This window comes from Mesocricetus auratus, unplaced genomic scaffold (assembly GCF_017639785.1).
Source record: "Mesocricetus auratus isolate SY011 unplaced genomic scaffold, BCM_Maur_2.0 Super-Scaffold_100008, whole genome shotgun sequence".
Taxonomy (NCBI): Eukaryota; Metazoa; Chordata; class Mammalia; order Rodentia; family Cricetidae; genus Mesocricetus; species Mesocricetus auratus.
The window spans coordinates 34,071,593-34,143,681 of record NW_024429192.1 but is presented as its reverse complement, the minus strand read 5'-3'; the positions used below and the strand labels follow the sequence as shown (position 1 = coordinate 34,143,681).

At 37.8% G+C, this 72,089-nt stretch overlaps 4 protein-coding genes and 1 pseudogene across 6 annotated transcripts; 3 read left to right on the top strand and 2 right to left on the bottom strand.

Moving 5' to 3' along the window:
* The first annotated feature begins 10,883 nt into the window (after positions 1 to 10,883).
* Positions 10,884 to 11,810, top strand: LOC101836041 (olfactory receptor 5K1-like). The gene has a single exon (XM_040750306.1). It carries the CDS (start codon positions 10,884 to 10,886, stop codon positions 11,808 to 11,810), a length of 927 nt encoding a protein of 308 aa, XP_040606240.1.
* Positions 11,811 to 27,053: 15,243 nt separating this feature from the next.
* On the top strand, positions 27,054 to 27,966 carry LOC101842708 (annotated as a pseudogene).
* Positions 27,967 to 35,186: 7,220 nt separating this feature from the next.
* Positions 35,187 to 36,238, top strand: LOC101842971 (olfactory receptor 5K3). The gene has a single exon (XM_005076741.2). The coding sequence runs from the start codon at positions 35,187 to 35,189 to the stop codon at positions 36,111 to 36,113; it is 927 nt and encodes a 308-aa protein (XP_005076798.2). The 3' UTR covers positions 36,114 to 36,238.
* Positions 36,239 to 47,967: 11,729 nt separating this feature from the next.
* On the bottom strand, positions 47,968 to 52,135 carry LOC101836299 (olfactory receptor 5H2-like). 3 transcript variants are annotated; one of them, XM_040750303.1, is made up of 2 exons: positions 49,444 to 50,346; positions 47,968 to 47,994 (listed from the first exon to the last, which is right to left on the bottom strand). In XM_040750303.1, exons 1-2 carry the CDS (start codon positions 50,344 to 50,346, stop codon positions 47,968 to 47,970), a joined length of 930 nt encoding a protein of 309 aa, XP_040606237.1. The 3 variants fall into 3 exon arrangements, with proteins under 3 accessions (XP_040606237.1, XP_040606238.1, XP_012973635.3); XM_040750304.1 differs by lacking the exon at positions 47,968 to 47,994 and adding an exon at positions 52,127 to 52,135 and having other exon boundaries at positions 49,417 to 50,334; XM_013118181.3 differs by lacking the exon at positions 47,968 to 47,994 and having other exon boundaries at positions 49,417 to 50,352.
* Positions 52,136 to 65,084: 12,949 nt separating this feature from the next.
* Positions 65,085 to 66,020, bottom strand: LOC101843228 (olfactory receptor 187-like). Its single transcript, XM_005076742.3, has one exon. The coding sequence runs from the start codon at positions 66,012 to 66,014 to the stop codon at positions 65,085 to 65,087; it is 930 nt and encodes a 309-aa protein (XP_005076799.1). The 5' UTR covers positions 66,015 to 66,020.
* Between the last annotated feature and the right edge of the window lie 6,069 nt (positions 66,021 to 72,089).

Below are 72,089 nucleotides of genomic sequence, written 5' to 3'. Positions count from 1 at the left end.
AATAGAAAAACTGGACAAATGGTCAGGTACTACAGATGCAAAAATAACCAACAGAACACGAGATGGAAGAGACAATCTCAGATGTTGCAGACACACTAGGAGAAATAGATTCATCGACCAAAGAAAATCTTAAATCCAAAAAATCCCTAACACAAAACATCTAGGAAATATGGGACACCATGAAAAGTCCAAACCTAAGAATAATATGTATAGAAGAAAGTGAAGAAACCCAACTCAAAGGAGCAGAAAATATATTCAACAAAATAATCGAAGAAAATTTTCCCAACCTAAAGAAAGACATGCCAATGAAGGTACAAGAAGCATATAGAACACAAAATAGAGTGGACCACAACAAAATCCCCTCACCACAAAATAATCAAGACGCCAAGCATACAGAATAAAGAAAGAATGCATAGAGCAGCTAAGGAAAAAGGTTAAATAACATATAAAGGCAAACCTATCAGAATTACACCTGCCTTCTCCATAGAAACTCTGAAAGCCAGAAGGTCCTTGATAGATATTCTATCACCACAGATGCCAGCCCAGACTACTATAACCAACAGGGCTTTCAATCAATATATATGGAGAACTCAAGATATTCCATGACAAAACCAGGTTAAAACAATGCACATCGACTATCCCAGCCATACAGAAAGTTCTAGAAGGAAAACTCCAATCAAGGAAGTTATCTACAACCAGACAAACATAGGCAATAGATAATCTCACTTTACCAACAGCCAAAAGAGAAAAGGGGTAGAAATCCACATACAATTCCACCACCATCAACCATTCCAAAACAAGAATGAGCAATCAATAGTCATTAATATCCTTCAATATTAATGGTCTTAACTCACCCATAAAAAGGTACAGGCTGACAGAATGGATTCGAAAACACAATCCATCCTTCTGTTGCATACAAGAAACACACCTCAGCTTCAAAGACAGTTGTTACCTCATAGTTAAGGGTTGGGAAAAAATTTTCCAATAAAATGGACCCAAGAAACAAGCAGGAGTAGCAATCCTAATATTTAACAAACTATATTGAAATCAATCAAAAGAGATGAATAAGGTACATCTATGCCACCAACACACAGGCATCCACATTCGTTAAAGAGACATTATTAAAACTCAAACCACACATAAAACCTCACATACTTATAGTGGGAAACTTCAACACCCCACTCTCACCACTAGACAGGAATACCAGACAGAAACTTAACAAAGAAACAAAAGAACTAATAGAAGTTATGACCCAATTGGGTTTGACTGACATTTATAGAACATTCCATCCAAACACAAAAGAATATATCTTCTTCTAAGTGCCACATGGAACCTTCTCAAAAATAGACCACATACTTGACAACATATCAAACCTCAGCAGCTTCAAAAACATTGGAATAACTCCATGTATCTTATAAAACCACCATGCTTTAAGGTTAGAATTCAACAACAACACAAATTGCAGAAACCCTTCAAACTCATGGAAATTGAATAATGCACAATTGTAACACTCATGGGTTACAAAAGAAATAAAAAAGATATTAAAGACTTCCTTGAATTCAATGAGAAAGAAGACACAACATACCCAAATTTACGGGACACTTTGAAAGCAGTGCTAAGAGGGAAGTTCATAGCACTAAGTGCCCACATGAAGAAACTGGAGAATAGTCACACTAGAGAATTAACAGCACAACTGAAAGTTCTAGAACACAAAGAAGCAAACTTACCCAGGAGGAGTAGATGCCAGGAAATAATCAAATTGAGGGCTGAACTCAATAAAGCAGAAACTAGGAAAGTGATACAAAGAATCATTGTAACAAAGAGTTGATTCTTTGAGAAAATCAACAAGACAGATAAACCTTTATCCAGACTCGGTAAATTAACAAAATCAGAAATGAAAAGGGGGACATAATAACACCAACAGGAAATTCAGAGAACCATCAGGTCATACTTTGAAAACCTGTACTCCACAAAATTCGAAAATTCAATGGAAATGGAAAACTTTCTGGAGAGATATCACTGGCCAAAATTAAATCAAGAAGAGCAAGCAATTTAAATAGACCTATAACCCTATGAAAATAGAAACAGTCATCAAAAGTCTCCCAACCAAAAAAAAAGCTCAGGGCCACATGGCCTCATTGCAGAATTCTATCAGAAATTCAAAGAACAGCTTTTCCCAATTCTCCTCAAAGTATTCAATGCAATAGAAGCAGAAGGGTCTTTGCCAAACTCTTTTTTACATGGTTGCAATAACCTTGATACCCAAGCCACCCAAAGACACAACTAAGAAAGGGAACTTCAGACATATATCCTTCATGAATACTGATGCAAAAAATACTCAATAAAATACTGGCAAATCGGGTTCAAGAACACAACAGAAAACTCATCTACATGATCAAGTAGGATTCATGCCAGGGATGCAAGGATGGTTCAACATATGAAAATACATCAACGTAATCCATCATATAAACAAGTTGAGAAACAAAAATCACATGATCATCTCACTAGATGCAGAAAAAGCTTTTGACAAAATCCAACACCCCTACATGATAAAGATCTTGAAGAGATCTGAGACAATATGAACATACCTAAACATAATAAAAGCTATATACAGCAAACCAACATCCAACATCAAACTAAATGGAGAGAAACTCAAAGTAATTCCTCTAAAATAAGGAACAAGACAAGGCTGCCCACGCTCTCCATACTTCTTCAATATTGTACTTGAAGTTCTAGCCAGAGCAATAAGACAACAAAAGGAGATCATTGGAATACAAATTGGAAAGGAAGAAGTCAAACTTTCACTATTTGCAGATGATATGATAGTTTACATAAGTGACCCGAAGAACTCTACCAGGGAACTCCTACAGCTGATAAATACCTTCATCAAAGTGGCATGATATGAGATCAACTCAAGAAAATCAGTACCCCTGCTATATACAGATGATAAAAGGACCAAGAAAGATATCAGAGAAACACCATCCTTTACAATTGTCACAAACAACATAAAATACCTTGGGGTAATGCTAGCCAAACAAGTGAAAGACCTGTATAGCAAAAACTTTGAGTCTTTAACGGAAGAAATTAAAGAAGACACCAGAAAATGGAGAGATCTCCTATGCCCTTGGATGGGTAGGATCAACATAGTGAAAATGGCAATCTTGCCAAAAGCAATCTACAGATTCAATGCTATCCCCATTGAAATCCAAGCACAATTCTTCACAGATGTTGAAAGAACAATTCTCAACTTTATATGGAAAAACAAAAGACCCAGGATAGCCAAAACCACCCTTTTCAACAACGCAACATCCAGAGGCATCATCATCCCTGACTTTAAGCTCTGTTATAATGCTATAGTCCTGAAAACAGCTTGGTATTGGCACAAAAATAGACAGGTAGACCAATGGAATCGAATTGAAAACCCTGATATTACCCCACACACATATGAACACTTGGTTTTTGACAAAGAAGCTAAAATTATACAATGGAAAAAAGAAGGCATCTTCAACAAATGGTGCTGGCATAACTGCATGCTGGCATGTAGAAGACTGCAGATAGATCCATGTCTATCGCCATGCACAAAACTGAAATCCAAATGGAATAAAGACCTCAACATAAATCCAATCACATTAAACCTGTTAGAAGAGAAAGTAAGAGGTACCCTTGAATGAATTGGTACACGAGACCACTTCAAGAGCGTAGCACCAGTAGCACAGACACTGAGATTGACAATTAATAAATGGGACCTGCTGAAGCTGAGAAACTTCTGCAAGTCAAAGGACACAGTCAACAAGACAAAAAAGCAGCCCACAGAATGGGAAATGATACTCACCAACCCTACATCTGACAGAGAGCTAATCTGCAAAATCTACAAAGAGCTCAAAAAGCAAGACCCCAAAGTACCGAAGGATCCAACTAAAAAGTGAGCTACAAAACTAAATAGGGAATTTTCAATAGAGGAGACTAAAATGGCTGAGAGACATTTAAGAAAGTGCTCAACATTCCTAGCAATTGGGAAAATGCAAATCAAAACAATTCTGAGATACCTTCTTACTTCTGTCAGAATGGCTAAAATAAAAAACACCAATGACAGTTTATGCTGGAGAGGATGTGGAGAAAGGGGAATACTCCTCCACTGTTGGTGGAGGTGCATCAGTATGGAGATTCCTCAAGAAAATGGGACTTAGTTTACCACAAGACCCAGCAACTCCACTGTTAGGCATATACCCAAAAGATGCACATTCATATAACAAGCACATCTGTTCCACTATGTTTACAGCACCACTATTTGTAATAGCCAGAACCTGGAAGCAGTCTAGATGCCCCTCAACTGAAGAGTGGATAGAGAAAATGTAGTACAATTACACAATGGAATACTATGCAGCAGAAAAAAACAATGGAATCTTGAAAATTGCAGGCAAATGGATGGCACTAGAAGAAACCATCATGAGTGAGGTAACCCAGTCACAAAAAGACAAACATGGTATGTACTCACTCATAAATGGATTTTAGACATGAATCAGGGGAGTGCCAGTCTACAATCCCATTGCCAGAGAGGCAGGGAAACAAGAAGGACAGAGATATACATGGTACCCCAGACAACGTGGAATGAGGCAAGATCTCCTGAGCAGATTGGGAGCACAGGGTGGAGGAGGGGAAAGGGAGCCAGGAAAAAGAGAGGGAGATAAGATGAAGGGAGAGGAAGACATGGGGGAGCAGGAAGGTTGAGTTGGGAGAAGAAGAGAGGAGAGCAGGATGAGAGATACCATAATAAAGGGAGCCATTCTAGCTTTGAAGGGAGATTTGGCTCTAGTGACATCTCCAGAGATCTACAAGGATGACACCATGTGGCAAACTAAGCAATAGTGGAGAGACTACATTAAATGCCCCTCCCTAGTAATGATTTTTGACCACTGTCTCATATACCTTTCTAGAACCTCTATCCAGTGATAGACAGAAGCAGAGGCAGGCACCCACAGCTAAACACTGAACTGAACTCCTGGAACCCAGTGACAGAGAGGGAGGAGTGATGAGCAAAGGGGTCAAGACTGGACTGGTGAAACCCAGAGAAACAGCTGACATGAACAAGGGGGGAGATCTTGGATCCCAGACTGATGGCTGAGAGGCCAGCATGGTACTGATCCAGACCCCTTGAATTGTGGGTGTAAGTGAGAAGACTCAGACATTCTATGTGGTTTTTGGGTAGTAGATCAGTATTTTTCCCTGGCACACAAATGGAATTTGGGGACCAATCCCACAATAAGAGATGCTTTCTCATTCTGGACACTTTGGGGGGAGGTCCTGGACCCTCCCAGGAATGAAAGGACAGACTCTAGAGATTCCCTCATGGAGGGTCTTACCCTCCCTGGGGAATGGAGTTGGGATTGGGTGGGGGGCTTTGGGGGGCTGTTGGGGGAGTGGGCATTGAGGGGAAGGAGAAGGAGCTGGGACTGACATGGGAAGCAAGCATGTTCCTAATTTAAATATATAATTTAAAAGTGTAAAAAATTATTTAAAAAAATAATCATTAACAAAAAGTTTCTGCTGTGTTTACTGATTTTATTCCTGTGATTAAAAGAATATAAAACTGGTAGGAAATACTACTACGTTCACAGCATGAGTTCAAGATAGTGATGCCATGTTCAAATAATTCATGAGGCAGGAAATTAGTGGATTGATTTAAAATACCGTATTTAGTCATCAATGTTGCAAATATAAAATGAAGGTAACTTACTGTATACAGCGAATCTGCAGGCACTGTGTGTGGCTGCAAACACAGGACCAACACAGGTCTGAACCAGTTACTCTGCTTATGTATTATAGCTTTAAGTTTTGCATTTGTATGAGATTCCTGTGAGTGTGAATAAGTAGGTCTTTGATACTAGTGCCATATTTTGGGGTTCTTTAACTTCTGTTACCTTACCTTCTCCAAAGTCAATGTGATAGCTTTTGTTTTACCATTACATTTTATTTTGTTAAAAAAGTTTCTAAAAAATGAAATATTTTTCATGAAACACCAAACAATGACCATTATTTTTAACACAATTTTTTATTTATCCTTTGGGAATTTCATATCATGCACTATTATGAGCGTGGTGATGATCCAATGAACAACTTAGTCCTCATTCTGTCCTCCGTGAGACCTGAAGACATCCAGGACTATAGGAAGCAGTGAAATTTTCCTTCCCCTCTCTCGTCCTTGGGAATGATGTCCCCCATACTCTGTAATTCCAGCCTTGGAATGATGCTTAGAAAACCTCCAATTTCTATACCTAGTACCTGACCTGAAGTGTCCTAAACTTTCTCCCTTTGCAATGAAATTTAGACTCAGTGCCATATTTGGGGGACCTTTACAACTACTGTGAACAATAGGGGAAATGAAAGGAGATACAAGAAATCCCCTTTTGCTACATGCAAGCTTTCTCTTTTCTCCACTGCAAGCACAGTTTGTTTTGTGTCTAGTCTTCACACACACACACACACACACACACACACACACACACACTATTAAACTACCATTGATGGATCTGTAAACTTGTTGCAAAGTGGGAAACAGAGGTCGGTCCTAGTAGGAGGGGCAGAAAAAAAGGAGTAGGCCAGCTGGACACTCTCCTCCCTGGCTGGTACATCTCACAGCTCCTTCCTCAAGTGTCCTCTTTCTGTGTCAAGGGCTCAAATTTTTCTCATCTTTGAGCCTTCTTCGATGTTAGTTTATGGATTCTAGAGCTTGTTAGTGAGGAAGAGAGACAGTGAAGAGAAGACAGAAGAAGACAGTGAGAGAGCAGAGGGCAGCAATGGAGAGAGCAGAGAGCAAAGGGCAGAGACAGCAGGGCAGCAGCCTAGAGGCAGAGAGAGAAAGATGGAGAACTAATTAGGGAGAAACTGTTGAATAGAGCATTTGGGAGGAGAGCAGAGGAGATTTTTCAGAGGGGATTTTTTTTCTGGATGAAATAAAGAGAAAGTTGCCAACAGAAATCTTCTGTTCTTTATTGTTTCCCCTGAGATAAATGGTCCAACTATTAGATAGATAAGAACTTTTCCTAATGTATTCAAGAATTCCTGAATATTTTTGTGTACCCTAATACAGAGAGGAGCTGGACTCTCAATAGTCAGCTATAACTCTCTGTATCCGTAGTAGAAGTTTGCCCCATAGGTCACTGGAGATCACTGGTAGAAGTCCATTACCACAGTGGGTGTGGTCTTGGGTAATGTATCAACAAGCAAGACAAGACAGGCTCAGTTCATACAGGTAAATATATGATCCTGAGAAAGAGGAGTCAGCATCCCACATCCCTGTTCTAGTAGATTTTAAAGTGAGACACTTGTGGGAAAAAAAAACAAAATGTCCTTATTTTTCATTCTCTTATCAAGAAGGAAATATTCCCACGTTTGTCTTCATACCTGTATTAGATTTGAGGGGATGAGCTTACATATGTGCGCATGTGGGTGTGGAAGTTCACAGACTGACTGGACTAGCCAAAGAGCAAGCCCCAGGATTCTTCTATAGCTGCCATCTCAGCATTGGTTTTAACTACAGGCATGTTCTGTCCCAAACAGTTTTTAATTAATAAATTACATTAATTAAAATAAATCAATTGATTGATTTTTCTTTTTTTTTCAAGAAAAGAGTTGTCTGTATAACAGCCCTGGCTGTCCTAGAACTCACACTGTAGACCAGGCTAGCCTCAAACTCACAGAGATCAGCCTGCCTCTGCCTCCAAAACTGCTGGGATTAAAGGCATGTGTCACCATTGTCAGGCCAACACAGCTTTTCAAATGGATATATGCATCTGAGGTCAGATCTTCATACTTTTCTGCAAAGAACTTTTCTGCTTGAACCATCTTCGCAATCACTGACCACTTCAACAAAATTTTTATAAATTATTTGTGGAGACACATACTTGTACACACAGGACAGAGAAGGACATTAGCTATTCTCTTCTATCACTCGCTATCCAATGTACTTGAGACAAAGTCTATCACCTAACCTGGAGCTATGCTGATACACAGCAAGCTCTAGGAATCCAAATGTCTCCACTCCTCCCCACAATACTAGGATTACAAATGCATGAGGGCACTCCCACCTTTTTAATGTGGGATCTGGTGATTTAAACTTAGATCTTCATAGTTTCCCACCATTTTTTGTCGTTGAGCAATCTATTCTGTCCGGTGCTAATAACTTTTCATAGCTCACATTAATTTTACATCCTCCATTAAGGTATCCTCCAGACTATTTCCTATCTGTATTAAATTGTATGCACAAATATTGAGAAGAATTTTAGGAGTTAGGTCAGTTACACTAAAACTAGTAAGATAATCTTCAAGCTCACTTTAGTAAAGACCATGTTCTCATTGGGCAGTCTTAATTAATTTCAAAGGATTCATTGTCTTTGTTGGGACTTAAATTGTCTACAGAAAAAAATACGGATGTCTGTGCTGTGAAATCCCCTTAGGATTTCACAGACAGCTTTAAGTCTGCAGTACAATTCACATAGCTATTATTTTTTATGGGTAGTCTATGATGTGTGTTTCTTCTATCTCTTCTGTTGTGAGATCAAAGTACATAAGTATTCTTAAATTCTGAGACCTTGACTATAAGGTAAATATGAACTTTCAGAAGGTACTCCACAGCGAAATCCAGGTATGATAACTACTTTAACTTTTTACCTTAAATATCTGCATAGCAAATGTCTGCTTTGCTGATTTTTAAGAAAGTGTTAAATTTTCTTAAATCTTGACTACTTTCTTGACTAGGTTGCCCATCTCAAAATTCAAAGATACATGGAAACAAGCTGAAGTACAATACTGCAATCTACCTCACATTATGATTATAAGTAGAATGTCAAACATATAGGTAAGATAGTCAATGAACCACTTAAAGAATTTAGGAACATGTAAAAGAAATTTTTAATAATGACTCAGACATGTCATAAAAATATTGAACACATTGAATTTCTATTATCTTCTTTCAGTATTTTGATTACTGGAAAACAAAATCACCTTAAAAATAGAGGTTTATAATTCAATCTATTAGTCAATGTGTCCTTGTGAATCATTTAAGTACTGAGATATTACTAGAATTCTAAGGCAAAATCAAATTTGGATTCAAAATTCTATAATGAATGAATCCAGTTCAAGAGACTAGGGCAGAAGAACAATGTTTCTTCTTGCCCCCCCACACACACCCTGATTCAAGACTCTGAGAACCAGGGAACTGGAAGACAAAACTGCAAACTGCATGGAATTGGAGGCTTTCCTTCTTCATAATCATCGCCTCCTGGGACATTGCAGCCCAGAAGGAGCACCTACCTATATGACTATGGCCACCTCAGAAAGCACTCCATCGGAGCCTACCTTTGGCTGAAGCCTTAACTGTGTAGCCTCCCTGCCTCCCCACCACCCTACCTTCTTCAAATGACAAGGTGACCTGAAGGGAAAACTTTTTACACACTTACTCATAGCTAATTACTTCAAATATTTTTAAAAGAATATTAAAGATGCCTTTTCAAGTAGTAGTTAAATATATTATAGCTTTCCATGATAGACTTGAATAGATGGCCTTATCTTGATGAAACTTTTATATTCTATTCTATTTAATATTCTAGTGAGGGTTTTTTTGTACCTTTTGCACGCGAGGTGAACTTTTGTGCTTCCCACAAATTCTAACACTTTGCATAGCCTTTAGAGAATCAAGATAAAAATCCTTAAGGTAACATTTTTAATAAGATAGTGACATCAAGATTTACTATGTAAATACTTGCTCACATTAGAGACTATGCAGAAACAAAGAATTAAAAAAATTCCATTAGGATACTAAAAAGAATCACCCATCCCAGATCATCAGGATGAAGTTGGGAATGTAAATAATCCCATCTCTCCTCAAAACATTCAATAACATGTTTCACAGAAGTAGTATATACCTCACCTCAAAATGCTTTCAAATAGTAAAAGTGTTCAAATACAAATAGAAAAATAAAGCAATTTAGATTACACAAGAGAATTTATAAAATTAGGTAAACCTTCTAGTGCATGTCAGTAATCCTTGCTATTTAAGAAACTAAAGTGTGAGGACAGAAAATTGGAAGATTATCTGAGCTTCAGGGAATCTTCCAGGAAAGAAGGGATAGATTTGTGATAGTCTCAAAATCCAGAGTTATGTTTAAAAAAATAATTGACTGGGAAAAACAGCTCAGTGGTGGACAGGATAGGCAGGCACAGCCTTTTTTAGCATCACATGTAAACTATCCTTACAAAGCAGAGGAAGTTTAAATATTTCAAAAACTCAGTGGAAAAATGGCACAGACAACTCAGTGTTTACAAAACTGTTATTTCTTTAACTTTTGGGTAATTTAATTCACATATAGCTATACAGTCATTAGTTTTTAGTAATCCTTATACAATTCATAAAAGTAAATTTAATATATTGATAGTATTTTCAAAACATTTCTTCTTCATGCTGAATTTATTAAAAAGTTTTAGTTAAATAAAACACATTTATAGAAAATTTTATTCTAAATTTTTTCAATGATTTTAACAAACCTGACATCAAAATTATTTTGGAATAATAAGTCAAAGGCATGTGCCCTAAATTTGAGGATATAATTTCATAAATTCATAAAGAAAAACCTCTTCCAAATTAAAAAGTTCTGTTTTTTAATAATAAAAGGATTCCTGTAAAATTGAGTTGAACTTGGAGATCATAGATGCCAACACTATATATGATTAATTACTCTCAAGAAACATAGTTAGCTACATCCCAGGGATAATAGCGGGCACACAAAGAAAAAATTTCCCTCTTATATAAAGAAAACATAAAGAGAAAATTACTTTCTCACCATTGCAATTTTTATCTTTGTAATTACAGTGGTCACAGGCAAGCTGAGATGGCTGAGAACAACTACTCTGTGACAAATGAATTCATCCTGATGGGATTCTCAGATCACCCAAACTTAAACACCCTCCTGTTTCTGGTGTTCTTTGTTATCTATCTGATCACCATGGTGGGGAATATCGGACTTGTGGTCTTGATCTACATGGAACCCCGTCTTCACACACCCATGTACATCTTTCTGGGCAACCTGGCTCTCATGGATTCCTGCTGCTCCTGCATCGTCACTCCCAAGATGCTACAGAACTTCTTTTCTGTGGACAGGAAAATGTCTCTCTATGAGTGCATGGCACAGTTCTATTTTCTCTGTCTTACTGAAACTACAGACTGCTTCCTTCTGGCAGCAATGGCCTATGACCGCTATGTGGCCATATGTAACCCACTGCAGTACCACACCATGATGTCCAAGAAGCTCTGCCTTCAGATGACCACAGGAGCCTACATAGCAGGAAACCTGCATTCCATGATTCACATAGGGTTCTTATTCAGGTTATCTTTCTGTAGGTCTCACATAATCAAGCACTTTTATTGTGATATCCTTCCATTATATAGACTCTCATGTGTTGACCCTTATCTCAATGAATTGATGTTACTCATCTTTGCTAGTTTAGTTCAAATCTGTACCATTACTGTAGTCCTGATCTCTTATTTCTATATCCTTTTCACTATATTCACAATGAAATCTAAAGATGGAAGAAGCAAAGCCTTATCTACTTGTGCTTCCCACTTTCTGTCTGTGTCAATATTCTATGGGTCTCTTCTATACATGTATGTTCAACCACATTCATTCAATGAAGGAGATAAGGATATACCTGTAGCTATTTTTTACACTGTAGTAATTCCTTTATTAAACCCTTTCATTTACAGTCTGAGAAATAAGGAAGTAATAAATGTGATGAAAAAAATTATGAAGAAGAAATGATTCAGCAACATTAGAAAACAAGGACCATCTCCTTTGGAAAACCTATTTAAAGTTGCAAATGCCCTTTTGTAAACCCACACATAATGAAAAAGTGGTCTAAGGCCACCCATGGTCCTTTGAATAGATCCAGACTACTAGGGATGAATTACCTTTAACAGAGTAAGCCTCAGTCCCAATCAGCTGTTTGTTGTCCTAATCATTGTCCTGCCACTAGTGTACCAGTAAATACATCTTATTTGGCAATTTGGTTTAAAGCATTAAAGGGTCAAATCTCAGAAAGTCTGTGTTTGCTAACTTTTTGCCACTAGCTACATGTATAGCAAATTCTGACACCATGAAAGCTAGATGGCTGGGAACCAAAACAAAACAACAAAAAAGGACTTCAAACATGATTTCCCTGTGTTCTGTGAACAGGTGTCTCTATGTATGCAGTTCTGGAGAACAACCAATAGCCATAACATGTAGAGCTTTTTGGAGCCTCTGGGACTAACTTTGACAGCAAATAGTTATCCTAGTCAGCTATAATAACCAAGACTCATTGACTCACAGGTATCAAACTGGATTAAATTACATGAAACACTGAGTTGTAATGAGCTAACCTGTTTCTGCATATCATGACTGTTTTCTGAACATGAATGTTTTAACATTTTGCAGCTCAGGAGTTTTCTGAATTTTTTTGTAATTCTGATATGTACTTGATTAAGTAATGTTAATTAAAGCCAATTAAGAGTTTTTAAATTCAGTTTTTTAATACCCAATTTGTTTAATTTCTTAATATCCATAAGTTAAACTACACACTTATAGTACAATCCATATCTACATAGAGTACTATAAATGTATACCATATATATATGTATATATACACATATAGTTCACATAATCTTCCAAAATATTTTATCTGAATTTTCTGATGTTTCCTCATGATTTGATAAGGTTAATTTTTCTGTAATGCTAGGAAAATTATTGCCAATTTGTATAACTAGTGACTCATACAATCTATTCATCTTGTTAGTGGCAATGCTGATTTTAAACTTTCATAAAATGCTGTTAGTTGGATATTCACATTCCAAAATGACCTTTTAATTTCAGGCTAACCAAAACTTAGTCTACAAGTTGATCTGTTGGAAGTGTGTGAATTCTCTGGTTCCCAGTGTTTTTAATCTGTGGTGATAAGACTCTTGTAGGAACACTGTTTGAAGTAAACATTAAAGTTGGAAGTGGAAAGTAGTCATTGTCCTCCAGATAACCAGACTCCATTTTAACAAACAAGAACTTTAACTCAAAACCTTGTGTTGCAAAAACAAGTTTTTAGAATTAACTTCACACAGGCATTTTCCCATGCTATTAACGTCTTAATAATCACACTAACATATTTGATATCATAAGACAATGTTATGTTATGTAGTTTTTACTCGTGGATTTCAATTCTTTGTGTATAATGTTCTTCTACTACATTATCTCATATTTGAAACCAGTATAAGTCAGCGTTTCATTTTGGCTCCTCTTGACAACTAGTTATCAGAGGTCCCTTACCAAGACAGTCACATTTCTATCACTCAGACAAATAAAATCTTAAATTATCAAAATAAAAACCATACCAAAGATAAACAAAGTTATTTCGTTTCCACCCCATAGTCTGCTAACCTATGCAGACTGCTTTAGTGTAGTCATGATGCAATGCATCATGGATAAATTACATATTTTAAGAAAGCTTCTTATATGGGAGCCAGGGAACAGAGGGAGAAGAGATGATGTCAGGAGTCTCAATGTTCTTTTCAAGGTCATTTCCAACTACCTCACTTTCTCTCACTGGGTGTCCTAAACGTTCAGCAGTCTCATTGCTTTACCAGAAATTGAAAAGCAAGTCTTCAGATGGTGGCTTTTGAGGGACAATAAACTTTTACACCATGAAAATATTTTTGCAGGCTTGAAATTTTTTATGAGAAATGGGCATACATTCATGAGTGTTTTTTTATTATTACATTACAAGTTTGAGGGTTGGAACAGCATAGAGTAAACTACCATTTTATTTACTATATATCAACAGTAAATACTATTAATGTGTCATATAACTCTCAAGCGACAGTAATCACTTGGCTACGATAATGTTTGCATTTGTTTCTACACCTTAGTGTACTTTTTTCTCCTCTCTGTTCTATACTTATAAGTGAAATCATATACCCAAACCACAGTTAAGGAATGGCATATTGTCTTCCACGGCCAATTCCAAATTACTGGATTAGTTTTACCAAGTAACAGAAATCACTCCCATTAGTTCACCTGTTCTTAAAAAATGTCAATAATGCCATTGAATTTTCCTTCTAAACACCTCACATGGCGTTTTTCCTTCCCTGGGGATGTCTTAAGAAATCCCTATATACCTTGAAGAGATTACAGACTTGGTTTTAATTGTATAAAATTAGATAAATAAAATTTTTATTTCCCTCTCATTCCTTTTTTTGTAGATTCATCTCAATATAGAGATTGACATCACATTGTATAGATATAAGATCTGGAGTAATGAAGAATTCTAGGATTATAGCATGAGACACACAGAAGCCAAGCTGAAGTCTCCATATGGGCTGCACTTCCTCCTCCCTGGTTCCAGGGTCTCTGTCTAAAAAGAAAACTCTTCTCTCCTGTTTGTGCAGATTCATCCTTTCTGTTGCTGACGGATTGTGGCTTTTCAAGTATGTTTTGTGTACCTCTTTTTTTCAATTTCAGTTTTTGAATGTTTTCTAGTGTTAAGGATATCACTTCCCTGGAGGAAAGTGGATGATTCTGTGATGAGGAAAAAACTGTTTCTGCCTTCTGACCTGTTCTAGAGGTCCACATAATAATGAGCCCATTGACTTTCTCCTTATATTAACCTATGTACACCAATAGGAGTCTGATTTTAGAGCTTACATGTAGTTACATTTTGAAAACTAGTCTAACTACTTCAATCACAAAGACATAAATTTTCATCGTATAACTTCTGGGATTTTGTGTATATGTTTGTAGGGAAGCAGGGGTTGCTCTTTTCTGAATACTCAATATTTTGCATCTAACAATTAACCATTAATTTGTACAAAGCTTGTGGGAGTAACCTGCCAATGTCTGATTTGTTTCAAGATCCATTCCACAACTCAGAACTCATACCCAAACCTATTTAAATGGCCAGAACCAGAAATCAGGTAGATCTGAGACATAGCGTAAAACTAAATACTACTTATGAAAAGAAACATAGCAATAATAATAAAATGATGCTTAATGATATTATGGTAAACCCGTATAACAGTGCCTTATTCCACCTCCAGAGAAGCCTCCTCCTACAGCAGATGGGAACACATACAGAGAAACACATCCAGACATAACATAGAGAAAAACAGATCTTGGAACACACCATAAATGGAATGTCTCCATCAAATTCATGCTCTTGAAGGTCAAGGAACTCCATGGAAGAGGAGGTGGAAAGAGTGTAAAAGCCAGAGGGGATGAAGGACACCAGGAGAGCAAAGGCTTTGGAATCAACTTAGCAAGATGCATATGACCTCCCAGAGATTGAAGCTGCAAGCACAAGACCAACACAGATCTGATCCAGGTCCTCTGCTTATGTACTATAGCTTTAAATTTAGAAGTTTTATGAGAGTCCTGAGTGTGTGAATTAATAGGTCTCTGATTCTAGCACCTACTCTTGGAGCTCATTTCCTGTTGTTGGTTTGCCTTGTCCAACTTCAATGTGATAGCTTTTGTTTTATCATTGCATTTTATTTTGTTACAAAAGTTTCTAAAATTTTTTTCTGAAGAAAAAAACAATTACCATTATTTTAACACATGTTTTTATTGTTTCTTTGGAAATTTCAAACAATGTACCCCAATCCCACTCATTTCCCAGTCCCTCAATATCTATCGCTCGCCCCGTTATCATCCTCGAAAAGAAAAACTTTGAAAACAATAGTTAATAGTTAAAAGCCAAGTCAAACACACAGAAAAAAGATCACTTGACTGCTCTACCTCTCCAATACCTCTTCTTTCATCTTATCGGCATTAGGATCTGAGGTGTGTCACACAGTAATACTCCTTTTTCTATTTGGTATTATTTGAAATGTTCATTGCAATGAGTTGTTTGGCTGAATCAAGGATCTGGCTTCTGGTACACCTACAGAGATATCCTGTTGCTGCCTCAAGTTGTGGATAGCCTATTGCCATGGTTTCACAGGAGCAGTCCCTTTATATACTCCGGCAGGTTATAGATGAGGCAGATGTTGGGGTGGGTTCCTATGTCCTTCTTTGGTAAAATGTATCAAGCAGATCAACAAAACCCCAACTACAGCAGGATCACAGATCCAGACAAGGTCATTCAGCAGCTAGAACTGGAAGTCACCATGGCTCTGGTAGCAGCACAGGCTACCCAGATGAGTATGACCCAGGGAGCAGCATTGCATTAGAACACCAATATGGTACAAGGGGGTGACTCAGTCCCCAGGTATCCACACAGCATTCAATGGTAACAGAGCCATGGACATTAACACAGACCCTGGCTGTGGTAGGGCAATGGATCTAGACATTACTCTCAGGTACAGCTCAGGCTGGGACATCATCATGACCCTGGGTGGAAGCACAGGACTCAGATCAGTATGCCCCGAATGGCAGGCAGCATGGCCTTCAGACAACAGCATGATCTCAGGTAGCTGACCAGATCATGGGCATACGCATGGCCTACAGTTACCCCTATTATTCAGCTATTGCAGCCTTAACTTTCAGAACACTTAGAAAGCCCTTAGCCAGAGCAGAGGTTGTCTGTGAAGTCTCTTCAAGCCCATTTAGTATCTGGTAGATGGTGATAGACAGTTTCCTCCCTCACTGTTTACAATATTGGAGACTCAGTAAATTTTGGCAAGAAATACTGGGTAGACAGCTCCTAATCATTTTTCTTTTACTTCTCCCTGATTCCACTTGGAAATCAAGGATAACTGAAGTCACTTGAAGGTCTTAAGATATAGTCACCTATTTACCTTTACTGTCATATAGTAGCCAACTCCAGACCCAACCAACAGATGAAAAAAAAGTACATAAGCCAAGGAATCCTAGCTAGCGTACTCGGATAAATATTCTAAAATATTTAACAAATGTTTTCAATTGTTTCTTAGGTCAGGAATGTCCTTAATATTTTTGGTTTTAACTAAATTTATCTGGGATTTCTTCATGGCTTGACCTAAAATTGGCTACCAGCCAATTTTACACCTTAGGCTTCGTCTAAAGAATGTTATGACCTTTTGGGTACACGAAACAGAGGGCTGGAAATGATGTTGACATGTCAGTATCTCTATACTTAAGCTATTACCAAACTTTTTAATTTTTCAATTTTTAGTTTGTTTTGGAATCAGCAGTTATGATCTGTCAACATTAGTCTTCATCTTGGAGATGGGGCTATCCTGAGCTACTAAGAAGTTTATTATCAGGTTGTCAGTTTCTGAAAGAAAACAAAATGAGATTTGTATAAAGATTATACTAATTCTTGGATTGGACTGGGACATGCTCCCAGTTTAACAATATTTCACCATCTGATCCGCTGTGTATACATTATCTTTCTATTTATATTTACTTCAATTACTTTCAAATAATGTGTTTTCCCCTTTAGTAAAATATGTACTTCTGTTAACTTTATTTCTACATGTCATCTTTTGTTTTGATGATGACTCAATTGCAAATAGCGTCTTTCATTTTCTGGATGCTCATCACATAGGTGTGAAACAAACTTGATTGAAATATATTAATTTGCTTTACTGGCATATACTGGTTTGGTGTCCTGCATCATTGCCAAAATGAATATTGTTACGAGAAGCTTTCCTTGAGAGAAGCCGTCCCGCCCGCCTGGTTCCAGATCTGCTTTCCCACCAGCCTGGTTCTAGAGCCGTATCAGTCCCAAATAAACACACAGGAGGCTATATGAATTATGAAGCTGTTGGCCTTGCTTGTTTCTAACTGGCTAGCTCTGACTTAAGTAATTACCACATAATTGTTAATCTAAGTATGTTTCTTACCGGGGAGGTTCCAGGCTTCCTACCCCAATGGCGGTTACATCTCGAACTCTCTTGTGTATCTCCTTCCCAGAATCCTCCTGGACTCCTAGCCCCACCTATCTAGATTCCTATTGGCCAGACAGTCTTTATTGACAAATGCACAGGACTTCCCCCAACATCTCCTCTTTTCTGTTTAAACAAAAAGAAAGGTCTTAACTTTAACAGTCAAATTGTATATAACAGAACAGTTATCAAGTAAGAACATAGTTACAATATTTTAGAAAGATTTAAAGAAAATATCATCTATCTCATTCTTGTGAGTCCAAAGTCCTATATGTAGCTTATCTTTTATCATAACTAAGGAACACTATAACTATCTGTCTTCAACTCCATCAAAGACCACAGAAGGATAATATATAAACACTAGAAATGACAGAGACATCTTGCTACCTGGACAGTCACTCAAAGTTCCTCTGTAACGTTGGAGCATCCATCTTCAGCCCATAGGCCACAATGTGTCTGGAACACTTCTCAGCAAAGCAGGAAATTTCAAACTGTCCATCTGCATTGGCAGTCTGTCAGTCATTTTTCTTTGTCCTGTAGAAAGTCTAGTAGACTCTTCCAAGAATCAGGAACCCTGTAAGACTGAGTTTAGCAGTCACTTTTCTGTGGGTCCTGCATGTCCAGATTATACAACAACAGTCAAACAGTCTAGGCAAGAGCAGTCTCTTGCCCAAGTGGCTAATCTTGCCACGTTGAAAGCCAACTCCGTAACAAGTTTCTTCGATGCCCATCTTCCTCTCAGACGTAATTGGTGCTGTCAGGAGCAGACATTTCTCATTGTCAAGAAAAACCCTAAACCATTTTAAATGCCATGTTTTGAAGGTCTTTGAGAGGTTTGAAGACTGTCTATCTCAAATATATTTTTGTATATCTAGAAAACCTAACTTACCTAACTATAAATTCTATTATAAGTAACTATCTATAGTCTGTATTCAATTATGCATTACGTTTTAAAAGATCATTATAAGCACAATACTTAATCAAGAGGAGAGATATACACATCACAAAAACTGACCTTGAATTTGTATCAATAAATGAAAAACAATACCCATACCATAATTCCCCTTTTTACCATTAAAAAGAGGTTGGTTGTGATCATTAACCAATTATAAACCATCCCATTTAAATGAAAACAAAGATTTATAAACAAGATGGGAATTAGGACGTCGCTCATTCCAAACTGCTTCCTGCTGGAAGGGGGCGCTGTTCATACCATGGGGATCATGACAAAACTCAGAAACCACTTTGTCGTTTCAGTTTCTCTCTCAATCTCACATATATTTTTAAACATACTGTAAACCTTTAGAAGTTTTTCTTTATCCAAGTCTGACTTTACTGTAAATCTTTATGTTTTTCTGGCCACGTGTCTTATCTGTAAAACCGCTGCTGTTTTAAACTGCTGCTTTCAAGATGGCGGGCGTAAGCGTGATTCCAGCTTACCGCCTCAGTCCATGCTGACATCCAGCAAATGCTGCCATTTCCAACTGTACGTACACACCTTTAAATCGTTAGCAGAGTCTCTTAAAACAACCTTGTTGGCTGTTTTTTTTTTCTTCTTTCTTTCTATGCCGAGTCAGGAAGACTCCCGTAAGCGAGCCGTGTGAATCTCGGCTTGTCGCTAGCAAAACAGAGCACACCTGAGAAAAATGCTGCTACCAAAATCTGTGCTTCTCTCTGTTCTTCTGTTTTTAAAATTCCTTTAAAGCTTTTGTTATTTTGCGTGGAAATTCATGATCCCACTTCTGACACCATTCTGTTAAGAGAAGCTTTTTCTTTGCTAGCCGCTTTGGTTTATCCCCCTCCAGTCGCCTGGGCTCTGCCGTGCCTATCTAGATTCCTATTGGCCAGACAGTCTTTATTGACAAATGCACAGGACTTCCCCCAACAGAATATTACTGAAATGTTGTTTAGTTCTTTTCTGCAAATAAGACCAAGTTCTCTGCTTATTTCTTAGAAAATTATCTTACCCACTTACCCTGACTAGATCCTTCAGTAAAAATCTGAGGGAAGTCTAAAGTTATTTAGTACCTGAACTTAGGAGGAAAACTTTTAGTCTTTGCAGCTAAAATAGTTGGCCATTTACACATCTCTGTTTTATAATCATGAGGAGCTTCTTTCTTTTTATATTTTTTTTGCACAGGAACTAAAATTCCCTCTCCCTTCTCTCCTCCTGCATCCCTATACCTACACTGGACCCACCCCATCCACTCTTCAGAAAGGGTAATACCTTTCAGGGGAGTCAACAAAGCATGGCACATCAAGTTGAAGCAGAACCAAGCCCCTTCCCTCTGCATCAAGGCTGAGAAAGACATCCCACCATATGGAAATGGGCCCCAAAAGTCAGTTCATGCACTAGGGATAGATCCTGGTCCCATTGCCAGTGGTCCCACAAATAGTCCAGGCTACAAAATTTTCACCCACATGCAGAAGGCCTAGTTCAGTCCCATGCGGGCTCCCCAGCTGTCAGTCTAGAGTTCATGAGATTCCATGAATTCAGGTCAACTGTCTTGTGGTTTTCCTCATTGTGCTCTTGACCCTCCTGGCTAATATAATCACTCCTCCTTCTCTTCAACTGGAATCCCAGAGCTTGGCCTGGTACCAGGCTGTGGATCTCTGGATTTGCATTGGTTTGTGTTTTCTTTATTATTTCTATTTCAGTTTTCAAATGTTGAACCATTTTCTTAACCTGATTTGTTGTATTTTCTTAGCTTTCTTTGTTTTCATTAAGGGATTTATAGATTTCTTCCAATTTTTGGTTTTTTCTTTGACTTCTTTAAGGAAATTTTTCATTTCCTCTTTAAGAGCCTCTATCAACTTCCTAAAGTAATTTTAAATTTCATTTTGTTGTGTGTCATCTGCATTGGAATGTTCACGTGTAGCTTTTGTGGGACCACTGGATTCTGGTGGTGCCATATTGCTCTATAGGTTGTTGAATGCATTCTTACACCAAGGTTTAGTGATTTTTTTATTCCAACCAGAGTGGCTTGTGTCTGTGCCTGTTCCTCCAACTGTTTAGTTTGCACCTTGTCTATGTAATCTTCTGGGCTTGTCAGGGAGGACTCACCATGGGAAGGAGCTCAAGTGCCTGTGTTTCCAACTGGTATGGTTTGTACCTGTGCCTAGGTAGTCTGCTGGGATTGCAGAGGAGGGCTGGCAATGGGGAGAATGTTCAGCTGCTTGGGGTTGGTCAGCAGAATGGTTCTTGGCACTACAGAGTCCAGTGGGTGGCAGTGTTTGGGCCCAGGCTGGACACAACTCTCGTACTTGTTTTCATGCTGGTGGGGGCTGTACCAGAACAGAGGTTTCATTTGAAAGAAGATATTTATCTTTAACAGAATCAAGCGAGAGTCTCATCTGTGCTTCTGAATTCCATCTGTTGTGATAGTGCAGGTCATGTTGCCTTGTGGGAAATTCAATAGTATACTAATAGGAAAATAAAAATTAAAAGGGATGAAAAGTGGTTTACTAATACTATAAAAACATTTTGGCTTTTCAGACCCCAGAGATTCCAGGACAACATAGGAAAATCTCCTGTTCTAACAAATGCCACTTCACCATGCAGAAATCATAAGGTCCGTGATGTTCTATCAGGAGGCAGCAAGGTCCAAATACAAAAGCTAGAAGAAGAATGAATTTGTGACAGAAAGACTCTGGCTTAAGTACCACAGATGGATGACAATCTCTCTCTCCATGCTTGCAAATAACCTAGTGTCAAACCTCTGACAGTCTCCAGACATAGGAATTCTAAGCAGAACTGAAGGACATCCTAAAACATAAAGGCTTGGTGGAGTCACACATAAGATGTGATGAAATCACTCCTCCCTCTCACCCTAGTGGGGTTCTAGAATCCAGACACCCTGTTTGTTAACCACCCTTCAACACACACACACACACACACACACACACACACACACACACACACACACAGAGCAAAATATTGACTAACTTTTCCCTTAAGAGACTGAACAATTCAATTAAAAAATATTTGTTGATATCCATCAATGCATCACTCCAATCAATTACTCTGAATTAATGCTGTAGTCTCGAAAAACCTTGTCCCTACACACAGTGTTTTAGCTACATGCTTATATGTTAATTTTTCAGAATAACTCAGCTAGACACTCTCAAGAAGAAAATGGAAGGAAAGTGGGTATGAGAAAACAAAAAGATGAGACCATTCATTAAATATCATACAAGTTTAAAACATAAAAGCAGATATCTAAAACTCAAGAAACATTTTTGGGAGATACATTTAAGGAAAGCTTTTAGGAAATAGATCAAATAAATTTGATATAAAAATATTACTTTGAAAATAAATAATTAATAAAACAGGGAGCAAACATGACCCCAGAAAGAGGTCACCTACAAATTTGAGAAATTTTTCAGTTTAGAAGAATAAATAATAAAAGCTCTTTACACTGTAAAAGTTTAGGTTTCAAAATTGATTTCATATTTTATCAGGAAAATACACAAATATAAAAAAGGGAGAGCATAAATATAAAACTCCAGCATGCAAGAGTAAAATAAAATATTAAAAGTTCAATAAATACAAAAGTAGACACATGACAGAGGTTCAGACTAGAATCAACATGACTAGTAACTCTGGAAACCATATCAATGAAATAAAGTCTGCCCAATACTCAGAAAAAAACGAATCCACCCAGAGGACATCACTCAGTGTTGAGAAGAGAGTAGAGACATGTATAGTAATATGGACTCTAAGAAAGATCACATTCCACATAACCTTTCCTGACATGAAACTAGAAAAAACAACCCTGGCTCACAATGAAGTTCAGTTAGTAGGTAGAATACATGATGAGCACCCACAAACTCCTAGCCTCCACCCAGCATAATTTAAAGCCATATGGGGTGGTGCACACCATAACCCAATACTTGGGGGCAGAAAGATCAACTCTCAAGATCAATCACTACAAATGAGTTTGAGGCCAGCCTAGGCAACAGAACAAGGAGAAGGACAAGGAGAGTGAAGAAGGAAGGAAATGAAGGAGACAGATGATGTAATAGGTACCTTGGAAGTCAAGTGAAGCAATGATTTTATGCAATAATAGTGATTTTTAAGTGGTATTTTGATGATTGAAGGACTTTAATAAATATAGTGAGGGATTGTGATGAAGGTTAGCTCAGTGAAAAAATTAATATAGATAAGAGCAAGATGTAGTGTTGCCTCCACCCCTGATATAGCAGGGACTGCAGCAGATAGAAAATAAGAACAAGGAAACGTCACACAGCTGGTTTCCCATATAGAATGCTGATGGGAGATGTCATTCTGTAAATCTGCCTCTTTTATTGGTTGTTGAATAAAGCACTGTTGGCCAATATGGAAGCAAGATAGGTGGGATTAAGAGTCAAAGAGGATTCTTGGAAAGAGACAGAGTCAGACACCATGTAGGCCGCCCAGAACTACTGGTCCTCACGGAAGCAGTAATACATGGTCTGCAAGATATTGGAAAGAAAGATGGGTTCATGAGACCCCACTCTTTCCTGAGGATTTGTAAGGAGTTAATACTTGAGAGAGGAGAAACAGACATTTCCTTCAGTAGAATATCTACTGGTGAGGTGACCATGTAAATGTAACCAACCCCTCACAATTGTTCCTGTAAGCAATCTTAATGATAATCATTGGGTTATTAAAAGGGGGAGGAGGCACGAAAGTCAAACAGTTACTAGTTAGGAAAAGGAAGTGGATCAGCCAGAGTGAGATAGTAATGGGGAGTAAATGTTATCAAAATACATCATCCCTTGGTTCACACAGCGTTGTAGCAAATTAATCATATAAAATACTCAACATATTGGATGGGAAAATGAAAGTAGTATGATGATACTAATTTGTAAGTTTAGTATAATAAAGGAAACTGAAATGAAATTGTATGTTCAACTAAAAAAATAAGCTAAAATAGTGTTCTATAACTGATTAAATGAAAAGATAGTCTTAGTTTAACTCACTGATATGGGTTATTCACTAAATTGGTGAGTTAAAAAATGATCTCACTTTTTTAGTGGAGTACATGAAAAAATTCAAATATGTGTAGTTAATATATCTTATTTAAACCTTAATTAATTCTTTTGCTCATATATTTATTCTTTATGTGTTTTCTCATGCTTTGTTTTCCTGTGAATATTTGAAAATGATGATTTTTAAAATAAAAATTTAGCTTTTGAAAAACTAATATGCACAATGAACAGTAGATATTGGCATTATTTCTTCTGTCCACAAACTTTCATCCACTTACTATTTTATGTCAATATAATATTCAAATAGCAGAGTCACATGTCTAGACCAACATGGGCACACTTCATCACCCAGTTCTTCCACCCTTGTTTGAAATCAAAGTGGGTTCAGCATATAAGATTGTATGCTATGCACGTAATACATGACAGACTGCATCATTTCCCAAAATTTAGGGGGCGTGACTAATTGGAGTCATTTCATTCCATCCAGATGTGCTTTGATCCCAGGTCTTTTACAGCCTGAACTGTATGAAGTTGTAATGTGGTTGTATAGCTAGGTATATAATGAGCCAAGGAATTCTAGGTACACCTACACAAGTAAAAGTCAGGCTTACTGAGAAACCAAAGCTGAGAAATGTGTGATAAGTAATGGGAGATGGGAAGGCAAGCAAATGGACAGTAACTATGATACTGTTTTATTAATAAATTTACTCTTCTTTGCCTTTATTCTGTTCTGCTTCAGAAATGCATACAGGTAAAATATCAGGAGATGGATGACTCTACAGAAACAATTTCTTCCTGGTGTAACAGTGCATATGAACTCACACACACACAGAGAATGCTAGCAGGCACCAGACCGGCACAGGTCCAAAGCAGAGAAAATCCCTCGACTGACTGAGAGGGAAAATCACTTTTTTCCAATGAAGTACACTTTTGCATTATACATACTATTTGATATTTTATGCACACATTTGGGGAAAATCATTTAAAAATTAGGTCAATTAATTACAAGTATGCAGGATTATCTTCCAATAAACTTGGGCAAAGGTCATTTGTTTTTAATACCACTGACTCATAGGATATTGTTGAGGACATTCAAGTGATTTGCATGGATTAAGGGTTAATATCTCAAGGGAATGGTCTGCAGTACAGGGAAAATCCTTAGGATTTCTTGAACACTTTAACTGCACTGTTGGGTGGATATAAGTAGCATTGATCTTAGATAATCTCTCATTTTCACTCTCTGATCTTAGCTCCAACAAGATATTTATATATTCAGAAATTCTAAGACCTCCACCACAAAGCAAATGCTTCACTAAGAAACATTCCTTGATAAACTCAAGGTAAAAGAGGTACTCTAACACTTTTACTGAAGGCTGCTGTCTCTGAAATCTTATCAATTTTATATTATATGGCATTATAGTCTTAGCTCTTCTCATACCTGAATGCCATCTGAAAGAAGAATAAGGCATAGAACTGTAATTAATATGACTTTAAAGTTGGATAACTTCAGCCTATACAGGAAAGATCATAAAGTATTCTATAATAACACAGACATGTACATTGAAAGCTATTTCTGCTTCACTTACATATGTTGATTTCCTTCAGCTATTACAGCAATGAAATTTCTCCTGACTCCCTCTAGATGCTTTGAATATGGAAAAACAAATCCATTGTGATGATAAAGTTAATATGATTAGACAATATGGTCTACAGCAACACTAATCAAATGAAACAGGATTTTAAAGCAAAAACAAAACTTACTTTCCTAAATTCTCTTAGAATTTGTTTTCCTAAATATTAAAAAAGCAAGCTTAATAGTAAGTTTGTTTTATTAGCTTATTTGGTAGAAAAAAATCATAATGTTTTGAGGAACAAGGAAGAAATAAAAAAGAATATACCTATTTCTTATTATGTCAACTTTACAACTTTCCTTATAGACTCTTCTTAAGGCAATGAACATATGTGCAGAGGAGAATTAACTCAGGATCATAACAAGGATACAGAAACAAGGTCTTTGTTCTCAGGCTATGGATATAGTATTAGAATTAGCTCTCCTTTTTTTCCACTACATATTTACTTTCACAGAAGCATGTAACAACTGACCCACAGAATGTTTACAATTTAGTCATAAAAACTTTAAGATATATTTCCAAAGTAGAGCAGTAAAAATTATGCACAAGATTTTGGGGTGGGGCTTGCTGCACAAGGGTGATATGTGACATAATACAGAAATTGAGATCAGTTAGGTCTGGAAAACTGAATTAAGCTTTTCTTGGGCACTGTTCTTTAAAATGTCCTTTACCAAAAAAGAAAAAAACAAACATCTCCAAAAACCTCAAATGGGATAATGCCATAGGCAGATTTATTGTTTACAGAAACCAAGACTGATAAACTAGGAATATGTATTTCTTTATCCATAGGTGGTTTTCTTGAAGATGGATTGTCACAAAGCCCTGAGTCTCTTGTGATATTTCTGCCATCACTAATACATGTTAATTTAACACTGATTTATTACTAATGGCTTCATATTGAAGCATTTACTTATTCTGACCCAAGGTATCATGTATTCCATGCTAGCCTTCACTCATTACCTGGCTGAGGATGACCTTGAAGTTCTGATTCCCTCCTTCCAGTACATGACTGCTACAATGTGAAGCACACACCATCATCCCTTGTTTGTGAGACGCTGAGGGTGGAATCCACAGCTTCATGCGTGGTAAGCACTCATTCTGTTAATTGAACTGTACCTTATGCTTCTGCAATCCTTTTTTAAAACTCCCTCTTCTAAAACAACCAACATAACAGTTTCTCATATTGCAAGATAATAGATTCAAATTATTTAAAGTAACTCAAAAAATTCACACTGAAATTATTTGAGGATGTTGAAACAAGTGTGAGTAAACTAACTTTGCCTGATATCTTTATACATAAGCAGAAACATAACCATTATCCACTTACAGGACCTCCTGGAATTAATGAGATATCTCTATGAATTTCAAAGTTGTTGGCTCATTAGGAATAAAAGAAATTCCCAAAGTATAATAAGTACATTCCAGGATAGTGGCTAATGTTTGCAAAAGAGATGTTGTGTTATACAAAACAATAGTGACGAGAAATGAAGATGATGATGACAAGTGGAAAATGATCAGTTCATAGAGTTGCAATCTTACAACTTTCTCACTTATGAAGAGAGAAGCTGAAGATGACTAAGGACAACTACAACTTAACAACAGATTTCATCCTAGTGGGATTCTCAGATCACCCAGACCTGAAGACCCTCCTGTTCCTGGTGTTCTCTCCCATCTATCTGGTCACCATGGTAGGGAATCTTGGGCTGGTAACCTTGATCTACACGGAGCGCTGTCTTTGTACACCCATGTACATTTTTCTGGGCAACCTGGCTCTCATGGATTCCTGCTGCTCCTGTGCCATCACTCCCAAGATGCTACAGAACTTCTTTTCTGTGGACAGAAGAATTTCTCTCTATGAGTGCATGACACAGTTCTATCTTCTCTGTCTTGCTGAAACTGCAGACTGCTTCCTTCTGGCAGCAATGGTCTATGACCGCTATGTGGCTATATGCAACCCACAGCAATATCGCGCCATGATGTCCAAGAAGCTCTGTCTTCAGATGACCACAGGAGCCTACATAGTAGGAAACCTACATTTCATGATTCACACAGGTTTCTTGTTCAGGTTAACTTTCTACAGGTCTCATGCAATCAAACACTTTTCTTGTGATGTCCTTCCATTATATAGACTCTCCTGTGTTGATCCTTATCTCAATGAATTGATGATACTCATCTTTTCAGGATCAGTTCAATTATTTTCCATTACTATAGTCCTGATATCCTTTTCACTATATTCACAATGAAATCTAAAGAGGGAAGAAGCAAAGCCTTATCAGCTTATGCTTCCCACTTTCTGTCTGTGTCAATATTCTATGGGTCTCTTCTCTACATGTGTATTTGACTGAGTTCAGTTAATGAAGGAGATAAAGACATACCTGTTTCTATTTTTATACTCTAATAATTCCTTTATTAACCCCTTTTATTTATAGTTTGAGAAACAAGGAAGTACTAAATGTGATTAAAAGAACCATGAAGAAGAGATGATTTTGTAATGTTGTGAAAATAATATCTTTTCCCCTGAACAATTTATTTCCACTGAATTCTACAATTCTCCAAAACTACACATATAGAGAAAGCAGAAGATGACACAAAAATCATGTAAATGCATTAAGTTTTTTAATCAAATTATTCTGATAACAATTAATATCGTAAAATATATTTACAGCCAAGGAACTCAGACCAATTTAAACTGTTAGTATTATTAATGAATGTCATAATTTTGACATATCCAATAAATTTAAAGATGTAAATTCAGTATATGTAAGCTAACACACTAAATGTGGTCAAATTCTTTGATCCTAAAGTATAATTGGCACTAATCTCAGGAAGATCATTAATTTCCAAATATGATGGTTTTTTTGCATCTGACTTTAGCTATTTAAGGTACTATGTATGCACATTAATTCACAGAGTGTGTGGTCTCTCATTAAGGGCATTTCATTTTTGGTATGCACAACTCTATTGTCTGTTAAATAGATTTATTTTCTGAGGCTTGCAGGCATGGAGTTTAAAATGATGTTCTCTATGATAAAATTCCTAAGGACATTTTTCATGTAATTCTCTGTATGTTCATCAATGTGGCATTCCATTTATTAAATATAATCATTAGCAAAACTTTTCTGTTGTGGTTACTGTTTCCATTTATTCCTGTGATTAAAAGAACATAAAACTGTTAGGAAATACTGGTATGTTCACAGCATGAGTTCAAGATAGTGATACCATGTTCAAATAATTCATGAGATAGGAAATTAGTGGATTTATTTAAAACACCGTATTTAGTCATCAATGTTGCAAATATAAAATAAAGGTAACTTACTGTATACAGCGAATCTGCAGGCACTGTGTGAGGCTGCAAACATAGGACCAACACAGGTCTGAACCAGTTACTCTGCTTATGTATTATAGCTTTAAGTTTTGCATTTGTATGAGATTTCTATGTATATGAATAAGTAGGTATTTTATTGTGGTGCCATATTTTAGGGTTCTTTACTTCTGTGAGCTTACCTTCTCCAATATCAATGTGATAGTCTTTGTTTCACCATTATATTTTATTTTCTTAAAAAAAGTTTCTAAAAAATAAAAATGTTTTTAGCCGGGCAGTGCCTTTAATCCTAGCACTTGGGAGGCAGAGGCAGGAGGATCTTTGTGAGTTTGAGACCAGCCTGGTCTACAAGAGCTAGTTCCAGTACAGCGTCCAAAACACAGAGAAACCCTGTCTCAAAAAACCAAATAAATAAATAAATAAAACATTTTTGAAGGAAAACCAAACAATGACCATTGTTTCTAACACAATTTTTAACTTATTATTTGGGTATTTCACATCATGAACCTAGTGAGTGTGGTGATGACCCAATGAACAATTTGGTCCTCATTCTGTTCTCCCTGAGACCCGAAGACATCCAGGACTGTAGGCAGCAGTGAAATTTTCCTTCCCCTCTCTCATTCGTGGCAATGGTGTCCTTCATGAGTTCTCATTCCCCTCTTGGAGTGCCTCTTAGAAAACCTCCCATCTCTACACCTGGCACCTGATCTGTGTTCACCTTTGCAATGAAATTTAGTCTCAATACCCCTTAGATAATCCAAATGGCTGTGTAATGGAACCATGGATGCCATATTTGGGGACCTCTAAAACTTTTGTGAGCGATAGGGAAAATGAAAAGAGATCCAAGAAATCCCCTTTCACTATATGCAGGCTTTCTCTTTTCTCCACTCCAAGCCCAGTTTGTTTTTTGTCTAGTCTTCCCAACACACACACACACACACACACATACACACACACACACACACACACACACACACACACACACACACACTATCCCAAACTTTTAAACTACCATTGATGGATCTGTAACCTTGTTGCAAAGTAGGATCAGGAGGTCGGTCTTAGTAGGAGAAAGAAAAGGAGTAGGCCAGCTGTAGATTGCACCTACCTTGTACACTCTCCTTCCTGGCTGGTGCATCTCACAGCTCCTTCCTGAAGTGTCCTCTGTCTGTATCTAGGGCTTAAAATTTTTCTTATCTTGGAGCCTTCTTCGATGTTAGTTTATAAATGCTAGAGTGTGTTTGTGAGGAAGAGAGACTGCAAAGAGAGGACAGCAGAAGACAGTGAGAGAGCAGAGGACAGCAACGGAGGGAGGCAGTGAGCAAAGGGCAGAGGCAGCAGCCTAGAGGCAGAGAGAGAAAGATGGAGAACTAAATGGGAGAAACTGTTGAATAGAGCATTTGGGAGGAGAGCAGAGGAGATTATTCAGAGGGGACTTTTTTCTAGATGAAAAAAGAGAAAGTTACCAACAGAAATCTCCTGTTCTTTATTTTTCCCCTCCTATTAAAAAAAGGTCCAACTGTTAGATTGATAAGAATTTTTCCTAAGGTATTCCAGAATTCCTAGATTTTTTAAAATGTATCCTGATGCTGAGGGGAGCTTGACCCTCAATAGTCAGATATAACTCTGTTTCCGCAGATGCAGTTTACCCCTTAGGTCACTGAGATCACTGGTAGGAGTCCATCACAACAGTGGGTGTGGTCTTGGGTAATGTATCAACAAGCAAGACAAGAATATGCAGCCTTATATGGTTAAATGTATGACTCTGAGAAAGAGAAGTGAGTCAGCATCCCACAGCACTTTCTAGTGGATTTCAAAGTGATACACTTATGTAAAAAAAAAAAAGCAAAATGTCCTTATTTTTCATTCCCTTATCAAGAAGGAAATATTCCCGTGTTTGTCTTCATACCTGTGTTTTGCTTGGGGGGATGAGCTTACATATGTGCCCATGTGGGTATGGAATTTCACAGATTGACTGGACTAGCTAAAGAGCAAGCCCCAGGATTCTTCTATAACTGCCATCTCAGCACTGGATTTTAACTACAGGCATGTTCTATCCCAAACAGTTTTTAATTAATAAATTAAATTAATTAAAATTGAACAATCAATTGATTGACTGATTTTGTTTTGTTTTTTCAAGAAAGGGTTCTCTGTATAACAGCCTTGGCTGTCCTGGAACTCACACTGTAGCCTCAAACTCACAGAGATCAGCCTGCCTCTGCCTCCAAAAACGCTGGGATTAAAGACATGTGTCACATTGTCAGGCCAACACTGATTTTTAAGTGGATATTGGCATCTGAACTCAGATCTTTATAATTCTTTGGCAAGAATTTTTTCCACTTGAACCATCTTCACAACCATTGTCCACTTCAACAAAAATTGTATTAATTCTTTGTGTGAACATACACTGGCACACACAGGACAGTAAAGGACATTGGCTGTCCTGTTCTATTACTCTCCATCCTAGGAGCTCTCCTGATACCCAGCAAGTTCCAGCAATCTTCCAGTCTACACTCCTCCCCACAATACTAGGATTACAAGTGCATGAGGACACTCCCACCTTTTCTATGTGTGTTCTGGAGATTTGAACTCAGATCCTCAAACTTAGGCAGCACTTTTATTGTTGATCCATTTATTCTGAACAATGCTAAAAATTTTTCATAATTCACATTAATTTTATGTCCTCCATTAAAGTATCCTTCAAACTATTTCCTATCTGTGTTAGACTGTATGCACAAATGTTGAGGAGAATTTTAAGAGTTAGGTCAGTTACACTCAAACTAGCAAGATAATCTTCATGTTCACTTTAGTAAAGACCATGTTCTTATTGGGCAGTCTTAATTAATTTCAAAGGGTTCATTGTCTTTGTTAGGACTTAATTCTCTACAGCAAAATACTGATGTCAGTGCTGTGAAATCCTCTCAGGATTTGTCAGAAGGCTTTAAGCTTTAGTCACAAGGAACATAGCTATTATTTTTTGTAGGTTCTTCAATCTCAATTGCTGTGAGATCAAGATACATAAATATTCTTAAATTCTGAGACCGTGACTATAAGGCAAATATGCTCTTTCAGAACATGCTCCTCAGTGAAATCCAGGTAGGACAACTATTCTAACTTTTTATATTAAATGTCTACATGGCAAATGTCTGCTTTTCTAATTTTTAAATAATTGTCAATTTCTCCTAAATCTTTACCATATAACCCATCTCAAAATTCAAAGATACAGGAACCAAGTTGAAGTGCAATACTGCAATCCACCTCACTTAATGATTCTAAGGTATAATGTCAAAATATTATGGGTAAAATAGCAAATGAAGACTTAGATAATTCAGGTGCATTTTAAAGTAATTTTCAATAATGACTGAAACATGTCATTATAATTTTCTTGAAATTTCTATTCTCTTCTTTCAATGTTTTGATTCCAGGCAACAAAATCACCTTGGCCGTAGTGGTATATAATTCAATCTTTCAGTCAATGTGACCTAGTGAATCATTTAAGTACTGAGAGTTAGTAGCATTCTAAGGGAAAATGAAATTTGGATTCAAACTTCTAGAATCTAAGTTTTTTTTTATTTTTAAAGTTAAAAACAAAAAAAATAAATATATCTACATGAGACTCTAAGGTGTCATGACCCACTTTAGAGAGCATAATTTTCTAAGGAAACAGAAAAATCAGAAAAGTCAAGTTAACTTTTTAATATTTTATTTTTAGCTTCTTATGATGACAAGTAAGTTTCAAGATAATTTCAAGTTTTGCTTGCTACTTAAATATAAAGCTAAGCCCTAAACAGTTACATCCAAGATATTTTGTCTTACAGTTACACCCTCCTGTTGGATCCTCCTCCAGATCTGACTATTGACTTACTTAGCAAGGGGAAGACTTTCTTAGGTAGCACCAGTATGAGGCTGAGAGATGGGGGAAGGTGTTGAGAACAGGAGTAGTTTCTCATACATTGCTTCTGAGTCCCAGCCCCTGGCCTGAAGGTGAAGGGTGAGAATTAGTCCTCCCCAGGAAGGGAGGAGGAAACCATACACTCTTGCTATCACAGATAAAACTTTAACCATCATTCTGGTTCTCTGGTTGCTAAGAGTTACTGACTTCCAGGAATCCTAGTACCAAACACATCTTGTGCCTGAAGCTGGTGATAGTTCTAGCATGGCATCTTCATGGCATGCCAAGGGTTCTGCCTGATCATCAGGTAGAAATTTTCCACACAGATGAATTAGGGCTGAGGAGTAGGCTGGTATGAACTTAGAAATTTCTGGACCCACTACAAAACTGTACTTTTGATTATAATAAAGTACCATCTCAAATCTCTACACAAACGAACTGGCCAAGCCAAAGAGATAAAAATAAACAACGACAGATGAAAAACAAAGTAATTTCACTCCCTTCAAAACATTTTGTATACTTATGCTGTTTCCTATGAGTTTTTTCCATTTATTTGGTTTTTTAATGCACCTTTATTATTATTTTTAAAAATTCTGATGTTAAGATTTCTTCAATAAATGAATATAGTCTCAAGAAACGAGGGCAGAAGAACAATGCTTCTTCTTTGCCCTCCGTAGTCTGACTGTCCACCCTGACTCATGACTCTAAGAACAAGGGCTTGAAGACATTTTGCCCAAGATGTCATGCAGTGTTCTTTGGATGTGGGGGTGTAGGGGGTGTCCTGGCTTCCATCTTGGGCAGAGCTTGGTTTCCTGTTCATGTTCAGAATGGTAACCTCATTGAGATCACTGCTGCCAAGAAGAGGGAGGCTCTGTATGAACAATATCCCTCTGCATGCTGATACATGCACTGTTTTCAATATCTGAGCAAAACCTACTGCATGGACATCACATCAGAATCAAATCACCTGGGGAGACATATCAATCACCGTAAGGAGGGAACCGCTAGACCAAATTGTGAACTGCATGGCATTGGAGGCTTGCCTTCTTCATAACCATCACCTCCAGCGACACTGCAGCTCGGGAGGGGCTCCTACATGTCTACTGCCACCTCAGAAAGCCCTCAATCGAGGCCTACCCTTGGCTGAACTGTGTAGCCTCCCTGCCTCCCCACCACCCTACCTCTTTCAAATGACTAGGTGACCTGAAGAGGAAAACATTTTACACACTTACTCATAGTTGTTATTTCAAATAATTTTTAAAGAATGTTAAAGATGCCTTTGCATGTATTATTTAAATATATTATAGCTTTCCAAGGTGGAATTGAACAGATGGCCTTATATTAACAAAACTTTTATATTCTACTCTATTTCATATTATAGCTTTTTTTGTACCTTTTGCATGCAAGGTGAACTTTTGTGCTTCCCACAAAGTCTAATACTTTGCCCAGGTTTTAAAGAATCAAGATAAAAATCCTTAAGGTAACATTTTAATAAGGTAGTGACATCAAGATTTACTTTGTAGATAATTGCTCACATTAGAAACTATGCAGGAACAAGGAATTGAAAAAAGTCCATTAGGATATTAAAAGAAAAATCACCCATCCCAGGTCATCAGGATGAAGTTGGGAATGTAAATAACCCTATCTCTCCTCAAAACATTCAATAACGTGTTTCACAGAAGTAGTATAAACCTCGGCTCAAAATGCTTTCAAATAGTAAAAGTGTCCAAATACAGATAGAAAAGTAAAGCAATGTAGATTACATAAGAGAATTTATAAAATTAGGTAAGCCTTCTAGTGCAGGACAGTAATCCTTGCTATATAGGAAACTAAGGCATGAAGGATTGGATATTGAAAGTTTATCTGAGATTCAGGGAATCATCAAGGAAAGAAGGGATAGCAATGAGATTGTCTCAAAATCCAGGGTTCTTTTTAAAAAATAATGGACTGGGAAAGACAGCTCAGTGGTGGACAAGACAACCACACACAACTGGAGTTAACATTATATGTAAAGTATCCTTACAAAACAGAGGAAGGTATTAAATATTTCAAAAACTCAATGGAACCAATTGCATAGACAACTCAGTGTTTACAAAACTGTCATTTCTTTAACTTTTGGGGTAATTTTATTCACAGATAACTATATATCATTTGTCCTTAGTAATCTTTATGCAATTCATTAAAGTAAATGTAATATATTGATAACATATTTTCAAACATATTTCCTCTTCCTGCTGAGTGTATGAAAAAGTTTCAGTTAAATAAAAACACATTTATAGAAAATTTTGTTTGGAGATCATAGATGCCAACACTGTATATGATTAAATACTCTCAAGAAGCATAGTTAGCTGCATCCCAGAGACAACAGTAGTTGCTCAAAGAAGAAATTTCCCTCTTATACAAAGAAAGCATAAATAGAAAGTTATATTCTCAGCATTACAATTTTTATCTTTGTAATTACAGTGGCTACAGACAAGCTAAGATGCTGAGATGGCCGAGAAAAACTACTCTATGACAAATAAATTCATCCTGGTAGGATTCTCAGATCACCCAAACCTGAGCACCCTCCTGTTCCTGGTGTTCTCTGTCATCTATCTAATCACCATGGTGGGGAATCTTGGACTGGTGGCCTTGATCTACATGGAACGCCGTCTTCACACACCCATGTACATCTTTCTGGGCAACCTGGCTCTCATGGATTCCTGCTGCTCCTGTGCCATCACTCCCAAGATGCTACAGAACTTCTTTTCTATGGACAGAAGGATTTCTCTCTATGAATGCATGGCACAGTTCTATTTTCTCTGTCTTGCTGAAACTACAGACTGCTTCCTTCTGGCAGCAATGGCCTATGACCGCTATGTGGCCATATGTAACCCATTGCAGTACCATACATTGATGTCCAAGAAGCTCTGCCTTCAGATGACCACAGCAGCCTACATAGGAGGAAGCCTGCATCCTATGATTGAAGTGGGTCTGTTATTGAGGTTAACTTTCTGCAGGTCTAATGTAATCAAGCACTTTTTTTGTGATGTCCTTCCATTATATAGAATCTCCTGTATTAATCCACATATCAATGAGCTAATATTATTTACTTTGGCAGGATCAATTCAAATCTTTACTATTACTATAGTTCTGGTGTCTTATTTCTATATCCTTTTCACTATATTCAAAATGAAATCTAAAGATGGTAGAGGCAAAGCCTTATCAACTTGTGCATCCCACTTTTTGTCTGTAGCAATGTTCTATGGGTCTCTTCTCTTCATGTATGCTCAACCACATTCAGTCAATGAAGGAGATAAAGATATACCTGTAGCTATTTTTTATACCCTAGTAATTCCTTTATTAAACCCTTTCATTTACAGTCTGAGAAATAAGGAAGTAATAAATGTGATGAAAAGACTCATGAAGAAGAGATGATACTGCAACATTAGAGAACAAGGACCTCCTCCTTTGGAAAACAGATTTAAATCTTAAAATGCCCTTTCCTAAATACACACATACTACAAAAGTGGTAAAGTGTAAAACCTGATCAATTTATGAAATCCTAAGAAAATTTGAATAAAATTAGTTCATAGTAAATAAATGTGTTAAAATATGCTTTAAATTCTCATGATCAAATTAAAGAACCCCTGAAGTATTGGAATGTTTTCAATACATCTAATGAATTTTAGGAATAAAGTTGTTATTCCTAATGATAGTATCCATCTATATATTTGCAAATTTTTCTTTTTCAGATATTGAAATTTCAAGGAAATTACAAGCTTTTATTTATAATAAGCAATTCCATCAATGGAAGAAAATCTTTATGGCTTAACTTGATTTTCAATTTTTTTCAAGATGTTATAGTTCAGTATGTACTATTTAAAAAATTATTATCTAACAAGCATATTTTCTTTTTTTATCAAGAATTTTTTTATTTTTTAAATTTTTTTATTTTCAGTTTAAATAGCTTGTTTTACATGTCAATCCCAGTTCCCTCTCTCTCCCCTCCTCCCGTACTCCCCATCCCCTCCAGCCTCTCACCCTATTACCAATTCCTTCCATCTAGGGTATATCTAGAGTCTGTCATTTCACTCAGGGTAGGGTCCAGGCACTCCCCTAAGAGTCCAGGCTGAGAGAGCATCCCTCTTTGTGCTATGGGCACACGATGTCTGTTTGTATTCCAGGGATAAACACTGATCCACTGCTCAGGGCCCCATAGGTTGCCCAGGCCTTCTCACTCACACTGACATTCAGGGGTCCAGATTAGTCCCATACTGGCCTCCCCACTGTCGGACTGGGGTCCAAGAGCTCTCCCCTGTTCAGATCAGCTGTCTCTGCTGGTTTTGCCAGCCCTCTCTTTGCCAATTTGCTCATCATTCCTCTCTCTCTCTGTGTCACTGGGTTCCATGGGTTCAGTTCAGTGCTTAATTGTGTGTGTTTGCCTCTGCTTCCATCAGTCACTGGATGAAGGCTCCCGGATGGTTATAGACATCAAGTTCATCATCAGGAATGGGCATTCGAGGTGGTCTTTCCACTATTGCTTAGCTTGCCAATTGGTGTCATCCCTTTAGATCACTAGAGGTCACTCTGGTGCCTGATCTGTCTTCTAACCTATGATTCCCTCTTCCCCCTATTCTACCCCCACCCACTCAAACTTCCTGTTCCCCCATGACCTACTCTCTCTTCCTCTTCTCCCCCTCTCTTCTTCCCAGCTCCCACCCCCCCACCCCTCGCCGGGTTCCCCATCCATTCAGAGGATCTTGTCTCCATCCTCTTCTCTTGGGTACTATGCATATATGCATATCTTTTAGGTTATTTCCTGTTTCGCAGACTCTCTATCAGTGGAAGTGCAGACAGGCACTATCCTGATCCATGTCTAAAATGCATATATGGGTGAGTACATACCATGTTTGTCTTTTTGCGACTGGGTTACCTCACTCAGGATGGTTTCTTCCAGTGCTATCCATTTACCTGCGAATTTCAAGATTCCATTGTTTTTGTCTGCTGAGTAATACTCCATTGTGTAAATGTACCACATTTTCTCTATCCACTCTTCAGTTGAGGGGCATCTAGGTTGCTTCCAGGTTCTGGCTATTACAAATAATGCTGCTATAAACATAGTGGACCAGACGCCCTTGTTGTATGAATTTGCCTCCTTTGGATATATGCCTAAGAGTGGAATTGCTGGGTCTTGTGGTAGATTAATTCACATTTTCCTGAGGAATCTCTATACTGATTTCCAAAGTGGCTGTACAAGTTGGCACTCTCACCAGCAGTGGAGGAGTGTTCCTCTCTCTCCACATCCTCTCCAGCATAAATTGTCTTCAGTGTTTTTGATTTTAGCCATTCTGACAGGAGTAAGATGGTACCTCAGAGTTGTTTTGATTTGCATTTCCCTGATGGCTAAGGATGTTGAACACTTTCTTAAGTGTCTCTTGGCCATTTTAGCCTCCTCTATTGAGAACTGAATATTAGTCATTTTTACTGTCACGTTTTCTGACCCACAGTGTATATGTAGGGCTTATCAGTCTGTGCTTCAAAGTAATTCTACTAGAAATTTCTATGTGTTTTGATTATTCCTTCTTTTGGTCATTTGTCCATTATGTATTGCACTGCAACTCCCAAATATTTCCATTAAATTAAGTTTATTCTGCTCTATGATACTATCATTGCTTGTTGGTTTGTTGGTTTGTTAGAAATAACAACACCTTCACCAACTCAAATGAAAACAATGGATATGTTAGTAACTTTAAAAACAGATGTGATTCAAGTCTATCAGAGCAGAAAACTAGTGAAGACTCTAAATATATAAAAAAATGACTATTCACCAGAAAAGAAAAAGAATTCCACAAAATACACTCCTGATTGTACTAAGCTTTTGATATTTGTTTCTTACTGACTATTTGAGCATTCGAAAGTTTGAGTCAATATTGCCTTTTCTCTAGATACTTGAAATCTAGCAAAATGGAAATTTTCTTTAAATGTTTCAACCCTATACAAAGAACGATGGGCAACTAATGAAAGCTGAGAGCAGGAGAAATAGTCTTCCCCACAGAAGAAGACACCAATTGGTTTTCCAGGACCAAATGATCAGTTCTGAAAGAAAATTATTTGCACAGACACACACACACACACACACACACACACACATAAACAGACTAAGCAGCTTAAATGATATACTTAAGAGTACACAAAGTCATAGTTCTCAATACATGTATGTAGAGATAGATGAAAGATTGATAAACAGATCAATAATTTGATGTATAATAGATAATAGACAGACAGATGATGGATGAGTAGATAAATTGATATATGATAGATAGATAGATAGATAGATAGATAGATAGATAGATAGATGATAGATTAGATGGTTAGATGAGAGTTGGATGAATGGATAGATAGATGATAGATAGATGTATAGATAGATAGACAGACAGACAGACAGACAGATAGGTAATGTGACAGCTATTATGGAAAACAGGATCTGAAATTGAAAGATAGCAATGTGGTGTACATGGGAGTGTTTGGATGGAGGAAAGGAAAGGGAAAATGATGCAATAATGTTATAATATCAAAAATGTTATAAAAGGGACTTGATTATTAAGTAACATCAGGCATAAAATGCACATTCAAGTCAATCTTGGGGGAAGTGAGTGCATCAGTGGGAATGGGAGCTGTGGGTGAGCACTGGACAGAAAAGGTGCAATGGACTGTTTAGAAGACAGTACTTCATGTAAGGTTGCAAGTTGTACTTCCTTTTAACAACTGGTCTTTATTATGGTGCTCATCTCTATGAGGATGGTCAGGAGTTTCCTTTATGCTATGCCTCACTGAAACACAAAGTAAATTTTACATTTTCACCTATTTTATTGATTTTTATATTCTTTCTTTCTCCTCCTTCCTTGTTTCCTCCCATCCTCCTCTCCTCCTGTGTTTCTCTACCCTTCCTCCACTCCACTCCCTCCCTCTCCTCTCCTCATGCCTATTCTCCATGCTCCGTCCCTCTTCTCTCTTTGTTCTTCTGTTCCTGCCCCTCCTTTTCTTCTCCTCATTCCCTCTATTCCTGTCTCCCCCTTTCCTTCCTCCTCTGGATTCCCTTTTCCTAGTCTCCTGTTCCACTTTCCGTCCTTTCCTACCCTCTGTCCCTCTCTTGCCTTTCCTTTGCTTCCTCTTCCCCCTTTTTACTTTTCCACTCCTTTTCCTCCCTTTATTCCTTTCTTCTTATCTAACATTTTCTTCCCTCCTTCTCTTTCTCTTAAATATTTAAACCTCTATTTACTCAATGAGGAAAACCTTGTATATATAAAATACACACCTCCCATCTAGAAAACAGGCTCTATCAAATTTTCAGAACTTTTGGAATAAATTGGGTCTATTAATATATCGGGCATCCTATGGAAATCAGTATGGAAATTCCTCAGGAAAATGGCAATCAATCTACCACAAGACCCAGCAATTCTACCCTTAGGCATATATCCAAAAGATGCAAATTCATACAACAAGGACATCTGCTCCACTATGTTCATAGCAGCATTATTTGTAATAGCCAGAACCTGGAAACAACCTAGATGCCCCTCAACTGAAGAGTGGATAGAGAAAATGTGGTACATTTACATAATGGAGTATTACTCAGCAGAAAAAAAACAATGGAATCTTGAAATTCGCAGGTAAATGGATGGCACTAGAAGAAACCATCCTGAGTGAGGTAACCCAGTCACAAAAAGACAAACATGGTATGTACTCACTCATATATGGATTTTAGACATGGATCAGGATAGTGCCAGTCTGCACTTCCACTGACAGAGAGTCTGGGAAACAGGAAAGAACCTAAGAGAGATATGCATGGTACCCCAGAGGAGAGGAATGAGGCAAGATCTTATGAACAGATTGGGAACACGGAGAGGGGGGAAAGTGGGAGCTGGGAAGAAGAGAGGGAGAGAAGAGGAAGAGAGAGTAGGTCATGGGGGAACAGGAAGGTTGAGTGGGGGTAGAATCAGGGGAAGAGGGAATCATAGATTAGAAGACATTATCTGGCACCAGTGAGACCTCTAGTGATCTAAAGGGATGACACCAACTGGCAAGCTAAGCAATAGTGGAGAGACCACCTTAAATGTCCATTCCTGATGATGAACTTGATGTCTATAACCATCCTAGAACCTTCATCCAGTGACTGATAGAAGCAGAGGCAAACACCCACAGTTAAACACTGAACTGAACCCATGGAACCCAGTGACAGAGAGAGAGGAGTGATGAGCATATTGGCAAAGAATGGGCTGGCAAAACCAGCAGAGACAGCTGATCTGAACAAGGGAGAGTTCTTGGACCCCAGACCGACAGCTGGGAGTCCAGCATGGGACTGATCTGGACCCCCTGAGTGTGAGAGTCAGTGAGGAGGCCTGGGTAACCTATGTGGCACTGGGCAGTAGATCAGTGTTTATCCCTGGCATACAAACAGACATCGTGTGTCCATAACACAAAGAGGGATGCTCTCTCAGCCTGGACTCTTAGGGGAGTGCCTGGACCCTGCCCTGAGTGAAATGACAGACTCTAGGTATCCCCTATATGGAAGGAAGTGGGGATAGGGTGGGAGGCTGGGGGGATGGTAGGGGTGCAGGAGGAGGAGAGGGAGAGGGAATTGCGATTGACATGTGAAGCAAGCTATTTAAAATTTAAAAAAGGAAATGAGGGCGGGGGGGAGGCAAGACTGAGGTGTGACCAGAATCTGGGTGGCCCATTAAAGAAAGAAATTAAAGAAGATATCAGAAAAATGGAAAGATCTCCCAAGCGCTTGGATAGGTAGGATCAACATAGTAAAAATGGCAATCTTGTCAAAAGCAATCTACAGATTCAATGCAATCCCCATAAAAATCCCAACACAATTCTTCACAGAACTTGAAAGAACAATACTCAACTTTATATGGAAAAACAAAAACCTAGGACAGCCAAAACAACCCTGTGTAACAAAGCAACATCTGGAGGCATCACCATCCTTGACTTCAAGCTCTATTATAGAGCTGTAGTCCTGAAAACAGCTTGGTATCGGCACAAAAATAGACAGGCAGACCAACAGAATCTAATTGAAAACCTTGATATTAACCCACACACCTACAAACACTTGATTTTTGACAAAGAATCTAAAATTATACAATGGAAAAAAGAAAGCATCTTCAACAAATGGTGCTAGCATAACCTGATGCAGACATGTAGAAGATTGAACATAGATCCATATATATCACCATGCACAAAAGTTAAGCCCAAATGGATCAAACACTCCAACATAAATCCACCCACACTGAACCTCTTAGAAGAGAAACTGAGAGGTACCCTTGAAGGAACTGGTACAGGAGACCACTTCCTGAACATAACACTAGTAGCAAAGACTTTAAGATAGAAAATTAATAAATGGGACCCCCTGAGACTGAGAAGCTTCTGTAATGCAAAGACAGTGTCAACAAGACAAAACATCAGCCCACAGAATGGGAAAAGATATTCACCAACCCCACATCTGGCAGATGTGTCCAAAATATACAAGGAACTTAAGGAACTCAAGAAGCTATCCAAAAAAAGCAGCAAACAATCCAATTAAAAAGTGTGGTATTCGGTACTATTAGAGGAAAAACTTTGCATTCAGGCCTTCTTTCTATTTTGATTTTTAAATAAATCCTAGTGGTTTGATCCAAATCCTAATACAGTTGTGTATAAAAAAACAAAATTTTGTACCTATATTAAAGATCTTATTTTTAATATTTGTAAAAAATGGGGTACAGAACTAAATAGAGAATTCTCAATAGAGGAATCTAAAATATCTGAAAGACACTTAAGAAAGTGCTGAACATCCTTAGTCATCAGGGAAACTCAGCTCAAAACAAATCTGAGATGCCATCATACACTGGTCAGAATGGCTAAAATAAAAACACCAAATGACAGTTTATGCTGGAGAGGATGTGGAAAAAGAGGAACACTCCTCCATTGCTGGTGGGAGTGCCAACTTGCACAACCACTTTGGAAATTAATATTATGGTTTCTCAGAAAAATGGGAATCAGTCTACCTTAAGATCCAGCAATTCCTTTCTTAGGGATATACCCAAAGGATGCACATTCATACAACAAGGACATATGTTCAACTATGTTCATAGTGGCATTGTTTGTAATAGCCAGAACCTGGAAGCAACCTAGATGTCCCTCAACCTAAGAATGGATAGAAAATATGTGGTACATTTACACAATGTAGTATTATTCAGCAGAAAATAAAAACAATGAAATCTTGAAATTTGTAGGCAACTGGATGGAACTGGAAGAAAACATCTTGGGTGAGGTAACCAAATCACAGAAAGACAAGCAGGGTATGTACTCACTCATATACGGATTTTAGACATAGAGCATCAGAGAAATTCACACTACCAGAGAAACTAGGAAACAAGGTGGACCCCAAGAGAAGATCACAGGGTCCCCAGAAAAAGGGGAGGGGGACAAGAACCCCTGAGAAAATTGGGAGCATGGATGGGGGGAGGAGGGAGGCAAGAGGGGGAAAAGGGGAGTGGGGAGGAGAACAGGAGAGATCAGGAGGGCTGAGACAGAAGTGGAATAGAGGAGAGCAAGAAAGGAGATGCCTTCATAGAGGGAGCCAGTACAGGTTTGGAGAGAGGTCTGACACTGGGGATATGTTTGGGGATCCACAGGGATGACCCCACCTAAGAACCTAGGCAGTGGTGGAGAGGATGCCTTTAATGTCCATTCCCTATTATGAGATTGAGGACTACCTTGGTTGCCTTTCCTGGAGCCTTCATCCAGTAGCTGATCTAAGCTTAAGTAGCCACCCATAGCTAAACACTGAGACATACTCCTGGAATCCAGTTGCAGAGAGGGAGGTTGTATGAGCAAAGGAGACAAGACTGTGCTAGAGAAACCCACAGAAACAGTTGACCTTACCTAGTGAGAGCACAGAGACCCTAGCTATAAATCTGGAGAACCAGTTATTGACTGAACCAAGCCCTCTGAATGTGGGTGCCAGCTAGGAGGCCTGGGAAATCTATGGGACCTCTAACAGTGGATCAAGTGTTTATCTCTAGTGAACAAATGGGCATTGGGATCCCATTCCCTATGGAAAGATACTACACAAAAGTCCTTCAGATGATGTGAAAGATTTTGATGGTCCACCGTGGAGGGCCTCACTATCCTTGGGGAGTGTGTGGGGGTGGGTTGGGGGGTTGGTGGAGATAATTGAAGGATGGGATGGTGAGGGAATGGGGGAATTTATATGTAAAATAAGAGGGCTTCTAAAATAAAGAAAAGAAAAAATTTAAAATGATCACTAATAAATTCCTGGAATTTAACACATTTTCTCAGCTTAAGTATTACCTATTATTCTTCAGCTAATGGGAACTCATATGGAGAACTACAAGTCTGTTACGGAGTTACTCTGTTATTATCTCAATAGTTTATGACACACTTCTAGCTAGTAAGAACCGTTTCTGAGTCTCTATAATTCCTGTCCAAGAACAAGAACTGGACACTTCCAAAAGAACTTATCCAAGTGACATTTTTACTAGTTCTCATTTTACATTTATGTGCTGGGTAAGCAGCTTCTTCTTTCCTTTCCTATACATCTCGCACATCCTTCAACTCTACCCTGCCCGTAGCAGTCTCAACACCCACAGGCTTAGCTTCACATAGGCGTCCTTCAAATCTGCATTTGTCAAGAGCTCTCTTTGACTGACAAGTCACTCTTTTTCTCTAAGTGTGCCCACTGCCATCTCTGCACCTGCAGACCTGGATCCAGACCCATGGTTTGAGAGATACCTTTTCCTGGTCCAAGTAGACAGCTCACCTACAAACTACCTGGCCTGGCTCACGCCATGCATCTCATGAACTGGTCCAACGTAAGGAAGGCCAGATTATCACACCAGATACCCAAAGAAGGGAGTGTGCAATCCTATGTCAAATTGCAAAATCAAAAACAACATGAGTGGCCACGACTCCTGTTGAACCCATTAATCTTATAGAAGTAGCCTCTAGTGAGAACTACCTATGAACCCCAGAACACAGAATTTAAAAGAATAATCATAAATTTTACCCAAGAATTCAGGGAATTAAATGAAGACACAAACAAACATTTCACTGAACTCCAAGAGTTTGGTAATAAATACTGAGTGATATCCAAGAAAATGAAAATATACAGATGTATGGAATGAAAAGGTCCCAGAGCAGATAGATAACAAGGAGGGTCCAAAGATGAATTCATGTATTTCCCTGGGAAGCAGAAGTAGAAAAGATCACCTGGGTAAACTGAACGTGGAGGTTGGGAGGATGGGTTATAAGAATGGGTTGAGTAGGCTGGGTGCAGGATGGAGCAGGAGAGTAACAAAAGAGATGCCTTAGGTGTTAGGAAGAAATCTGGTGCCAGAAGAACCCACAAGAATGACACTAAGACTTTCCTCAGTGTTGGAGAGAGTGCCTGAATTGGCCATCTACTGTAAGCAGATTGGTGACTTTCTTAATTGCCATCAGAGATTCTCTATCCAGTAACTGATGGGATCAAAAGCAGAGATCCTCAGACAAGCACTGCACTGAACTCTTAAGAGTCTTGCAGAATAAATGGAGGAGGAACTGTACCAGCCATGGGGGACATGGTGGGGAAACCCACAGAGACAGCTGACCTGAGTTCACAGGAGCTCATGGATGCTGGATCAACAGTTAGGGAGCCTGAGTGGGACCTACCTAGGTCCTCTGCATGTGTGTGACAACTGAGATGTTTGGTCTTTTAGTAAGGCCTCTTAACAGTGAAAGCAGGACCTCTCCCTGGCACTTAACAGACTTTTAGTAACCTATTTCCCATGCTGGATTACATGGACCCACCTCGATGTAACGGGAGGAGCTCGGTTTTGCATCAATTTGATGTGCCATGCTTTGTGCAAGTCCACGGAGAGCCTGTCCCTTTCTGAATGGAGATGGAGGAGAGGTGGATGGGGAGGAGGGTAGATGGGAAAGGGGAGGAAACAGAAAGAGAGAAGGGAGAGGACACTAAGTAGTATGTAAAATAATTGAAAAAAATAATTTTAAAAATCAAATAAAAGTGAAAACTCTTCATCATAACAAAAAGAAAAAAACAGAAAATTCAGGACTTGAATGCTAAATCCAATAAAAAGAAAAATATTCAAGAAGACTCAAGCTGAAATGAACATGGAGTGAAAAAATTCAAAATCCCAATAAGAAAACTTGGAAGACACACATACAATGCCTGCCAGTAGTCCAGGTAGGCAGCCCAAAGACCTTCTCCCCTCTTTTTGCTACCTTCTGGGTTGACCAATATGTTGCAACAGAAAACCAGCTGCAGCATCCCCTCCTCCCTGCCCATGCCTCCTGTGGATCCTACCATCCCACTTGCCTTCCCTCCCCTCTTCATTGCATCGCAGCCCCCAAATAAGGGGGATGAATCCCCTTGCTCAATCCCAGGCCACCCCTGCCAGCAAAATGTCCTTCTTCCTTATTTTTCATTTCCTTACCAAGCAGGAAATATTTACTTGTGTGTTTGTGTTCATTCCTGTGTTTTATTTGGGCGGGGATGAGCTTACATATGTGTACATATGAGTGTGTAAGTTCACAGATTGACTGGACTAGCTAAAGACCAAGCCCCAGGATTATTCAATAGCTGCCATTTCAACACTGCTATTAACTATAAGCATGTTCTTTCCCACACAGTTTTCTTTTTTAATTTAATTAATTAGTTTTATTTTGTTTTTAAAAGACAGGGTTTCTCTGAGTAACAGCCCTGGCTGTCCTGGAACTCTCACTGTAGACCAGGCTAGCTTCAAGCTCATAGATCTGCCTGCCTCTGCCTTCCAAATGCTGGAATTTATGTCACCACTGCCAGGCACACACAGATTTATGAATGGATATTGGAATCTGAGCTTAGGTCAAGAATTTTTCCACTTGAACCATTTTCATCCACTTCAGCAAAATTTTTATTAATTCTTTGATAATTCTATTCAACTTATTTTGGTCATATTCGCCAAAACTCTGCCCCACTTTCCTCCCTATCTACCCCCTTTTCCTACTCCTTCCCACTTTATGTTCTCTCTCTTCCCATTTTTTAAGAGAAGAGACAATCTCTAGTAGATTCCTGGTCCTTCGATTCTAAAAGCCAGAAGGGCCTGGACAGATGTGTTGCAGAATCTAAAAGACTACAGGTGCTAGCCAGACTACTTGACCCAACAAAATTTTCAATCACCATAGATGGAGAAAACAAGATATTCTATGACACAGTCAAGTTTAAACAATATTTATCTACAAATACACATCTACAGATGTGCTAGAAGGAAAACTCCAACCCAAGGAAGTTAAAAACACAGGAAATAAATAACCTCACACCAGTAAAACCATCTTTATCTAAAAATCCGCCTCTATAAATGTGCTAGAAGGAAAACTCCAACCCAAGGAAGTTAAAAACACAGGAAATAAATAACCCACACTAGTAAAACCAAAGAAGAAAAGCTACAGTACTCTGCATTTTTGATTACTTGTGGTTTCCTGTAGTGATCTTTGTCTGTTAAAAAAAAGAGAAGTTTCCTTGATGAGGTGTGAAGACCAGACATATCTGTGTGCATGAGGATAGATTGTTATAGATTATTGCTAGCAGTTGTGCTGGTTTAGTAAATTAGAGGTTGTAGATTCTCCTCCAATAACCATGAATTCACCAGCACTGAGCAATTAACTAGATTTCCCTCTTGTTGAGAAGGTGTTAAGTCCAGCTAGAGAGCTATTGGTTCTCACCAATGTATACTATTACTGCAAGCTTAGCATGATCATGCCATGCTGGTTGTTGATGTGGACCATAGTCATTGTAACTAAGTAGGACTGCTGGTTGCTCCCCTCCTTTGAAAGCTTTTATGGCATCTTCTGGTACCATGAAAACTAGTCCTTGGGGAAGAGGCATTCTGGTCAGTTTCACCTCAGGTATTTTGCGCTATGTTTCTGAAGTGTATGGTATCTACAGCATGATCCTCTTACCTTCTATCTCTCAGGGTTTATCAAGGGCAATAACCCTAGGCTATATGTTTTGGAGTCTTTTAGCTCTGTCCAACAACTCTGGAAAGGAGTTCTCATCTTGTGTTTTTTCAAGACATCCATATTGTTATTTTACCCAGTTCCCTCTCCCTTCCTCATTGTTAAGTAGCGCCTTTTCTAGTCCCATTTACATCCTTCAATTGCAGTTTACCTTCTTTCCACCTTCTTCTGTATTTACCTCCCTTCCCCTCCTGAAGCAGTCTCCCCTATTTCCATTACAATATTATCAAATTGTAATCTTCAATGTTTGCTCCTTTTCCTGTCTGTTCCAAAACATCACCAGGGCTCTATGAACATTCACAGTGTCTTGCAACTATTTGGTTTTAGGTAATGTGTACTTAAAGCATGGATTTTCTTAACTATACACTCCAGTAGCTACTAGACAACCTGATTTTAGCATAAGTCACTTCACTAGTATTATAGGGTATTGAGGACTTTCCTTGACCTTATAATTGTATTTCCTCAATAAAATGCCCCAACTTAATTCTTTCATGAAAACTGTTAGCTTCCTTATTTGGTGAAGCATTTTGGATGGTGATAAAATACAGAGAACCAGAGAGAGCCTCAGAGGCAGCCTAGACGGTGCTTTAGAGTGTACAGCACTCTGAGCACAGAGGAACTTTTGGCAGTCCACCCACTGTCATAAATATTGCTCTTGAGATTTCATGTCTTTTTCCTTCTCTGTGGGAACTGCAAGATGAATTGCTAGAAGAAATGATAGTCATCATTTCCCAACAGAATTTAGTGAAAGACCTGTTCAACTTCTAGCAATATCCCCAAAGTTTGTGTCTGCTATGTGCTATGAGTCTTCATGTTGTCAATGGCATCATATTCCTGTCTTTTTCATAGCAACTACACTACAACAATTGCTAATTTATTTATGGCGTCATAATGAATAAAATACAAACCTATTATTAAAGTGCTTCTATTTCTGCTGTATTTATTTCATTATACTGATATATTTTATTTAAAGTCTCCACATGATTTCAAATATTTTATGGAAATGATTATAGAGACAATATTTTAGATGCTAGTTCTGGGGAAAAGGGGAATAGCAATTGCTGCACAAGGTGAATAACTGTGTTTACATCCCCCACAACATACCATACAAATGTCAGTAAGAAAGAGCAGCAGATTTCAGTGTTTCGAAGATCACAGTCCCACTTATGCCTGTAATATCAGTGGCAGAGTTCTGACAGAAGTATTTCTGAGGTTAGCAGGATTCAAACTTAGCTATAGTAAAAGATCTCTTTCAAGACAGTAGTCTAAACCAGGCGATGGTGGTGCATGCCTTTAATCCCAGCACTCAGGAGGCAGAGGCAGGCGGATCTCTATGAGCTCCAGACCAGTCTGGTCTACAGAACCAGTTCCAGGAGAGCCTCCAAAACAATACAGAGAAACCCTGTCTCGAAAAACCAAAACCAAACAAATAAACAAAAAGAAAGTAGTCTATAGGCAGGGTGCCTGGAGAAATACTTTGACCTTCCCATATGTGTGCATGATCAAATGTAAATATGCACATAAGTGTGTATACACCATACATATATACAGCATACATTCATATACACACAAACCAGCAACAAAATATTTTACACAGTAAGCAAAATTTGCATACACAAAGAATGCATGATTTTGTGGTATTTCAATAAAAACATAGCTGTTGATAATATGAGACCTAAGCATTTCTCCTTAAGAATTTCACCAGTGAATTTTTTACTTGCTTATTTCTCAAACTGTAGATAACTGGATTCAGTACAGGAATTATGACAGTATAAAATACAGAGTCCATCATGTCAACGTCATCTACCTGTGGAGATGCAGGACGCACATACATGAAAAGAAGAGAGCCATAGTATAAAGACACAGACAAGAGGTGGGCTCCGCAGGTGGAGAAGGCTTTCTTAATGCCTTTGATAGATTTCTGCTTTAAGATTGAAATCAGAACAAGTGTATAAGAGATGAGAATGGTCAAAATACTAAATACCTGTATTGAGCCAGAGAAAATAAAAAGCATTAGGTAATTGAGAGAAGGGTCAGTACAGGAAATTTTTAACAGAGGCATAACATCACAGTAAAAGTGGTGTATTATGTTGGAATTACAGAAGGTTAATCTGAATAAAAAGCCTTCATGAAGCAAAACATGAATAAATCCACCCACAAAGGACAATATTTGCAGACGTACACAGAGTTTATTTGTCATGATCACTGGGTAGAGTAAAGGTTTGCATATGGCTGTGTAGCGGTCATAGGCCATTGCTGCCAAGAGAAAACATTCCGTAGTTGCACTGATTCCAAATGAAAAAAACTGTATCATACATTCTGAGAGAGAGATCAGTTTACTCTTGGCAAAAAAGTCTAGTAGCATCTTTGGTGTCACTGTGGATGATAACCAAGCATCCACAAAGGCTAAACTCCCTAGAAATAGGTACATGGGGATATGAAGGCCAGGGTCATTCCAGATGAGAGCTATCAGACCAAGATTTCCCACGATGGTGATGAGATAGATCACTAAGAACAGCAGGAACAGGGGAACTCTCCATTGTGGCAGATGAGTGAGTCCTGTGAGAACAAATTGTGTCAGCAGTGTTACATTCTCTGTTCCCATGTCCTCACTGGATGTTCCTGAAATGAAAAGCATTGCAAGTCACACAACATTCACTATGAGTGTGTAAGGTAAGTTTCTGGGTGTTGGAACATATAAATGCAATCATACACTTATAAAAATTCCCTTTTATGGTACCTAAAGTTATTGTGATAGATGGAAACTACCCTTGAGATTGATGATGCAAATTCATTACCCAAATTTTAAATGTGAAAGTACCAACAGATGAATGAAAACATTGTCCAACATTTGTAAAATGTGTAGAAATATCATTTGTCTCAGTAAAATATTGTTTAAGTTGTAGAGTATGAATCAAGAAAAAAAGATATTTTATAGACCTGTACTATATCTTAGGTTGACATAAATTGTCTCAACCAACTGGAAAATAGTGGCTAACCTTCGAGTGAAAGTTAACCATAGGTAGCAGCTTGTAAAATGCTTCAAAATTAATTCTAGAGTTATTTTACAGTAGTAGAAAGAAATAGGTTACTCAGGGTTGTGGGGCTGGAAGCAGCAGTATTAGAAATCTCTTACTGTATTCAGAAACTTCCAAATCAGATTACATATCAAAACTTTCTGAGAACATTTGTGTGAAGTATAACTGTAGAAACTGATACATTATTATAAACAAGGGTCTAATAGTCTACATTTTAAAAACATCTCCAAATGACTTGAAATTCCATGAAATCAAAAGTATATGTGGTAGGATACTGGGGGGAAATTAAAGAACAGAATGGTAAATCACAACGAATTCATAATACAGACCTAACACTAACCAGTGAGATATGACATGCTAACTAGATGTTAAACAAAAAAAAGGAAAAATAAATACCTGTTTGTGAGCTTTGTATGGGGTCTTTTAAACTTGATCCTGTGAAATTAGATACACTAGTCTGTTGTTTTTATCATGAACAAGAGAGCTGTGATGCCAGCACTTAATGCATGTTTTGTTCCCTTCCTTTTGGTACTCTACGGTACTCTACTCTCAACAGAAATGTCCATCTTCTAAACACTCTCATTTCCAAAGAAACATTTCTTGTTGCAGCCATGAGCCTAAATCACTCCAATGAAAATATACAAATATACTTTGGGCATAAGAACGTAACCAGATAGTTTAAGGTTGTGATGGCTAAGAAGGAAAAGGTAATAGAAGAAAAACATATGAAGTACAACTATAGTTCCCTGCATGTTGAAAATTAAGAATTTTTGATAGCTTTGGTGAAAACAATTCCCTACACATGATAGAGCCAATGTGGGAAATTAGAAGAAATAAGGGGAAATGGGTGGCTACATGGTATAGGAATGCTGTAAATAGTCTACGAAATGTGGAGGGAAATCAGCATTTATCCAGTACCCACAGGCTGTTGTGATCTATTACCTGTAGAGATCTTTCCCACTTATTTTCCACTAAGAATAAACAAGTGAAGATTATAAGGGGAGGAGTGGACATTATAGTGATAAAAAGCACAAGAAATGTAAGTACAAGAGAGCGCACGCACACCCATCCACCCACACACACACACCCACACACACCCCCCCACACACACACACGATTAATGGAGTTACCCTACAGCAGGGACAGCACAAAACCCCAACTAGACACCTCATGCTAGCAAATAAAACCTCATTTTTGAGTTGTTTGCTGGTAAGGTCACATAGACCCCCCCAAACACCACATCTTAGGCCGTCACTCTCAGGGCCCTTCATACTTTGACAGGAAGATCCTGTTGCTACACAAAGAACAAACTTAAATCACAGACCAGGGAGAAATCGACTGAAACACCAGCTGCATGAGACCTTAAAAGTCATTATGGCGAGATTAAAACATTTGAAAACTACCATTAAAGAGAACAAAATCAAGCTACTTTGTTTACTCATATTTAGTAACAATGTTTAAAAGTGCAGGTAATTCTTTGTTGCTGTTTTCATCTGTATCTAGTTATGTAGGAACACAAAGACAGATATAAAATTATAATGGAATAAAAAATATTCTGAACATCTATGGACAGGATAGTGGACATTATGGAACTCATTTCTCACTTACACATATCTTGAAAGAAATGGCTGAGATACATAAAATATGTCCAGGAATCTAAATCGTAGAAGAGCACAACAGTACAGGCATAGAAAGGCAATAATATGGGTAGCGAGTCTACTCGCAGTGATTCATTTTGAAAGTTTAACTGCCCAAGTACAAAACATATTGTTTATATGAACTCCATCCTTCAACACAAGAACCAGATTATACCCCTGCGAGGTTTTTCTAGAAGAGGATCGATTAGAGACCTAAAATTCCCATTTGGACTAAATGCTCCCTGGAGAACTAGGTAAGGCTGTTCTACTGGCCACCGTAGATTTGGACTCCTATGAAATGCCAAAATTAGTCCCACAGAGTATCACACACTTAAACATCATAAATTTTCAATGCTAAAAGAGATTTGAATGTTTACTATTGAAAAAAAAAACATTTAGAGATCTCACAAATTCCTTCTGAAGGGCCCAGGCTGGTAAAAGTGAGTCTCTCGGCCTAGTCTGGCCACTCCCTTCTGCAACCCACAGAGTCTTGTGTGGACATGCCCTACCTGCCGCCACTCACAGGTCCTTTCTTCTCAGTCCCCAACCCCCCATCCAGGCATATATCCCACAGCCTTCTCTAGTGTTTAGCCTAGATCCACTGTATCTGCCAGAACCCACAGGTCACTTCTCCATATCTAACCACTCCATCAAATCATATATCCAACACTTTTCTCCAGTGACTCTCCCAGACCCACTATACCGGTCACCACCCACAGGTCCCTTGTGTTACTATTGGGATTCTGTGGTAGAATATTATTTTAAGGTATGTGATTTTTGTTTATGCTGCATTTGTTTAACTCTGTGAAGCTGTGTTACCATGACTGCCTAAAACACCCGGTGGTTATAATAAAGAGCTGACTGGCCAATAGTGAGGAAGGAGCAAGGATAGGTGGGGATGGCAGGCAGAGAGTACAAACAGAAGGCAAAATGAGGAGGAGCAACAAGAGAATAAGGAGAGCAGGAGAGCAGGATGTCTGGGTCCAGCCGCCTAAGCTAAGGCTGAGCATTCATAACTAATAACTCCTTGTGTGAGTTACTTGGAAGCTGGGTGGTGGGTCCCTTAAAACGGCCAAAAAGTCAAAAGAACGAAAGAGCCCCCAAACGAAAAAAACATCTTACAACAGGATTTCCTCCCACCCCGTTTTTAATGTGGGCACTTAGTGGTATAAACTTGCCTCTAGAATCACCTTCAATGTGATCCATAGGTTGGAGTATGTTGTATTTTCATTTTCATTTGATTCCAAAATGTTTTTAATATATTTCTTCATTTCTTTCTTGACAATTTTGCATTCAACAGTGAGTTGTTCAGTTTCCATGATTTTGCATACTTTTTGTTATTGATATCCAACTTTAACCCATGTTAGTCAGATTGGATATAAGGTATTATTCCAATTTTCTTATATATGTTGAGACTTGCATTGTATCCAAAATTGTGATCAGTTTGGATAAAGTTTCGTGAACTGCTGAGGAGAAAATATATTCTTTCATGTTTGGGTGAAATGTTCTGTAACTATTTGTCAGGTTCATTTGATATATGACATTTTTTTAGCTCCAGAATTTCTTTGTCTAAATTTTTTCTGAATAAGCAGTCTATTAGCCAGAGTGGGGCATTGAAAACTCACACTATCAGTATATGATTTTAGTTGTATTTGTGTTTCTTTTATGAGCTTGTATGCACTAGCATTTGGTACATAAATGTTTAGGATTACAATATCCTCTCAGTTTTAGGGCAGTTGAGGCCATTAATATTGAGAGTCATCAATGAACAGTGTTAATTGATTCCCACTACTTTGTTGTTAAGGTGTGAATTTGTCCCTTTCTTTTTTGATTTAATCATCTGGGGCTATTCATTTTTTTATGTTCTTGGATGTTGTTAACCTCTTCAGACTGAAGGTTTCCTTCTAGTACATTCTGTAGAATTTGATTGGAAGCTGGAAATTGCTTAAATTTGGTTTTTATCATGGAATATTTTTCTTTTTCTGTGGATTGTGGTTTTGCTGGATACAGCTGGGTACAGCTGTACAGCTGGGTACAGATGGGAACAGATGGGTACAGCTGGGTAGGCAACCATGTTCTCTCAGAGTTTACAAAATATCTATATAAGCCCTTCTGGCTTTTAGAGTCTCCATTGAAAAGTCAGGTATTATTCCAATATCCCTGCCTTTATGTATAAATTAGTCTTTTCGCTTGCAGCCTTTAATATCCTTTCTTTATTCTGTACATTTAGTGTTTTATTATTATATGTCATGGGGAATTTTTTTCTGGTCCTGACTATTTAATGTCCTGTCTGTTTCCTTTACCTTGCTAACCTTCTTTCCCGGTTAGAGAAATTTTCTTCTATGACTTTGTTAAAATTATTTTCTGTGCCTTTGATTTTGGTTTCATTTCCTTCTATCCCTATATTTATTTGTAGATTTGGTATTTTCAGAGTGTCTCAGATTTCTTGGAAGTTTTGTGCCTTGAAGAGGAATATTAAGCTACAGGGAAGTGTAAGGGAAGTATACAGGGAAGGAATGTTGTATGATACTTTATCAGAGAGAAGTCACTAACGTGAGAAGCTGAGAACCTGAGGTCAGTGCTCTGCTGGTCACTGTACCTCGACCAGAACCCCAAGAAAGGGGTGTTCCCTTCCTCCTAGCTCTTTATGCCCTGCCTTCTCCCACGTACCTGTAACCAAGCCCAAAAGTTATGTAATATCTCTCCATACAATTACCCTTTTATTCTAAAGAAAAGGCTTAGACTTAAAACAAAACTAAGTTGTGTCACTATGCAAAATGTCTCAAACATATATAAAGCATATATACATGGAAGATGATAAACAAATTATAATCTACCTGTATCCTATCCTAAGCATATCTATCCTATCTAAACCCTAAACATATCTTAAAGAGATGCCCAAGTCTGAACACCTCCTTCAAATCCCAACCATAAACAACTGAAAACTAACTTAACAGGTATAAATTATCCAGTAATATCAACAGTAGGGAAAGGGGGCATAGTATTCTCAGAATTACTTCCTGCTGAAATGGGACAACGATAACCTCATGGGATCCTGTAGGCAGAAAATGCTGGTGTAGTAAAAGTTTCAAGTGGACTGGCTACAACATTTGTGCCCAGTCTTTGTTAGGTGGGAGATGCTTGATTGAAGTTTTTATCTTGATTGAAGCTCTTGTCTGAGGCTGTGGCCAGAGTATAGAAGGTATACCATCTCAGTTAATTATTCTGGAGTTGTCTAGAGCAATGTAGTCCTAAACCATTTTCAAGGTGGTAATTGTCAGTTCAGACGCATCAAGTCAGATAAGGTAGAATCCATGAAGTGGGGCCCCATTTTCTTTCTGGAGTGTTTAAAGATTGATGTTAGGAAATTCTTTGTTCTCTGTGGAAAACTCAAATGTTAATGTCAACAAAGAAATTTCAACTTTTATATGTATGCATACCTGGAAAGGCAACAATAAAGAAGATAGTAAATATGATAGAAATTAGAGAAATTCAGAGAAAGAACCAAGTATAAACAGATGACAGTCCCTAGATTTTGTTTTCTTCTGTCTTAATATCAATTGACTTTTTGATATTGTAAACAAATTCTGAATTTAATTTTAACAACATGCTTGGATTCAGAGGAAGATAGCCATATCCAGCTCCAAAATCAGTTTTGGTTTAAGTGAATTGGGACCCGAAGAGTATTAGGAACTAAAGAGAAATAGATTTTATAAGGATGTAAGTTGAGATAATTATACATTGATACCAAATATCAGATTCTTCTTTGTTTGATGGTTCTTTTGGCTAGCCATCCACTTTTCTTTAGGTATCTACATGTTCAGTATCTTCTTGTGTTTGGAGATGGGTTTTCCTGTTAAGATAAGAACACTTGTCTTTCCTTTGTGAAGTCTCTATACACCTCATAGAATATGATTTTCTGGATGAGCTGTCATTTTTCCTCCTCCTGAGGTTTCTCCTGTTCATATTGAATCTTATTCAATTTTGATGGTATCCAAAGCTTTTTTTCTCCTGTGTAAACAAAGTCAAAAATCCTTCCCCAATGTAACACACATCTTGGTTTCCATGCTGAGGTCATTATGTCCTTGAAATATGCTGGCTGACTTGGTTGAGAAATTTTTTTCTGTAGTCCAGTGTCTTTCTGCAGCTGTTTGTCTTTTCTCAGTAGCAGTAAGGAAGTTTAATGTTAACAAAGTATTATGTAATGTGTGTTTTGGGGTCTTTGTTACCACTGGCTGTTTATGGAGCATTTCTTTTAAAGTGTGGTTATATCGCTCAACCACTGCTTGTCCTGTGGGATTTACGGTATATCAGTTATGTGACTTATGTTATAATATTGGAAAAACTGTTCCAATTTGCTGGAGACTTATGCTGGAGCATTGTCAGTTTTTACTTGTACAGGTATACCCATAACGGCCATCACCTCTAAAAGGTGTGTGATAATATAATCAGCCTTTTCAGAGCTAAGAGCAGTAGCCCATTGAAACCCTGAAAATGTGACTATGATATGGTACACATATTTTAAACTTCCAAATTCTGGAAAGTGAAACACATCCATTTGACAAATTTCATTTCTGTGAATACCTATAGGATTACTGCCTAAAGATAATGGAGTTTGTTTATGGAATGAACAGGTGGGGCAGTTTCTTACTGTTACCTTGACTTGTTGCCAAGTGACATAAAAATCCTTCTTTAAGCCTTTGCTATTAAAATGGTGATTTTTATGAAATTCTAAAGCTTCTAGCACACTTCCTATTAATAAACAATCAATCTCATCATTAATTTGTGCTAGAGGACCTGGCAGATCTGTATGGGATCTGATGTGTGTAATATATGTATAGGATGAGTTCTAATTCTGACACATTCCTGTAATTGTATAAACAATGAGGTTAATTCTTTATCATCAGGAATAAATTCAGTGGTCTCAATATGTAAGTTGACTCTCTCTGCATAATAAGAGTCAGTAACTATATTGAGAGGCTCTGTAAAATCCATAAGTACTATGAGAATGGCATACAACTCTGCCTTTTGTACAGAGTTGTAAGGGCTTTGAACTACTTTACTTATATTTCCTGATTTATAACCTGCCTTTTCTGACTTGTTTGTATCAGTGTAGAATATAAGAACTACAGAGATTGGTGTTTTTCTTACAATAAAGGAAAGGAACCAAATTGTTTTCTTTGTGAATTTGATTCTCTCTGTTTGAGGATAACTGTTACTAATCATTCCCAAAAAGTTACTGCAAGCCCTTTGCCAATATTCATTATTCTTCCATAAAGAGGATATTTCTTCATTAGTTAAAGGTACTATAATTTCTGTTGGATCCATTCCAGTTAGTTGAGGATGCTTTAATTTACCTTTTAAAATCAAATCAGAGATCTTTTCCATATATATCGTCAGGTTTTTATTCTGCTTATGGGGCAGAAATACCCATTCTAATATGATATCTTCCCTCTGCATCAAAATCCCTTAGTGGTATTCTCTAGATGGTAAAATAACCAGAATACAGTCTAGTTTTGGATATACATGGTCCACATGTGCTTCTAGTATTCTCTTTTCTACCTATTCTAATTCTTTTTCAGGTTCAGCCAATAATATCTGTGGACTATTTAAGTCCTTGTCTCCTTTTAGAGTAATTTTTAGGTGTGTTACATCGTGGCCTTCTACTCCAATAATTTTCTGTAGTTGAGAAATCACTCCTAGTAGTTTTTGAAGGTCATTAAGGGTCTGTTAATGATCTTTCCTGATCTGGACTTTTTATGGTCTAATTTTTTCTAGATCTATTTTTTCTCTTTTTCTCTAGATCTATTTTATAACCAAAATAATTAATAGCATCTCCTCTCTGCATTTTTTCAGGGGCAATCCGTAATCCCCAGTGAGGTAAAATTTCCTTTACTGGCTCAAACATCTTTTCCAACATTACTTCTTTCTAAGCAGCCAACAGTATATCACCCATATAATGGTAAATTAAGGATTGTGGAAATTGTTTTCGATTATTTACAAAGGTTTTGCACAAAATACTGGTGCAAAGTAGAACTATTTAACATCCCTTGTGGCAAAACCTTCCATTGAAATCTTCTAACTGGCTGAGAATTGTTATAGGTAGGTACTGTGAAGTCAAATGTTTCCCTATCTTTATCTTGTAAAGGTATAGTAAAGAAGCTCTCTTTTAGATATATTGCTATAATAGGCCATCCTTTAGGTATCAGAGAATGCAATGACATCCCAGGCTGTAGAGAGCCCATAGGCTGAATTACTTTATTGATGTCTCTCAGATCAGCAAGCATCCTCCATTTTCCAAACTTCTTTTTGATAACTAACATAGGGGAATTCCCCGCACTGGTAGATTCTTCAATATGTCCAGCATTTACCTGTTCCTGAACCACCTTTTTTAAAGCTTCTAGCTTCTAAGAGGTCATAGGCCATTGCCCTACCCAGACAAGTTCATCTGTTAGTCATTTTAAGGGTAGAGCTTTTGGTTCCTCTGGAGGTTTGTCACTTGTATTCTGTTTCTGTACAGCCTGTATGTTTCCCAAGTGCCTTACACTATTTTTTCTACCACCAAAAGCTTGTTTATTATTCATAGCTGATACTGGAGGAATGTTAATGTGGATATTCCATTGTTGCAATAGATCACGACCCCAGAGATTTATATCGGTGTCTTTGACACGTGGCCTCAGTTTTCCTCTTTGTCCTTCTGGTCCTACAACTGTCAACCCATCTCATGCTTTCTTTTATTTGAGATAGGGTTCCAATCCCTAAGAATTGAATGTTTACCTCTTGTTGGACCATCTTGAAGGCCAGGATTTTGAGTTATTATAGTGACATCAGTTTAAGTGTCTACAATGCCAACAATCACCTTATTATTTACCCTAACTGCTAATTTGGGTTTGTGATTCCGTGTAGAAATTTGCAAAAATATAATTTTTTTGTTTCCTACAGTTAGGATTGGTTCATTCTCAGTAGCTAAACTATCATCCAGAGTGTTATTATTCTTTACAATAGGCATTGGATATTCTAATTGTCCTGGGAGAGATTGTTTTCCACAGTGACTGGGAATGACCAGACCACTTTTGACATGGGAGCCTTTGAGACCCTCCCCGAAGAATTTCCCAATTTCAAAGGGTTTCATTTTCTGTCTGTGGTTGACCTACATTCATTGGTCCAGTGGCGGTCTTTGTCACATCTCCTACATAATCCAGAAGGCTGAGGCCTTCTGTTTGAATAATTCCTAGGAGGATCATTATTTCTAGGAATGCTTTGCCTACAATTAATCTTAGATGTCCTATTCTACCACAGCTAAAAGTCTGATATTTTGATGTCTTTTTAAACCTCTGGAGATTGCCTCTCCTACCCAAGTTTCTGTGTCTCACATTTGAGGCATTTAGCATCTTGGTGCCTCTTCAAAGCTTTAGCAATCGCCTCTCTTACCCAGGTTTCAGTATTTTGATCATTATATTCAAAGTTAGCTGTATAGAGGACTCATTCCTCTAATGGTACTGATCTGATTTTTAATGGCCAAAGTACCTGTTTTCATTGTGGATTTGCATTCTCATAAGCTAGAGATAAAGTGTTCGAATAGAATCTGAATCAGTTACCTATAATTCTACTGGTCTGGACAATCATTCTAAAAATTCAGTGAATATTTCTCTCAGACCCTGTACCACTTTGGTATAGAGTTGTATTTTCTCTCCTGGTTCATGAACCTTATGGAAAGCATTCAGAGCTGTTGTATGGCACAAAGACAAGATGTGTTTGTCATACATAGCCTGAGCCTGTGGATCAGCATAAACACTCTCACTAAGAATATTATCTCAGGTAGCTTCATAACCTTTCTTTATGCCTTAAATCTTGAGGGATTTTCTTCTTTCTTCCATAAAGCTCTCCAATGTATTTGAGATGAATTTTCAACCACTGCTGAGGCCAATTGACTCCAGTCTTTAGGGGTCACTCTATATTGCACTTGCCCAAGAGTTCAGAAGTCCTCTGACATAGGAGGAATGAATACCATATGAAACAATGGCTTCTTTGATTCCCTTCAAGTCCTTCATCTGTATTGGTTCCCACTGATAAGCAAGGAAGCCATTCGGATGTGTTTTCATTGCTGGTTTTTCAGTCATAGATACTGGGAAGACCATAGAAGAGGGCATAAGAACCTTAGGGAGGGCTTTCCAGCATCTGAAAGGTGTAGGTAAACCTACCTGTTGCTTGTATGCCTGATTCTGATGTATCAGACTGTTTCCCTGAATGCTTGAAGTTCTTGGGTCAAATAAGTTTCCAAGGACTTCATAGAATCTGTCAGTTTCTTGGATTCATTATTTGCTCGATTCCAAGCATTTAATATTCCAATCCTTAGATATTATCTGAATAGTTGGTCATTAGCGTCAGACATGAAATGAATTTTTCTGTGAGTTTTCCAATATAAAGTTCTAGTTTCGAGTTTTATTAATTGAGTCATCAGACATCGAATGAGTTTTTTTTTCTGTTGGCCTCATAATGTCACCCTGAATTGATCCTATTTTGGTCATTATGGCAGCAGTCATGTTACCAATCCTGTTTTGCAGGTGGCTATTTTTAAGTTCTCATTTATCTACCTTGTTAGACATTTCCCCATTGTCTTCAAGATTTTTAATTCTTTCCTATAGTTTCCCAATAGTTTGTACAACTTTCTAGTCTTTTACCCTATTATCCACCCTTCTCTTCCAGGATATTATATGGATTATGTACTAATCATTAGCACTAGGTAAAGATGTTTTATGGACATGTCATAATTCTCTCCCAGATTGTCATTCATATAAGTAGCAATGGGATTCCTAATGTTCTGCATTGTAAGATTATCCACCATTGATATAGAGTAATTAATCTTATCACCAGCATAAACTACCAGAATGTAAAGCTTACTGCCAGTTATCTCAGGTTGTGGTGTGGATTTAGACAGCAGGTGGCAGAAGTGTACTGCCAAACACAGATCTGCCCCAGATGCTTGATATTTTCCAAGTAGAATCTGAAAATATCTAAGTAGATTTTTCAGAAATTTAGCCAGCAGGATTTTGTTAAAAGGAGGGAAAAGAGCCCCGTGCGAATTGCAGCGACCTGTGGGAAGTAAGGGGAGAGAACACGGCATGGCTTTTGTGGCACTCATTCTGGCGGTGTGGAGCAGCAGGAATCTCAGCTGGGCCCCAGTGTGACAGCCACTCTAGGGTAGTTTTAGCTAAGAGCTTGTGCAGCAGGGTTGCTCCATGACTGCCTTGCAGCTCCTGGCTCTTTCATGTGGACAGCAACAGCCGAGAGAGCCTTATAGTCGCTGTGGCCAGGGGAAACCCAGGTTTGTATGACTGCTCAGGGGTGCTCGCTCAGCAAGCTCTGTGGGGACTGGGACTTGTTGGGCTAGATATGGGATGCTCACCTTAGAAGTGTTGATTTCTGGGTAGGCAGGAGGGCTGCGGTCTCCAGGAACGCTGGCGGTCTTTGGTGGCAGTGTCTGGCGCACAGTTGAGCAATGGAGAGAAGATATGTACCACTTCTTGCAGCAGTAACGATGTGCACTGCGCAAGCCGCAGGATCTCTGAAGCACTGGAGGGAGGTGATACCGGGAGCTGCTGCAGAACAAGAGAGATGCAATGCCAAGCATTTTTGGGATGGCACCCCTCCCGCACTGGGGAGGGGTGAGGAGGCTTGTTAAGCTTAGTGCCCACTCTTCTCACAACAAGAGAGTATTAGGCTACACAGAGTATACAGGGAAGGGATGTCATATGATCTTTATTAGGAGAAGTCACTTACATGAGAAGCTAAGAACCTGCGGTCAGTGCTCTGCTGGTCTCCGAGCCTCAATCAGAACCCCAAGAAAAGGGTGTCCTCTTCTTCCTATAGCTTTACGCCCTGCCTTCTCAGGTGTGGTCAGTGCTACAAGTACATAAAATCTCTCCCTACAGTGCCTGGATTGGCTTTATTTGTTTTTGTTGTCTTTTTTTATTTAACATTTTCTTTGACTGAACTATTCATTTCTTCTACCTTGTCTTCAATACCCGATCTTCGGTACTATATGTCTTATAACCTGTTGGTGAGGTTTACATCTGAGACATCTGTTTGACTTCCTAAATTCTACACTGCTTTTTAAAATTTTTTCTTTAATTTGTATTTTCATTTATTTTTATTTTTATGTTTTATTTTATTCTTTTATTCATTTTACATACCAACTACAGTTTCCCCCTCCCTCAACTCCTCCTCCTCCTCCCCCCAACCCACCTACATTGCCTCCTCAGAAAAGGTAAGGCCTCCCATGGGGAGTCAACAAAGCCTGGAGCATCCCCCTCCTGTTTGCATTAAGGCTGAGCAAGGCATCCCACGATATGGAATGGGCTTCAAAACGCCAACTCATGCACTAGGGATAGATCCTGGCCCCACTGCCATGGGCCCCCAAAATAGACCAGGCTACGAAAATGTGGCCCTCGTGCAGAGGGCCTGGTTTGGTCCCATGCAGGCTCCCAAGCAGTCAGTCTAGAGTCTGTGATCTCCTACAAGTTTGGGTCAACTGTCTCTGTGGGTTTTCTTTAGTGATTATATTTGTACTTTCGGATCTTTAACACTTTTCATTACTTCATTCAACTGTTTCTTTGTGTCTTCAGGGTCTTCACTGAGGGATTTATTCATATCCTCATTAAGGTCCTTGCACATATTTATACTTTTAATTTTGAAGTCCTTCAGACATATTGACTTTTTCAGTGCTTGCTTTAATAGGGATACTGAGTTTCTGATGGAGACATATTGTCTTATCTGCTCACATTTATGTTTTTATTCTTGGATCCAAGCATCTAACATGTTTGAGACATTCCTTAGTATAAATATCCGGTTTTGTCTACATTGGCTACTGTTGCCTTCTAAGTGTCCTAGGCAAGTGTGGTGGCTGCATTGCCCATTTTAGACAGTGTTTCTGCAGGTCACTAAATAGTGTAAAAGAGTGAAGAAGGCTCTGAAGAAAGACTGAGAGGGTCTGTCGAGCACTAGGGGGAAACTGAGTCTTATCAAAGTGTGGAGTCCTCAGGAAGTAGGAAAATGGTCCACCTAGAGTAAATAGTAAAACATCATTTCTATATGTATCTGTCAGGGTATTTCTTTGTTAAGGGTGTTGCCTATTCAAATTGTTGAAATACATACGTTATTTGGCCTTCTCCAATTATGTGGGGTCATCGTTATGTCAACTGAGTTCCTCAGAAAAAAGAAACTTAGGGAGAGGTTGAGTTCATTTTCCACCCATTTTAGTTACTGACATTTTCCTCCCTCTGGTACACATCTATTCCAGGTGCTCAGATTCAGACTAGATAACACCATTTGTTATTATACTATCTGGACATTAATCTAAGCATGGAATTCCTTTTTATCTAGGAAGTAGATAGCAAATAAGGGACTTAAAAGTTCATATTTATATAAAGTTCATATGCAAATTCATAACCAGGATTAATGTAAAACTCATGTCATATTTGAGAAAACTTTTTCTCTTGAAAAAAGGAAAGGCATATAATTGGAAGTTACAGCCTTCAAATAAATCTCACACAACATTAGCATTAATAAAGAAGTAAAAATAATACAATCCACACATCCAGATGAACTAGGAAACAAGGAGGACCCTAAGAGAGAAATACATGGTCCCCCAAAAAAGGGGAAAGGGACAGGAACTCCTGAGCAAATTGGGAGCATGGGGGGAGAAGGGAGGGAGGTAGGAAAAAGAGGAGAGGAGGGAGAAGGAGAACAAAAGGAATCAGGAAGACTGAGTCAGGGGAGGAATAGAGGAGAGCAAGAAAGGAGATACGTTGATAGAGGGAACCAGTATAGGTTTAAAAAGAAATCTGGCACTAGGAAAATGTTCAGAGATCCACAAAGATAACCCCAACTAAGAATCTAAGCAGTAGTGGAGAGGCTGCCTTTGATGCCCTTCCCCTATAATGAGATTGATTACTGTCTTAATTGCCATTCAAGAGCCTTCATCCAGTAGCTGATGGAAGTAGAAGCAGAGATCCACAGCTAAGCACTTAGCCATACTCCTGAAATCCAGTTGTAGAGAGGGAAGAGGGATGAGGAAAGGAGTCAAAACTGTGCTGGAGAAACCTACAGAACCATCTGGCCTGACCTAGTGAGAACACAGGAACCCCAGTCATAAAGCTAGGGAACCAGCATTGGACTGAACTAAACCTCTGAATGTAGGTGCCAGTTAGGAGGCATGGGCAGTCTATGGAACCTCTAACACTGGATCCAGTATTTATCCCTAGTGCACAAATGGACTTCAGGAGCTCATTCCTTATGGAGGGATACTATTTCAGCCCAGATACACGGAAGAAGGTCTAGGCCCTCCCCCAAATGATGTGACAGACTTTGATGACCCCTATATAAGGCCTCACCATCCTTGGGGAGTGGTTGGGGATGGGTTGAGGGGGTTGGTAGCAGACATTGGAGGATGGGAGGAAAAGGGAATTGATAAATAAAATGATAGTTTCTAAATAAAAAAGAAATATTTGAAAGAAATTGGCATTTACACATTAATTCATTAAAATGCTAAAACAGGTGCAATTGGAAGATACTTTAGATACTTTAGATCATGAGCAAAATACAGTTGTGTTAAGCCAACACAAGTTTGTAATAGTTTGAGAAAAAGACAATATTTAGTAACATGAGACCTAAACATTTCTCTTAATGAATTTTTCCAGTGAATCTTTGATTTGCTTGTTTCTCAGACTGTAGATAATTGGATTCATCACAGGGATTATGACAGTGTAAAATACAGAGTCCATCATGTCTTCATCCTGCACTTGTTGAGATGCAGGGAGCAGATACATGAAGAGAAGAGAGCCATAGTATAAAGACACAGACAAGAGATGGGCCCCACAAGTGGAGAAGGCTTTCTTTATGCCTCTGGCAGATTTCTTTTTTAAGACTGTACACAGAACAAGTGTGTAAGAGCCTAGAATAGTTGAAATGGTGAATACTTGGATTGAGCCAGAAAAAATAAAAACAATTAAGTAATTAAGAGAAGGATCAGTACAAGAAATCTTTAGCAGGGGCATAACATCACAGTAAAAGTGGTGTATTATGTTGGAATTACAGAAGGTTAACCTGAATAACATGCCTTCATGAATTGAAGCATGAAGAATTCCGGTTACAAAGGTCAAGACTAGCAGGCATACACATAGTCTGTTTGTCATGATCACTGGGTAGAGTAAAGGTTTGCATATTGCTGCATAGCGATCATAGGCCATTGCTGCCAAGAGAAAACATTCCATGGTTGCACACATTACAAATGAAAAAAACTGTATCATGCATTCTGAGAGAGATATCAGTTTACTCTTAGCTAGGAAGGTAAGAAGCATCTTTGGTGTCACTGTGGATGATAACCAAGCATCCACAAAGGCTAAACTCCCTAGAAATAGGTACATGGGGATGTGAAGGCCAGGGTCATTCCAGATGAGAGCTATCAGACCAAGATTTCCCACGATGGTGATGAGATAGATCACTAAGAACAGCAGGAACAGGGGAACTCTCCACTGTGGCAGATGAGTGAGTCCTGTGAGAACAAATTGTGTCAGCAGTGTTGCATTCTCTGTTCCCATGTCCTCACTGGATGTTCCTGAAATGAAAGGGCAGCAAACTCAGACAATATTTACTAAGGACTCGTAAAGTGAAATTTTGATAATGTATTTAATATATACCCGTATTTATCAGAATGACCTTTGAATTTGTTCAGTTTGAATATAATAAATGTAATTATTTTTGAAATTTAAGTATCTTAACTCATTAATGTAACTTTAACATGTGAATATTTCAATAGATTTAACAATAATATGATACCTTCTAAATATTCATGAAATATGTAGAAAATCCATTGGTTTGGTAGGAAAATTCAGTATCTGCATTATAGACTTCCTGTTATTACGAAGATGTTTAAAGTTCCTGAATTTTAAAGTGAACTGAATTGTATGGTTTCAGTCAATTAAAATATACTTCCTTGATACAATGAAAACATAATTGATAATGTTAGGAGGAAATATCTCAAATTAATTTTAATTAATTATATAGCAGCAATAAAGTGGGGTTCTGGCAGGAGAAACTAGATTCAACAGTATAGGAAGCTCTTATTCTATACAGAAGTTCCCAAAGCAGATTTTATTTTAGAGTTAACTGGGAATATTTATACAAGAGTAGACTGAGAGAACTGTAGTTCGGTTGTAAAATAAATGGAAAAAAAATAAGTAAAATACGATACAGATCAGAAAAAGCATGCCTCCCTTTCTGGCCCTGTGAAGGCTGACTTTGCATTGGATTAACCATAGTGCTGCCTAGGTTTTAGTTTCAAGAAATAACTAGGCTCTCCTGCCTAGTTAGACTACAGGCCTATGGGTGGGTGGGACGACAAAAGTCATATTGCCCCTATTGCAAAATCCTCTTAAGCAAATTAAGTTTTCAGAGTAAGCTGTGTTCCAAAAGGAAAAAAAAAAACAAAAGGTTTAAAGATGTGGCTACAGACATTGTTCAGTAATTTATAAACAATGATCTACCTTTTAAATCTTCTCCAGGTGATTTTTAAATTCGTTTGAAGTTAACTGGTGTGTGTAAGGGGACACTGGAAACTGTTAATGACGACAGAGAGATAAATTGTAAATGATTCATGATGTGAAGCCCATACTGGGTGTTTAATAAAATAGGAGTAACTGTATAGGTCTTTTAGAATTTTGCTTGAGAATTTAGGTGCCCTATTCTGTTGTTACTACAAAGCAAGCAGGAGACACTTGCTAGTATTCAGGCATGTGTACTGGCCTGTGCTTGGGGTTCTGACAGGGTACACCCTCAGCTGCAGCCACTAAGAGCACCACCTGTGCATATTCACTGTGTTCCCTTTTAAAAGGGCTCTGCCCACCTCCCATCCTTCTTTCTTTCTCTCCATCTCTCTATCTCCCTCTCTGTCTCCCTTCTTTCTTCTCTCTCCCCCTCTTTCCTTTCTCCTCTCTCCTGCTACTCCTATTTCTGGAAGCTGATCTCAACCCTTCCTTTCCCATTTCTATGATTCCTTTCACTAATAATAACTAAAAATAATATTAAATAATCCTCTGCTTGAACCCTGTCACATGGCATCGTTCTCTCATGCATCACTTTTCTTAAATTATAACATTAACTTAGTTTTGTTGGATCTACTAAGGCTTAATTGCAATTACATTTGACTGCCTGGATCTCTTTCTCCACATTGCCAGAGTCCAATACAAAGGCTCTGGATGAATGACTAGAGATCTCCAAGTGTTGACAATTAAGAAATTTGTAATGGCCTAGGTGTAAACACCTTACTATGTATCATAGAATTTATATAAAAGTACAACATGGCTAATGAGCAGGAGCCATACAAAAAGGAAATAATATTAAAAATAAGGAATGGTGTAGAATATTCTAGAAACTATGGAGGACAGTTGCCGTTTGTCCAGTGCTTCTAGACAACAGTAAGAACAACTTTTCAACAAAGGATAAAAAGTGACTTGAGTGAAGATGAAAGTAGTAAGAAGAGGAAATCGCAGGAAAATTAGAAAAGGCCATTTGTGTAGGTGAAAGAGAATGAAACGAGAAAGAGGAAGAGTTTGATAAAGGTGTAGCATGCTACCTGTGGAAGGGAAGACAGAGCAGAGAGGAAACACTAGAAGACTGGGAATTAAAAGAAGCCTCAAGTTTCAGAGACTTGGCATTAATGTTTGTCATTGCCTTGGTATTTATTTGCTACAGCCAATACTGAGCATTTTAACCAAGGACAACATCCCATGAATGAAGAGTCATCCTACAGAATGGGGAAAATCTGACAGAAGATCAGTATCTAGACTATACAAAGACCTTTAAAAACTAAACAGCAAGAGAAGCAATAACTTAATTTTTTAAAGTGGGGCATGGGAATAAAGTTCTCAAAAGAAACACAAAGGGCTGAGAAACACTTTTTTTTAAATGTTCAAAGTCCTTACCTATAAGGGAAATGAAAATCAAAACTAGTTTGAGATTTCATTTTACCCCAGCCAGAATAGCCAAGATTAATTAAACAAGTGACAACATATGCTGATGAGAATGCAGGAAAGAGCAATGCTTATTCTTTGCTGCTGGCAGTGAACACGGGTGTAGCCACTATGGAAATAAGTATGGAGCTTCCTCTGAAGCTGAAAATAGATCTACCACAAGAGCCAGCAGTATTGCTCTTAGAATATACCCCAAGGGCCCTATGTCTTACTACAGAGGTACTTGCTTTTCTTTCATTCAAGGGAAAACGTATTTTCCTATAGAACATACATCACTAAAACATAAATATTAAAATTCCCTTCACTATGTTTGTGTGGTTCATGTTTAAATACATATATACAGTCACTGCTCAAGATTTCTTCCTGTGTTTATATGCTGATTTTCATTACAATTAAAAGAATTAGAAAAACATTTTCCTAGAAATCTTATAATATTTCAACTTGAGAACACATACTCACTTCACCAATTAATTTTATCCTGTTGTTCTAACAGAATAAAATTAATTAAATTGATTCCCATATACTGATGATAAATACAGTGCCAAAATTTGTAAATATTAGGTAAATTCATATTTCTCCTTCAATACAGGCTGAATTATTACAAAAAAATCAAAATCTCAAATACCTTGGCATATTAAATTGTGAATGTAGGAAAAAGTAGTGAGAAATATTTTCTGCATGTTTCCTATATCTATTTCTCTGTGTGCACCAAAACAATACTCCATGAAACATATTTAATACATGTTCTATGTTATATATTTACTCACATATAATACAAAGCTTTCCCTATTACTTAAAGAAATTATTAGAAGTAAAATAATAGAAAGGAGAGTGAACACTTTTCATTACTCACCTTGAAAAACTTAGTCAGAAAATGTGAGTAAATAGAACATAGTCCATCTTTGTACTGGAAATCGTCTTTAATTATTGCTTATATAGCAATAATTATTACATGGCTCTTTTAAATTAACACTCTAATCCCTGAGAACTTAAAATTCAGTAGTTACTTTAAAAATTAAAAGTATCATTTAAGAGAACAATTCCAGCTCCTTTGCTTATTTGTATTAACCCAGGAAGTTAAAATATACATATAATTCATTGTTGTTGCATCCCTCATTTATACCAAGGTGTGTAGGGATCCAAAGCCAAATATAAAATTAGTATGAAAGAAACAGCATTCTTAATTCTCTAGGGAAGGGATGTTGCATGTTGTAGAACTCTTTCCATCTGTATCTCAAAAAGACATCGCTATGACCTTTGGGAGCATTGTACTTTCCAAAGTAAAACGCAGTGGAACAGCAAGGCAGTACCATAGACAGAAATTCTTCCCCTGGTGACACTCTTGAAATTTCCATTGCCCAAGCACAGGAAACTTTGTTTATATGAGCTTCCTCTCAACAAAGAACCTAACAATTGCATCCCTGTCTGATTTTTCCAGAAGACGAATGGCTAGAGAACTGGAATTCCCAAAAGCCTGGGGTTCTCTGGAGGACCAGGTGAGGCTGCTCTACTGGGCACTGTGGGTTTGGACGCCTAAAAGAAGTCCAAATTGGTCCCTTAGGGCATCACACACTTTATACTAATAAATATCCGGTGCAGTAACATATTAGAATTTTAATACCCAAAAATTTTCTACTTTAGACTATTATTTTCTCTCAGAGATGGCAAACTTTATCTGTTTGGACAATTTGTATGATGAAATTTCATACTTTGAAGGCTTTGACTAGGATTGTTTTGTGTGAGTTAATCAAAAAATGACTTATTACTAGAGATCTAAATCTCAGCTCCTTAAACTATGGGGTTTGATCCCCTGTGGGATCATGACATAGTTGCCAACTCTGAAAAAGTCTTCTGGATTCATAACAACCAAGAATTGCGTTTTTCACATTCAGGCTAGTAGTGGACCTGTGACGTTTCTGACAATGCTTGCAGAGTTGCACTGGGACTTCATTAAAGTCTTGATACTGAACTCAAAAGTAGAACTTCAGACAACTGAGGGGAGTGGGAGAAATTGTCTTATCTAGGGAAGCACACACTGGCTTGTTATCCTACACCAACAGTTCATCCCTAAAACATACATTTAAGTAACATCATGAAGACAGAGCAGGTTGTACTTATGTTCTGAGGACTATAAACACACAGACAATATACAAGGGAGGCATAGATTTGAGAGAGAGCAAGGTGGGGTATATAGAAGGCTTTGAAGGGATGAAATGAAAGGGGAAATGATGTATTTATATTATAATGTCAAATAGTAAAAGAAGTAATTGTTTTTAAAAGTATATATTCATCAGGACAAGCAAGACCAATAAACTCATTGTGAAATAGCTTCATTCAGATTCCAGATTATTGGATGTTATGAATTGCTTTGTTGTTACTGCTCATGCAAAGTTTTTCTGCTCTTACAGAAACATAATGGTTTAATTAATTTTCTTCTACCATCATTTCTCATCACACAAGGTTATTATGAAATAAAAAATGTTAGGAGGCCCTAATACATATACCTTTCAGAAATCAATCTTGTATCTGCAGGAGAATTTGATTTGCTTCCATCTATCAGTAAATCAGTATTTCATAGAACACAAGCTATAAAGTGAAAAACCTTGACTACTAAGTGAAACAATAGACCCATGAACATTTCCATTCAGTAACCATATCAAGTGAATTCTGTCTTGTGTTATAATCATGGCTGTCTTTTGTTGAGGTTATATGTATCTAAAGTCAATTTCTTCAACCTGAAGGAACTTTTACTGTTTTCCATTCAAGGCAGTCTAATGTAAGACAAGGGACTTTATTTAAAAATATAAGACATGCAAAATCACAAATTACATGTGTGACTATAGAGAAAAGATTATATAAAGATATATCATACACATGAAGAAATAACTTTTTTAAAAGATCAAAAGTAAAATGTAGAAAAAGGAAAGCTTCTAAGAATAAAAATAAAGTAGTTGTCATGGAAAATTTTACTTTAATATTTGTAAAATGAATCCCATAGGCTATAGGACATTGTGAAAGTTTCCTACAAGTACAGATCAAATATTAAAGATGATGAAACCAAATATTTTCATAAACAATATTTTATAAGAAATTTTGTTCTTTTGCTATTGGAAACCTAATGTTAAGACTCTGAAGGCTATAATAAAGAAGTTATACTTCTCTAAAAAATACATTTTAACAATAGATTTGTTATAGACGGTATTTGTTTCATAGCTAGCTATTTAGCCAAAATATATGACAAATTTCTTGGAATGATTGTATTAACAATAACTAAATTGTTTTATAATTACTCTCAAAACACTTATTTTATTCTTCAATTATGAAACTTTAATTCTTCTTTTTTAAGATCATTTTCTTTTGTAAATGTCCTCAAAAGAGCCAGATTGAATGAGGAATATGATTATGATGTTCATACTTGATTCATCCAATTCTATGCAATAAGCATGAAAAATAAAATTGTGAGAACAGATTCTCAACCAGTACCCGAGAGAGAATTCATGGATACAGATTTTCATTCTTACTTTTCTAATAAATTTCTCATAAGATATACTTTCCTTAGCTTCTGTTCAAATATTTTAACAGTGAAAACAGAAACCCCAAGATTGATTTCTGACATTTCTTTTACTAAACCAACATGTCCTAAAA

Coding starts and splice junctions, on each gene's coding strand:
- LOC101836299 (XM_013118181.3), bottom strand. CDS start 50,346: ATGGGAACAGAGAATGTAACACTGCTGACACAATTTGTTCTCACAGGA.
- LOC101836041 (XM_040750306.1), top strand. CDS start 10,884: ATGGCTGAGAACAACTACTCTGTGACAAATGAATTCATCCTGATGGGA.
- LOC101842971 (XM_005076741.2), top strand. CDS start 35,187: ATGGCCGAGAAAAACTACTCTATGACAAATAAATTCATCCTGGTAGGA.
- LOC101843228 (XM_005076742.3), bottom strand. CDS start 66,014: ATGGGAACAGAGAATGCAACACTGCTGACACAATTTGTTCTCACAGGA.